At 37.8% G+C, this 67,975-nt stretch overlaps 2 protein-coding genes across 6 annotated transcripts in view; both read left to right on the forward strand.

The window, feature by feature from the left end:
- The first annotated feature begins 699 nt into the window (after positions 1-699).
- Positions 700-48,178, forward strand: SPIN1 (spindlin 1). Of its 5 annotated transcripts, XM_026703928.2 has the most exons (8): positions 700-893; positions 6,910-6,969; positions 29,133-29,332; positions 29,417-29,548; positions 36,718-36,766; positions 37,932-38,185; positions 40,570-40,803; positions 44,715-48,178. In XM_026703928.2, exons 5-8 carry the CDS (start codon positions 36,741-36,743, stop codon positions 44,912-44,914), a joined length of 714 nt encoding a protein of 237 aa, XP_026559713.1. In that variant the 5' UTR covers positions 700-893; positions 6,910-6,969; positions 29,133-29,332; positions 29,417-29,548; positions 36,718-36,740; the 3' UTR covers positions 44,915-48,178. The 5 variants fall into 5 exon arrangements, with proteins under 5 accessions (XP_026559713.1, XP_026559708.1, XP_026559710.1 ...); XM_026703923.2 differs by lacking the exon at positions 29,417-29,548; XM_087926847.1 differs by lacking the exons at positions 700-893; positions 29,417-29,548 and adding an exon at positions 1,567-1,630.
- A 13,356-nt stretch (positions 48,179-61,534) lies between these two features.
- The window catches only part of NXNL2 (nucleoredoxin like 2), a 10,972-nt gene continuing 4,531 nt past the window's right edge, over positions 61,535-67,975 (forward strand). The window contains exon 1 of the mRNA XM_087926848.1: positions 61,535-62,117. Coding sequence (XP_087782974.1) covers positions 61,816-62,117 — 302 coding nt within the window. The 5' untranslated portion in view covers positions 61,535-61,815. The remainder of the gene's footprint in view (positions 62,118-67,975) is intronic.

Raw genomic sequence — 67,975 nt, forward strand, 5'->3', positions numbered from 1 at the left:
ACTTTTCAGTCCCAGAGTACGGAGTTGGAATAAATTCTTAAACGTTTGAGTTTAATGCTGATGGCACAGAGTGCTTCCATCAGCCCCTCAAACGCCAACTTTTGCACACCTCATTCATTTCTGCCCAAGAGGCTTTCCCATCTGCGCTGAAAATGCGTGAGCCTGCAGAAATCACGACGTACTTCAGCTTTCTATGGGAAATCCAGGGTACCGCTAAAACGCAGGTACCTTGGACTGGGCTAACATGGACTTTTTTTCTTCGCTGCCTGAAATAAGACCTAGAAGAAGGGACGCCAACACGAAGTTAGCTGCGTGGATCGCTCCGGGGGAGGCGGGGAATGCCAGAGGACCCGCCTCACACAAGGGCACCCCAGCCTAGGCCCAGCGCCGCTGATGCTATCCGAACCCGGCAAACTTTCCCCGCCACAGCCGGCCGAGCATTGAGCTTCCCGGATCAAGGAGTAGGAGGGAGGTGAACGAGCTCCAGGCGCTTTTCTCCTGTCGCAGTTCAAGGGAGGCAGTGCGCCTGCGCGCCGCAAAAAACGGAGGAGGGCGGGGCCGCGTGTTTGGAGCGGCTCATTATTTGGCAGGAAGGTGCGGAGGCCTCTCTACTGGCAGCGGCTCGAGCGCAGGCAGAGGGGAGGCTCCCAATGTGGCAAGAGAGAGGAGGGCTAAACAGCGGCGGCGAAGGAGGGGGCCAAGCGAGACAAGGGGAGCCGCCGCAGCAGCCGCCGCCGAGGAGCTGAGCGGCCTGGACGGGCGAACGGGGGTGGCGAAGCTTCTGCAGCTCTGGCCCCACCGCCTACGCCACCCCCCCGCCGGGCACCTCACGCCTGCCCGGGCGAAGGCGGAGGCGGCGGAGGAAGCCGCCAAGGACGAGGCTCCGGCAGCAGGTGAGGAGAGAAGGCGAGCGCGGAGGAGAAGGGAGGGGGGAGGCGGGAGTTGCCGCGCCGCCCTTGGCTCGGCCAGTCAGTACCGGCCACAACCGGAGGGAGTCGCTGTGGGGGAGGCGCCGCTCCCTTACCCTCCCCTCTCCTGGGGCTGGAGTTAATTTATTATTCATTCGCGGCGGGCCTGAGCCGCCGCTCCTCCTCCCCCCCTCCGCTTCTCCCTCGGTCCCCCCTCCCTCCCGGAAACTGTTTTCCCCTCCGAAGAAAGCGGGAGCGGAGCCAGAGGGGAGCCCTCAGCGGCCTTGGCGGGGAGCGCAGCAACCCCTCCGCCCCCTCCCTCGCGCGGCGGCTCTAATTGCTCCTCCTCTGGGGAGGCGCCAGCGCTGCTTCGGTCTCCCCGTTTCCCCCCCCACCTCCCGCCAGCCCGCCCGTCGCCTCGGCGTTCTGGTTCCTCCGCGCTATTGTGTGCCAGGCGGGGGGCCCTCGAGGGGCGCCCGGATTCCCCGCTTCGGCCCTTCCCCACCCCCGAAGAGCCGTGGGAATTGTCTCCTTCTTGTTCGCGGGGGGGGCAGATGGGGAAGGCTGCCTCGGGCCGGCGGTGGGGGCGGGAGGAGAACTGTTGGTGTAGTGCCCGGGAAAGTGGGCTTGCTTCCCCCCCTCCCTTTTCCACTCCCCGAGGAAGGGAGCTGAATCGCCGTGTCAGGAAGCAAGCAGACATTTCCACATTTCCTCACGCTACGGTTGTGTGTATGTGTGTGTGTGAGAGTGAGTGTGTCTTGTCAGGCTTTGCCGAGTTCCTTTGTCTGCTTGCTGGCTTTGCCCGTCTCTCCTCCCTTCGCTCTTTTCTTTCTGCCTTTCTCCCTTCCTTCCTGGTGGCTCTTCCTCTCCTCCCCCTCCTTTCTTTCCCCTCCCTTCTTTTTCCTTCACAGACTCCATGAGCTGCCGCAGCTGCAGGTTTGTAAATACTGGGGATGGACAGGCACATACATGCTTATGCACACACACAAGCGAAACATGGCTGACGGGGCTCCCCTCCCTCCTCCCCCCACCAAAAAATTCCTTTCTTTTCCGTGTATGCATCTTAGTCTTTGTATTCTTTGCTTTTATCTTCTCTTTTATTTCCCCTCCCGCTCTGTCAAAGAGGGAAAGGAAAGCTGGTCTTCTCTCTCTCCTCCCTCCCCCCAGTATATTTTTGTCTGGTTGCTTATCAGGCGGAAGGATTTTTCCACTGAAGCTTTTCCCCCCCTTTGGGTTGGTGTGAAAGTATGATGAACTGGAAGCCCAAGAGAGGCCTGAGGGGGAGGGGGGCAACCTCTGCCGAGAAGCTGGGCTGGAATGTGTGTATCTGGAATGTGTTTATGGGGGAAGGGAGGCCAATGCACCAAAATATTAGTGATGGTTAGATGGGTGTTATGTTAGCAAAAATGCTCAGAGCTATTCCATTTCTTGCAGGTGGGAGGGATAGGCCTCATTACCGTATCCTATAAAAGGCAACACGCATAAAGCATTTTGTTAAAACAAGCTATGCAGTGTTTTTTTTTAATTTCCCTCCTAATTAATGTAGGTGTTAATCTCCTAGCTAAGCCCTTGTGAAAAACAAAACTTTGAACTGCCACTACAGTAGTTACTTCGAAAATAATTTTCAACCCTTGTGGCTCTGGCCTGAAATAGGAGCCCGTAACAAAGTATCTTCACCATTCTGTGTTACATACTCTGTTACAAACTTTTTATCAAAACTGTTTTGCCCCTTACCTCTAGTCAAACCTTGGGCAGATAACAGCACCCCCTTCTGGCTTGCATAAAACTTAGAACAGTTTTGAGCCAAACATTAAAAAAAAATCTTCTGTCTATTGCTCTTCCCACCCCTGTACTTAGCCAACTTTTTTTGAGGGGGAGGAGGATAATGAAAAGACCTTGAGTATAATCACTGTTTAGTTTTAAAGGATGACTGCAGGGATTCATTTTGTTCTTCCCGTGGGAAATTGTGACTGATAAAAACTATTTTGCTGTTGTTTGTATGGATCTTTCTCAATCTTTACTGTAATAGGATAAATTTTATGCCTTTATTCAATTTTGCATAAATGATTTATAAGGTGAATATTTTTTAATAAAAAGACTATAACCATTAAGAAACTTACTCTATTTTTTGTAGTGATCGATAAATACAAAATTGGAAAATAAATTTGTAGGACTTTTAAACTGTTTTAGGAATTTAAGCTTTTGGATTAATTCTGTTACTTAAGTGATACATTTTTTTAACCAGGAGCTTAAGTAGTGTGTATTCATATCATTTTATAAAATATTTTCAAAGTGATGTTATAACATATTTCATAAGGCCTTTTCTCTCCATTTTCAATATTTTTGATAGAGCCATCAATTAATTGTGAGGATCACAACTATATTGTGCTCTCATATTTTTTGGGGGAAGATTGTTTATCATATTTCCTTTTAATAAAAATCCTCATATCTTCTAAAATTATAGAGTGAATAACATTAGAACAAAGTCTGTAAAATAGAATCTCACTGTGAACATATTGTGAATCTGCAGATGAAAAACAGAATTTCATCTAACATGGCTGTAGTGATACAACATGATTTACAATTTGTAATTTGATTTAAGGATTATTCTGTAACGGACAGCTTGATGTTTCTGTAAAGATTGTATCTTTTAAGAAACTATGACTTATGGCTTGTTTATATAAATATTTGCTATTTATGAGTTAAAGGAGACAGCAGAATAGATTTAAAATTATAAAGCTTAGATGGGTGGGTGCTCTTTCTTCAACAGTTGGGCTAAATTGAGAACCAAGCTAAAGTATTTGCTCAGTAACTATTCTGAGTAAATAGGAGCTTGCATTATTGCCTTTTGTAAATTTTGTTATTGACTATATTCTTGTCTAGCAATTCTGAGGTGCTGTGTAGAAGTTGCATTTATCCAAATAATGCAAACAAAGGTTAACATGAATATGAAGGAATTTGCATTTAACTATTAAGAGTACATGTTGGGCTGGTTGGAAGAGCAGCTTTAAATTGTTTGTTCCTACAGGTTCTGTTAAAGCTACGTTTTAGGTATCTGCATAAATTTCCTTTACCAAGTCACCATTTTACTTTAATAAGTTAGCCCAATAACTTCATTGCCCTGTTTCTATTAATTATATTATTTAATAACTTGAATTAATGAAATAATTTCCAAGATTTACAGTATTTAATCCCTAAAGCAAGTTTAAACCTCTACAATGGAATACTCCTGTTCTACTGCCTGACTATACCCTAAAATGAGCAGAACTATATATCAATCTATTACTTCCTCACTTGAAGCTAATGGGGCTTAGAGGACAGAGCCAGGAGTGGCATAATACTAGGGGCAGCCCTTTTATTGAAAGGCATATTGAGGGAACAGACACATTTACTTACCAAAATTCCTATGTTTTAAAGGAACCAAAAGATATCAATCACCATAAAGCCACAACCTTTCACATTGCTATGTTCTGATAGTAACACTATTTATTGAGATTGTTCCATACAATCATGAGCCAACTTATTGTTTTTACTAGGCCTCAGAATTATCCAAATAAGTAAAAGAAGCAATGGCATGGCAAAGATTTTTGTTTCCTATGAATGATAGGAAACCAGCTCTGGGATATTTCATATTTATATAATTTATATACAACATATTGTAAACAGTAAACAATTTAGTCTCTTCTCCTTGAACAGAAGAGTGCTCCTTTTAAGACTCTTGAGATTAGTTTAATGCTTTATTCATGGTGCTTCAGGCAGTGTTTTTAACTGTGCTTATTATTACTTTGGTCATAATTTCATGCTACCTTATTTTCACACTTATCCTTTTTCACATGCTAGACAAAACTAGCTTTAAATAATGTTAAACAAAGCCTTGAGTTGAAATATATTACAGTGTGTTCCTTTTGTTCTCAGTCATCCTGATAAGTTGCTAACAACATTGCAGTTGTCAGATTTCATGGCTCCCAGTAAAAGTATCTCAGTCATCCTCTATAAGCTCACCTCTTGGGTGTTATTTTCCCTCAGTTAGGTGGTGGGGATAGGGTATAATCAGAGATACCGAAAGATAAGGACATTAAGGCCTTTTACAAAGAGAACACAAGACAGTTTCTAGATCCTTGTGTAGAGCACTAAACCTCTGAAATCAGGTGTAATGGAACTGTGAGAATAACCATGGGCAATAGATTGAATAGCTGCAAGCTAGGCAAAGGAGGGATGATGATGGAGAAAGTGGACAAACTGATGACTTTACTTAGTTTTCTGGAAAGTAGAGACGGGATTGGGGCAATGCTTTCAGATTTGCAATATTTTGTTACTGTAACCTTATAGTAAATGTAGTGTTGATAGAGCTTTGGTTTGCTGTCTGAACTACCTTAAAAGGGATAATACCAATCAACAAACTGTACAGAAGGGAAAAGTGGACCTTTAGATTTCAAGGGGAATTGCCTCTTTATTAATATAGGATTATCAGATTTCTTTTTTCTAGAAAACAATAAAATGATGTTGATTTTTTTTGTTTCTTTCTAACAACCCCAGAGGCCCCCTTCCCATTCCATGCATATTTAGATCCTTTTATTATGCTAAGTTGTTCTTTGAAAAAAGGATAGTAAAATCTAAAAAGTGCTTTACCTAGCTAGGTCAAGTACTTGAGCTGTTGAAAAGTAGATGAAAAAGTTGTCCTTCTACAATATCAAAATTGTTTAGTTTAAAAATAATGATGGGAGAAGAAAGGAAATCATAGAATGGTTTTGATTTTTATTTTGAATCATCCATCCCTTTTAGAGGGTGACAATGTGTTGTAATGTTTATGTGCATGCCTTATAGCAAGTATACTATATACCACCTGTTGATTTAGAAACGCAAACAGTACCTTTGCTTGGCACACTGCTGGAAGTCTGATCCCCAAAACTATTTTCTTGCACTGTCTAAACAGTGAATTCTTATATATATAGGCAGCAATTTGCTACCTAAAAGTTTACATACATACATACATACATACATACATACATACATACATACATTTTAAGATGTTTTTAACCAGGGTGGTACAGTGGTTAGAGTGCAGTACTGCAGGCTACTTCTGACTGCGGGCTGCCTGCAGTTTGGCAGTTCAAATCTAACCAGGTTCAAGGTTGACTCAGCCTTCCATCCTTCCGAGGTGGGTAAAATGAGGACCCAAATTGTTGGGGGCAATATGCTGACTCTGTAAACTACTTAGAGAGGGCTGTAAAGCGGTATATAAGTCTTAAGTGCCATTGCTATTTAGACTTTGAAAAGAAAAAAAGATGGACATGGTTTGGTTACCTGTTCTTGCAAGCTTGATTGGCTTGCAGACTGGAATGAGATCAGATTAAACATATAACTTGATCATCCAAAAGTGGTTTTTCAAAAATGGTTTTCCTGGAGCACACTAGAATACTTTCAGGGCTGTAGTAACATTTGTATTTACTTATAAGACAGGGAAAGAGATCTCAATGCTACTTTTCTGAAAGAGCGTGCTAAATACTATTTTTTTAACCATGATATAGCGCCTAGATAACCTGAGGAAGTAATGCAATTCTATAAAAAAAATTTCTAGATTTGTGCAATATTTTTCAAAGTGAGGATTTCAATTGACCTTGGGAATGTATCATATTTTGTGAGTGCTCCTGGCAAAAACTACTTGTAATTTCATTTTATAGAATAAACCTCAAAAAGTAGTTGTTGCACACTCATTCAATCATTTTTGTCATATGAAGCAATATTATTGGAAAGTTTGAAAGGCCCTGAAAAAGTAGAGGGATGAGTAACATTAACAAGGAATGTGACCATTTTCTTCATGTAAGTTGTCATGTAAACACTTCAGTAACATTTAGACCAAGATAATTTCTCACCTAATATATTCTAAACATTAGATAAAAAGGAGCATCAGGTTGACATATTTAATGAGATATGTTCATTGATCCAAAGTCATTCACATATAATAGCATTGGGATTAAACTATACATATTTTCACTTATAGGTCAAAAAAGGGAAGCAAATCCCAGGCTGTCCATCTAATGGAGGTCAATGTGTTTTTTAAGTAAGTAAAATGCTATTCATAATTTTCTTAACTAAGCTTTAAAATATGGGACATTATTACATTCTAACTTAAGTGCGATGCTCTGTGGTGGTTCTGCTTTGACTGGATGCACATAGAAAGCCAGTATAAAGGGAGAGATCAAGAGGTCTATGGAAGAGACCAAGATAATATGAAATTCTGGAGCTTTGGTTTAACAATCATAGTATAAGATTTAAGTGATACCCCTAATACCTGGTATCATCCTATAAATTCAGATTTATAAATCAAAGTTTGACTCTCTTACTCAAAGTACATGAACAGTGCTAATAGGTATCTCCTTAAAGTGAATTCTGCTTAGGAAATATTCCTTTTAGTAGAAAGTAAGATAAAAAATCTCATTGTGCCAAACTCTTTATCTAACAACGTTGCCAATCTGTGCCTCCAATGTGAGTCATGGTTGACTGTAGGCATCTCTGCAGATGAGAGAAATGATGACCACTGTAAAGAACAAAAGATTGGCAGATTTGTCTTTCAAATCTCTCAAGAGATTTGGAGATCGCCATGAATACTCTGCATGGCAGCTCCTAGTGAGGAGACCCTAAAACAGTGGTAGATTTGAGCACAAGGTTCCAAGGGAGACCTCATCTTTGTTTGCAGCAGCAGCAGCAGCAGCAAAGCCTTTCATAAGGACATTAAACTAGATACTTTTTAATAACATTTAGAAATGCTCAATTTAAACATTTTATTACAGAACTTCAAAATGGAAGTTTAATTTGATACCTGTTGAATTTTACCTTCTTTGGATTTATAATTTTTAAATAGAGATAATTTAAAATAATGTTTTTTCATAAATAAAGGATTTTGATTTAAGAATAACATATATTGGACACGTATTTGGATTATTGGTTGTCTTTGCTTTAAGATATGAAAAGCGAATATAGAATTAAATAATATACTTGTGGGAAATTACTAAAATGGAAATAAACCCATATTAGGGACTGAGACTTGATGAAAGTTGCAAATGGACAGTAGAAGAAACTCAAGAACCAGGCAGAAAAAAGGTTAAAATAGATAAGCCAGCTATAACTTTTTTCTTATCCTAAAAAAGTTTTTAGATACACAGACTGAAATATTAATAATTAATGTCTCAGAATGGATGTAGATTTTAATGAAGATGATGAGAACATTTTTAAAACAAAAAGTACCTGACATAGATGTTACAGAGTGTGAAGGCATGGAAGACAACAATAATTACCAAAATAGGAAAATATAAACGCAAAAGATTTGGAGATAGAATAGCTGCAACAAGAAATCCTGGATGATGGCTTTTTAGGGAATTTAGAAAGTAGTCTGATGAAAGTTTCAAAATCTTTTAAATGCTAAAGAGAAGTGAAAGATCAAAACCTGGGATGCTGTAAGAATGATTTAAAGGTCTAAGTTGTGCAGAACAAAAAGAAAGAATATAAAGGTAGATAGTCTACTTGACCAAAAATAAAATTTTTGATATTTCTTGTAACTGCTAATGGGCTTTTTGCTGAACTAGGATAGAAAAGATGATGATTTCTGGATTACATATAGATAAAAGACTATGTAGAGAAAAAGGAGTATTTTTTTTTTGTAATTTTAACAGTGTTAAAAGTACTGTATATTAGCTTATGTTTAGTGTTGATGAAGGTTAAAAGCCAGTTCTTTATTAATGTCTCTTTTTGCATTTTTCTTTTAAAGGAGGTCCCTGGGTTAAGAATGTCCAACTTTCTGATAACTTGTACTTACAAATAGGCTGTCTGTTATTAAAAACAACATGTTCTTCCCTGAGCTGATGAACTGCTGAAAGTGTGAAGTGTTTTCATGAGCTGCTGAAGCAGTGTGATTTTAATATACGGTCCGTTTTCAGCAATTCATGAAAAGAGAGAATTCTATCTGCCATTTTTAATAATAGATAGTCTGTTCATGAGTTCCAACTTTACATACAAATTCAATTTAAAGGCACACTTAGAAGTGGTACTTGTTCTTAACCCAAGGACTGTCTATAATTTTTTCTTCTATAGTTTTTTTCTCTTTGTTATTTTCTGTATCTTTTGAATTTTAATTGTTCTTTTTGTTTCTTCTAGTTTAGTTTGTATTCATTTTTACTACATTAAAATCTCAATAAAATTATTAACAAAAAAACCCCTTTGCCAGTGTGATACAATGGTGAAGTTGCTAGACTTGCACTTAGAAGATCATCAACCACAGAAGTTCAGTGCATTACCTGGCACCAGGTACTTCGACTCAGCCCAATCTATCTCTCAGGGAAGTTGTAAGGAAAAATAGGGGAGGGGGGAATACACACAGCCTTGAACTCAAATAAAAAGGACCACACAAATTTAACAAATATTGTTTTAGATTTTCAAAATTTTCTGCATGAAATTTTAGGAGCTTGAGAAAATCAATAAATCATCTTTTTCTAATTCCAATATTGTGAGGCAAAATCTTTACTGCATTATGCATTTTCCTTTAGGGAAGGAGGAAGTTTAAGAGAATGGGAATCTCAGAATTAATGCAGTGAGAATTGAGGATGCTTGATTGCTATTGATGGGTGTAAAAGAAAACAGTACCAGATGGGAGAGTAAAATCAAATGTATTGTTCCAGAGGACTTGACTGGCTCACTGAAATAAACTTTCTCCACAACAGGGAACAGAATTCTTGTCCAATAATTCTCTTGAGCCTGAAAGTTTGAAATTACTCTTAAGCTTTCTATATGAGCAAAGAGACTTGACACTTACCTGGCTTTAATAAACCTGCTGGTCACATGCATGTATGTTATTGAAATAATGCATAGCTTATATGCATGAGTGAGTGAATGAAGTATGCGGTTAGTTCAGTACACAAAGAGTAATATCTCTCCCCTAGATAAAAGCTGGGTGATGGTGATATTTGCCAGCAGTAGCGTTTAAATAGTTCTAGTAAGAACTGTGGTTTCTTCCTGCTTCATGCTTAGCACCAAAATTCTGCTTGGTTTCCTAAGGGAGGCTAAGCAGCAATGAAGAGTCTACATAATGATCTATATGTGATTCATACATGTGAGTTCTATTCATCTGTGAAGCCTGTTGGGAAATTTGTAAAATAATTTGGTATTCTGCCTTTTGGGCAGACCATACAAAGCCAGTTTGTTTTCAACTATAACAACATTAACACAATTATATTTGATCCAATCTTCCTTTATTATTCATTATTCATTTCTCATTTTTGGCCTTTACCCCAAACTCCCAAATTAGGAACTAAGTGTAAATGTTATAGGCATTTGTTCAATTTTGATATTCTCAAGACGTGATAGCAAACTGAGATGAGCAGGATATAAATTTAATAAATAAATGATAATCTTGAAATGTGTTTGAATATTAATAGTTCGGGTTGCTAGTTAGTTTGTTGGTTTGAGCTTTGAGCTTGGCAATTTGCAAATGTTCCCTCACCATTTGAGGAGACATCGTCAGTGCGCTTTAAATTGTGCTTGTCTGTCAGAATACAAGTTTTTATTTTTTTTTAAAGTTTTAAAAACAATTTTATTTACAAATTTAAAAATGTACAATTTCAAAAATACAGAAACAATAATGACACATAGTTTTTTACATTTGTTGTCGAATTTGGTGAGTCCTAAAAATCATTATTGGCTAGTACTAGTCACATATTCACACCTTATCACATGCTAAGTACTAAATAATTCACAATATACTCCATTTATTTTCACATTGGATTATAACCACTTTTCTATTACTAATTCATGTTTTTTAACTAATAAACACAAAAATATTATAAATAGCTAATACTAATAATAGTAACAAAGAAAAAGATTTAAAACCTTTAATTGTACTTAATATATTATGAATCACTGGATATAATTTGTATCTTAGGTTCATTTATATATTTCCCCTTTTATTGTCTACCCACTTATGCCATTTATCCCATATCCGGTAATAATCTGTATCCTCCTTCCCGTTAATTTTAAGCGTAAGACTCTCCAGTTGGGCACATTCATATGTTTTCTGAATCACAACCTGTATTGGTGGTGCATTTGGGTTTTTCCAATATTGTGCTAGTGAGATAGGTGCCGCAGTTAATAAATGGATGGTCAGATATTTTACTTTAGCAGGGTAGTCCCCTTTAATCATTCCCAACAAAATAGTTCCGGTTTCCACTCCAGCCCACTCTCTATAATTTCTTCTATCCATGTTTTTATTTTTAGCCAGTATTTCTTTATCTCAGGACAAGTTCACCATGAATGAAAGTATGTACCAAATTTCCCTTTACATTTCCAACAGCAAGGATTGGCTGTTGGAAATATTTTGGCCAATCTGGAGGGCGCCAGATGCCATCTGTACATCATTTTGTATAAATTCTCCTTCTGTGCTACTGATTTGGTTAGTGTCAAATTTTTCTGCCAGATTTCTTCCCAGTCATCCAGATCAATGCTACAACCAAAGTTTTTTTCCCAAGCCAACATGGGACTTTCACAATTTTCTAGGCCATTTCATATTCTAATAGATAATTATATAATTTGGAAATTGAGCTTTTCTCAGGATTTAGAAGTATTTTATCCAAATATGTATCTTTTACCTCAATTCCATATTCTTTTACGTCTTTGTTGTATCTCAATTTTATTTGAAAATATGACCAGTTATCAATAGCTATCTCTTGTAATTCTAGTTTCTGTTTCATTTTATTCTTCCCTTGCTATCTAATATTTGGTAGTATTTAAGTTTTTCACTGATATCCATCGTGTTTAAATGGAACATTGCCTCCATCATTGAGAACCACCTCGGGATTTTAGTGCAATGATTCTTATTTCAGTCCAAATTTTAATTAAAGACTTTCAGAATACATGTCTGGTAAAATATAAATTGTTTTTACTATTTGGGTTCCATAAAAATGAATGCCAGCCTAGCTGTAAATCATGTTCCTCCAATTGTAAAATCCTGTTATTCCTTAAGTCAATCCAATCTTTTATCCACACTAATGCCGCTGCTCTATAATATGTCTCCTAGACAGGTAGTCCGAATCCGCTCCTGGTTTTATTGTCTTGTAAATAATTTTTTTTTAATTCTTGTTTTCTTCTTTGCCCAGATAAATTTCATTACAATTTTATCTAAATCTTTAAAGAATTTTTTTGTCCAGCAATATTGGGATTGTTTGAAATAAATATAATATTTTAGGTAGAACATTCGTTTTGATTGTTGCTATTCTACCTAATAATGAAATTTGCATCTTATTCCAATTTTCCAAGTCCTTTTCAATCTGTTTCAGTAATTTAGTATAATTATCCTCTCGCAGATTTAATGTTCTAGCTCTTAACCAGATTCCTAAATATTTAATTTTATTTACAATCTGTAATCTCATCTTTTCTTCCAATTTTTTTTGTTTACTATTTGTTATGTTTTTAACTAACATTTTGGTTTTTTCCTTATTAATTTTTAATCTTGCTAAGTTACTGAATTTGTCTGTTTCATTTAGTAAAACTGGTCCTGAGCATATTGCGTCTTCCATGACAAAAACCATATCATTTGCGAAGGCTTGTAATTTATATTCTTGGTTTTTAATTTTAATTCCTTTAATTTCCTTATTTAATCTAATTGTATCCAGCAAAGTTTCCAAAATAGTTATAAAAAGCAGAGGTGAAAGTGGACATCCCTGTCTGACCCCCTTCCTTATCTCTAATGATTTGATAATTTCTCCATTTAATAATACATTGGCCTTTTGTGTGGCACAGATTGCATTCAATATTTTTACGAAATTATCTCCAAAATCTATCAAATTAATCTGCTTTTTCATAAAGTCCCAATTTAAATTGTCAAAGGCCTTTTGTGCATTCAGGAAGACCAAAGCCATTTGGCTTCCTGGATGCTTTTCATAATATTCCAATATATCTATTATTGTTCTTGGAACATAAGTTTTTAAATACCCTTTTATGAGATGCAAATTAGTCTGTTGTTTGTTCAGACAGTTCTGACAGACAAGCTCAATTCAAAATGCACTGATGATGTCTCCTCCAATGGTGATGAAACATTTGCAACAAAATTGCCAAGCTCGGAGCTCAAACCAACAGCCTAAGATGATAATCTTGTTCTAAACATTATAAAACTCAGTTTATAAAATTAAAATTGACATTTCTAAATTATGCATTCCTGTGGCAAGCTCACAAAACCAGTTCATGAAACTGGTTGAATTTAATCTCTTTAATCAAGGTATCAGTCTGAAAGGGATGCTTAGGCAATAACTCATTTAAAATATATTTTTCCAAATGTGTACAACCATAGAATATGTATTGATAAGGGTGTTTCTGAGTGAACCCCTCCCCGCTTTGTAGGTACACATACATGCAATGGCCATATTGTCAATTAAAAAATAATAGTTATGATTACCATGATACATGCACAAGAAAAATGATTCCTCTTTCTGGTGAGCAGACCATGTTTCTGAAAAAGAATACTGGAAGATTCTGTTTTCCATTCGATTAACTGCCATCACAGATAACACAGAGGTATGCATATATTCTGTTTTGACATTAGAAATAATGACGTGCAAAAAAGACTAGGTAAGAGATTAAAATTATCTTAATTGTATAAAAGGTAATCTAGCATGGATAGCATGATATTTCTAAAACTAAAAATCTAACATAGCTAGACATGAGTTGGAAAAGATGCTATGTTAAAGACAGCAGAAGGATGAGAATATCTTCACAGATAACTATGGAAGAATTATGTTACATGTATCTTAATCAACAAGTCTTTGGGAAGCCAAGTATAAGGGCGAACAAAAATAGTTTTTTATAGAAATATAACTTTATTTTACTTTTATAGAACCAAATATATCCCAAGAGAAACAGAAAATGGATGTAGATAAAACTACCAAAACTAAAGGATGAAATCTTAACTAGACAGAAGAAAGCCAAGAGCAAAGGACTGAGAACAGGGAAGAAAGTTGTATAATATCAAATGAGGCCCAAGTTGAATCCTGATATATTTGAAATACAGTTCGTATAGTAAATATTTCAAAAAGAAATCAAGTTTCTGTAAACCTGGACTTTATTCTGTGATTAGTAACTTGAATTATTAGCAAGTAGTATTTTGTGTTCTAAAATTGCCAAAGAATAAACAAAGTAGAAATTGCTATACAAGTAGTCCTCCACTTATGGCCATAATTGAGCCTCTAATTTTGATCATAACTTGTGACTGATAAAGCAGATCACCATGTGGTCACACCCAACCACCTATTTTTGCGGTGGTTGTTAAAAAGACACCACAGTCATTAAGTAAACCCATTGTTTGCTATTGGGCATTTTTGCCAGAAACTGGAGGTTTCTGGCAAAAATGTAAATTGTACTTACATGACAGTGGGACGTGGAATGGCTGTAAATGCAGGCTGACTACCAAGTGCCCCAAATGCAGTCATTTATTGGGGGTAGGGGGACACAACTGCCAGAACTTTGAATGTAGATCATAAGTAGCTTTTATGGAGTTCATTGTAATTTTAAGTGGTTGCTAAATGACCAGTCATAAGTCATGGACCACCTATCTACTGCACAAGATACTGACTCAAGTTTTTCTTTTGATGAGTGCAGCATTGCCTTGAACTAAAATCAAATAACAGACAGCTATCATGGTAAATGTTACTATCTTATTTTACTTAAGCCTATTGTAATTTCCTATCTGATGTCTTTAAGTCTGGTTATGTGGTTCATCCTCTGTATATCAATATTCTCAAGTGTTTTGTCTTTGAAATAACTGATCTCTAATTTGCCTAAAGGCTCATTAAGCTTATTTCTAGGATGTTTCGTTCCTGAACTAATACCTATGTCTTTGGCAAAGTTATCAAACTATGAAATATAGTTAACAATATGTTAAGTATAGGCATCCCATATATGAAATCCCTTCATGAAGGGATTTTCCCTGACAGATGAGTGCTCCAGTTTTGTTATCTGAATAGCAATCTAACTTAATAATATCTAAAATATTTTCCAAATATCTTCCAATATTTTCCAAATATTTTCCAAAAGGTACACCTGTCTCTTTCCTTCAACATATAAAATGGAATAATTAATCAGTGAGAGTTGAATTAGGTTTTTTTTGGGGGGGGGGGGCGTTCTTTCCATATATACTCGTGGTTTTTCGTGCTTCAAAATCACCCCTTTAGCAAAGTTTATGTAAAACGGAAGCATTGTGGTTCTAACAACTCAATTTAGAAACCCCTTGTGGTAATATTTGTTTATTTTTGTAACTGTTGTCTAGCTCTTGGCGAGTTAATAGGCAAGTGCTCTCTACATGTTACCCTGTACAAGCACAGTTTTCAGTTGTTGGATGTTCATTTTTGTATCAGTTTTGATTTTACCAAGCCATTGTCTTTGCCCTTTTTTTTCTTTTCCTGTTCCACTAGCCATTCCTAGCATCATTGATTTCTCCAATGAATTGGCATGCATAACATGGTGTTGCAATCAAAGATCTCTGAGTCAAGTGTAGTCCGAGCCAAGAAGAATTCCTCTTTTCTCAACCGTGTTTATTATATATTCTAAATACGGAAATTTACTTATACATACAAGCCCAATGATTGGTTTATCCCAGGGATAGCAGCATAGTAACAATGCTGTAATTGGCTAATGTAAGTAAGCTTCTAAGCATGCAGGTATGTTATGTGTGGCATATAGTTGACTGCGTGTTAGTTTCTTGAGGAAACATTTTTACTCTAAAATAGCACAGATCAGAATCTGAGGGGAAAAATCTTTTTACTTTTAATAGAACATAGAAAGGTCAGTGATAGAACAGGGAAAGGTCAGTGTCTTCCGCCAAGATCAGTGTGCCGTATCATCGGCAGTTTCCTACAACATGGCCAAAGTAGTCTTGTGATTTTGGCTTCTAGTGAATTGACTGGTTTTATATAATTCAGCACTTCTCTTTGATTGCTCTGGCTGTCCATTGTATATGCAATAATTTATGCCATCACCATAGTTCAAAGTGTAAATTCTTCGATCAGCCATTCTTGGTGTCTAACTCTCACAACCATACATCATTATAGGAAAGATTATTGCCTTAACCACTCCGCTTTTTGTATTTATATCAATACTATCTGGACACCCATGCTTTGCTTCGAAACTATGTGATCAACTTAGTTTTGGGGAAGGAAAATAAATTCTGTCTCTGCCTACCAGCATCCATCAGTATTCATTTGGCAGGCGTCCCTGTCAGTGTGTTAGAGTTGAGGGCTGTTTGGAAACTGAAACAGTATTTGCTATGTGAGCAAGGAGACAGCAGGGAGCCTGGCCCTGGCTTAGCTCAACTGTTTTGTACTAAAGCTGATTACTGCTGTGAAAGTGAAACTGAAACTGAAACTCCTCTCCTCTGCTTGTGTTTTGCATTTGGAACAGATTTCAGGTGGGGAGAGGGAGTTGAATTCCTTAGCGTCAAGAGCATGTTAATATTAATACATGAAATACTAATGCTCTGATGGTCATTTTGAAAAATCCTTTCTTAGTAAGCACCTAGAAGCCAAGAGGAACATACATGCCAAATTTCAAGTATGTAGGCTTTAGGGTTCTGGAGATTTTGTGATAATGCATGAGTGGTATTTCACTTTTATATATATATGCTTTTCCAGATCTTATTCATATTAACCATTGCAGAGTGGCCTAAGGTTATCCTGCATTTGATTTCAGGAGTAGAACAGTTTTTGATTTAAAGAAGATAACTTCTCTAACCAATTCAATTTCTTCCTTGTTCATTTTAAATATCTCATGTCTGCAGCTATTGTCATTATCTTTGTTTTCCCAAAGTTAAGACAATCCTATTTTTTCTCTTTCATCCTTGATTTTCCAGATCACATTTTCCATTATTTTCAACCAATGGTATTATATGATTTGTGTACCTCATTTATTGTTCTTCCCAAAGTCTTCATTCCAACATTAGGCAGTTCCAGATCTAACTTCTAAAAGATCACTTCAGCATACAAATTGAACAAAATTGGTGATACAATAAACCCCTATTTCCCCTGCTGATCCTAAAAATCAGCTTTATATACACTGCTCAGAAAAATAAAGGGAACACAAAAATAAGACATCGTAGATCTGAATGAATGAAATATTCTTATTAAATACTTTGTTCATTACATAGTTGAATGTGCTGACAACAAAATCACACAAAAATTATCAATGGAAATCAAATTTAGCAACCCATGGATTTGGAGTTACACTCAAAATTAAAGTGGAAAAAAACACTACAGGCTGATCCAACTTTAATATAATGTCCTTAAAACAAGTCAAAATGAGGCTCAGTAATGTGTGTGGCCTCCATGTGCCTGTATGACCTCCCTACAATGCCTGGGCATACTCCTGATGAGGTGGCAGATGGTCTCCTGAGGGATCTCCTCCCATACCTGGACTAAAGCATCCTTCAACTCCTGGACAGTCTCTGGTGTAATGTGGTATTGGTGGATGGAGCGAGACATGACGTCCCAGATGTGCTCAGTTGGATTCAGGTCTGGGGAACGGGCGGACCAGTCCACAGCATCAATGCCTTCGTCTTGCAGGAACTGCTGTCACATTCCAGCCACATGAGGTCTAGCACTGTCGTGCATTAGGAGAAACCCAGGGCAAACCGCACCAGCATATGGTCTCACAAGGGGTCTGAGGATCTCATCTCGGTACCTAATGGCAGTCAGGCTACCTCTGGCGAGCACATGGAGGGCTGTGCGACCCACTAAAGAAATGCCACGCCACACCATTACTGACCCACTGCCAAACCGGTCATGCTGGAGGATGTTGCAGGCAGCAGAATGTTCTCCACAGCGTCTCCAGACCTTGTCATGTCTGTTACAGGTGCTCAGTGTGAACCTGCTTTCATCTGTGAAGAGCACAGGGTGCCAGTGGCGAATTTGCCAATCTTGGTGTTCTCAGGCAAATGCCAAACATCTTGCACGGTGTTGGGCTGTCAGCACAACCCCCACCTGTGGACGTTGGGCCCTCATACCACCCTCATGGAGTCTGTTTCTGACTGTTTGAGCAGCCATGTACACATTTGTGGCCCGCTGAAGGTCATTTTGCAGTGTTCTGGCAGTGCTCCTCCTGTCCCTCCCTGCACAAAGGCGGAGTTAGTGGTCCTGATGCTGGGTTGTTGCCCTTCTACAGCCTCCTCCACGTCTCCTGATGTACTGGCCTGTCTCCTGGTAGTGCCTCCATGCTCTGGACACTACGCTGAAAGACACAGCAAACCTTCTTGCCACAGCTCGCATTGATGTGCCATCCTGGATGAGCTGCATGACCTGAGCCACTTGTGTGGGTTGTAAACTCCGTCTCATGCTACCACTAGAGTGAAAGCACCGCCAGCACTCAAAAGTGACCAAACCATCAGCCAGAAAGCATAGGAACTGAGAAGTGGTCTGTGGTCACCACCTGCAGAACCACTCCTTTATTGGGGATGTCTTGCTATCTGCCTATGCTTTCCACCTGTTGTCTGTTCCATTTGTACAACAGCATGTGAAATTGATTGTCAATCAGTGTTGCTACCTAAGTGGACAGGTTGATTTCACAGAAGTGTGATTGACTTGGAGTTACATTGTGTTGTTTAAGTGTTCCCTTTATTTTTTTGAGCAGTGTATTTGCTTAAATTCTGCTTTGCTAAATATAATATAATATTCATAGATAATAGATCCTTAGCAGTATCTTGGCCACTTATGGGATGCAGTAAAAGGTCTTTTTTCTAGATCTTAATGAATAGATAGGAATACATTAGATAGTATGGATTATATAGTGAGAATTAGGCATTAGAAATAATCTCTTTTTTAAAATAAAGTTTATAAATAGATTGGAAATCTGTTGTGAATATTAATAATTGAGGATTGAGAATTGAGAATATTAATAAATACAAATTAATTCCAAAGATACATTTGGTTACATAGGCTGCATGAATTCAAGAAAATAAATCTTACAAAGAGTAACAACAAACTGAGAGAAAACATCTGTGATGCCTAGTTTCAATGAAGGCAAACAAAATCAAAAGTCAACATGGCTTTGTCAAAAACATCATGCCAGGCAAATCTTATTGCATTCTTTGACAAAGTAACAAAATTAGTGGACCAGAGAAATGCTGTGGATATAGTTTATTTGGATTACAATAAGGCATTTGATAAAGTAGACCACAACCTATGACTTGATAAGATAAAAAGTGGGTTAGACAGCATCACCACCAGATGGATTCATATGGCTGAATAACCACGCTCATTGTGTACTTTTCAATGGAACTACATCTACATGGAGAGAAGAATGCATTGGGATCCCCAAAGGCTCTGTTTTAGGCCCAGTACTCTTCAACATCTTCATCAATGATTTGGTGAGGGAATAGATGGGGAACTCATGAAATGTGCAAGTGACACCAAGCTGGCAAGAATAGCCAACACTGCAGATAGGCTTAAGATACAGAAGGACCTTGACCGACTTGAACGCTGGGTGCTATTCTAACAAAATGAAATTCAATGATGAAAAGTTCTACATTTAGGCAAGAAAAACCAAATGCAGAGATATAGGAGGTGGTACCTTGTTCAATAGTAACTTGAAAGGGATTTTGGAGTCCTAGTGGACAGTCGCTTAAATATGAGCCAGCAGTATGTTTCAACTGCCAAAAAAGCCCGCACAGTTCTAGGCTGCATTAACAGAGGGATGAATCAAGATCGTGAAGTTTTAATACCACTTTATAATGTCTCGGTAAGACCACACTTGGAATACTGCATCCAGTTTTGGACACCACAATGTAAAAAGATGTTGAGACTCTAGAAAGAGTGCAGAGAAGAGCAACAAAGATTATTAGAGGACTGAAGGTTAAAAAAAATGAATAGTTGCTGGATTTGGGTATGTCTAGTGTAATAAAAAGGATATAGGGTGACATGATAACAGTGTTCCAATATCTCAATAGCTCCCTCTTCTTTGTGAAGAGAGAATAAAGCTGAAATATTGGACACCTCAATAGACTTGTAATATACTCTTGTTAGTCTCTAAGTCAACTTTGTATACCTTTTTTCTATTTTCTTTTCTTCCTGTCAAAAAACTGTTCCTTTTCTGATCTCATTTCATTTTGTTTTTATCTTTTTTCAGTGCATGAGTGGATGTGAATTAGTACTGTTATAGTGTGTATGTGCATGAGAGATGGTTGTATTTTCTGCAATGATAAAGCGCATACTTCCAGACTTTAAAAAGAAGTTGTAGAAGTAGGATAAAGCAAGTGATTTTCTGAAAGTTTAATTGTGCTAATGAAGTATATTTTATATTAGCAAGCCTATTAAACATCCCAAAGGCAAAAGAACTCTGCAGTTTTTCTGTGTTTGCATTTTAAACAAACTTGAAAGTCATTAATTTCCAAGTGAAAGGTCATTTTATGTAATAGTTTAATCAGTTACACTTGTTGGACAATTTGGAGGCTGTGTGCTTTCTTTGTTTCTGTGATCTCATAGTGTCAGGGAATATTTTAAAATAGATATTGCATTGAAGCTACCCCCCCCCTCCCGCTGACATTTTTTCAAGATTAATGTTCTACAAAGAACCTATCATTGCTTATATTTTAATCCATTTTGCCGAATAATAGAACATCTGTAAAAGTTATATTTTTCCAATGATTCAATTGGAATTGAATCTTAGTTTATTAATCTCTTTATACCCTGAAAACCTGGACTTTTAATAGAATCCTAGCTTCCAAACTTCAATGCCAGCACATGTTGAATAACATCAAACAGTAACCATTATGGACTTCAATATTTCATATTAGTTTCATATTGATAATGTTGGCCCTGATAGTTCACAATGTTGTATACATACTCACATAAGAATAGACTAGCTCTTGATACTTAGTTCCAAGTGTCTCGATACTCATTTTATGGTAGAGTTAACAGATTTCATCTCCTGTCTTAAATGCAGTTGCAAACTAGTTTCTCTGAAACTGTGTTATAGCATTTACTATATTTGCCTTTGTTTTCTGGAGCCCTGAAGTCTTGCTAGGAGGAGTTAGATTAAATGAGCACTGCAACTTTATTATTATTCTGAAGTACTCATTTCTCATCTTGCATCCCTCACATTTGAAATTTCTTTTAATGCTTTGTTGCAAGCTTTTACTATTACTTATTAATATATGTAGATCTTGCATTTTGACCACAATTGAGCCCGAAATTTCCATTGCTATGCAAGACAGTGAGTTTTCCCTATTTTATGACCTTTCTTGTCACAGTTAAGTCAATCACTGCAGTTAAGTTAGTAACACAGTTGTTAAGTGAATCTGACTTCCCCATTGACTTTGCTTGTCAGAAGGTTGCAAAAGGTGACATGAACCTGAGACACCGCAATCATAAATACATGCCAGTTACCAAGCGTTCAGATTTTGATCAGGTGACCACAGCGATGCTACAATAGTTGTAAATGTGAAAAATTGTCATAAGCCATTTTTGTTTTAACTTCAAAATGTCACTAAATGAGTGGTTGTAAGTCAAGGACTACATGTATTTAGAAATTTTTGCATTTCTGGTGTATTATATTAGTAAGGGAGATGCCCTGTTCTCTTGGTACATATAATTGTTGAGAATATTTCTTTTGCATGTTCTACAACAATTTTCCTGCATTGTATTCTCTGTTCAGTGGACTCCATCCTAAGCCAAATTAATGAAGTATGACAAAGCAATATTAATAAAGTTTATGTTCTTAGCATGTGGAAAAGAGTATTTGTTCATAAAAACAGAATTATTTATTTTTAAATAAATTCCTTCATGATGGAATCTATATTTTAACTATAAATGGACTAACTGTTTATTTAACTATATTTCAGATCTAATTGAAACACTGCTGTGAAGTAATTCTGAAGTAGTGACTTAATGATGACTGAAGTAGTGACAATGATGACATTGAAGTTCATACAGTTACAGAGTCACCAAGTCTTGTAGTATAGTAGGTACATTAATTTAGTGCAGTTTGCATATCTGTTGTAGTATTCTGTATGCATACAATGCATCAATAAATGTAATTAACATGGTTAGCTTTATTTGTGCATAAATAATTATTTAACAGCTACAAATTGCTACATTGTAATAACAGCTACAGTTTTTGCTTAAAGATCAGAATTCTAGCAGCAGTTTCAGGAACTTGAGCTGTGAAGGTGGTTTGTCACCTGGGGGAGGGGGACCTTTGTTTTTAAGTATATTTTATGGATTGTTGTGAGCCACTCAGAGTCATTGTATGAGATGAGTGGCCGTATAAATCTTGTAAATGAAAACAAGCAAATAAATACAATCAAAATTGTGATCAAAGAGGATCCTTAATAAAATCTGACAATGACAAAACATTAATTAACCTTGGGACTGCAGTGGCTCACATGGTAATTAATAATGGTACAGAAGCTTTTCTGTACATAAGAGTGATGGTAAATTTAAACCTTGGATGCATATTTTAAGTTGTTTGTTCGGATTGTTTTAGTTGACTTCATATGATTCTGCTGGTTCAGAATGCTGCATGATCATGGTAAGCAAACTATTAGAGCAATTTCATCAGTTACTAGTTTGTTCTTTGCCATATTTTGAAAGTCTCTTTCCATAACCTAAATTGTAAATGTGTTGTCATTAGTTTTAGTTTATTAGGGTTGCCTAGATTGGATTGGTTTGGTTTGATTTTGCTTTATTCTTAATTGTATTCTACTGTATATTGTTTATTATTACTAACTACTTTGGGTACTATTTAGCAGAAAAGGAGATTATGAAGAGAAAATATTAATCAAATGCAGCATTGAGACTGGGTGTTTCTGTCCAACATAGTTGACTTATCTATATCTTGTGCAACTTATATATAGTCTGAGAGAGATGGTATATTTTCAGAAATAATTTATAGCTTGATTTGAACTATATGTAGAAAGAAACCTGTGTCTTACCTTTTAAAAAATCCAGATAAATTTTGCTGTGCAAACTTAAAAGACTTGAGATGATGCTTGAGAGCGTTATTGATGAAAGACATTGGCTTATAAGGGCAAGTAGATTTTCAAAGAAGAAACAAACAGGCTGCTGTTAGATGGTCATAACCATATAATTTGCTTTTATATGCCATCCTCTTCATATGAAAAGAAATATGAAATTAGTATTGCAATTTGAAATAAATTCTTTTTGAGGCAAATTCAATCTTCATGCTAGATTTTTATTTGAAAATGTTTGGTTACCTATTTATGCTGTCAGACAGATTTTAGAGTCAATATAAATTATACATTCTAGTTATATGAAATTGTTTCCATGTTACATTTATTGCTGTAGTATTACTGGTCCATAAAGCCCCAAACTATAGATATTTGTAGTGGAATATGTGGATGTCCTTGGGGGTTAAGGGAAAGAGATGCAGACAAAGAAAGGGGAGCAGCGCCCAAAGGTTTACTAGTCAGAGAAACTTAGAAGCACCTGGCCTAATAGATCAGATAGTAAACTTATGTTTCTAAATCTCTCAGTCCTAGGAAATGCACTAATTTATAATTACAAAAAAGAGCTTTATTACATATTAGACAACCCATAATCTTTTGAGTTAGCATTTCAGAGATATTTCTATACATAAACAAAAAGAAAACTAAAATGATCACAGGTGGGTAAAAAAAGTGGGAACGGGAGGAAATCCCAACTTCCTTATGGCTTCCCCATTAATGTTATTTCTGGCTAGCTGGCAGGAAACATTGGAAATTCCCCCTCCTCCTCCTTGGCTGATGTGTAGAATTGCCTGCCACATTGCTGAGGGAAGGTGGAACAAAGTAAGCAATGGGTCATGAGGAAAACTGCACTCCTGCTTCCCTGACATGCTTGCAAGGGTTCCCTCCCTCTAGGGGGGAAGAGGGCTCACTTGCCAATCACTGACACACCCCTTGCCAGCCCTATCTCACAAGCAGCATCCAAGTCACTCCCTCATTCTTCCCTGCTTGCCACCATTAGATTTCAAGTTTCAGCCTTGGTTCCAAAGCAAATGCTTGCTGCTAGCCTGTCAAGCCTTGCTACCAGCCAGGTGCAGGGCCCACAGGGAAGCAAGAAAGAGAACAGGGATATGCCCCACCAATCTTCCCTTGTGCTAGACAACCTATGGTTTCTGGGAAGTATAGTCAAATTTCATTTCCATAGTAATCATGAGTTCCAGCATTCTGTTTGTTAGCCCATTTATGTTACCTTGGTTCAATAATTGTTGCCTTGTAACTTGTAATTTTGCCTAACTGAAATTTACAGGCAGGCACAAGCATTTTAATAGTATAGCAGTTCTTATAGATAGCATATTCACTTAATATATGGCCTCAAAATGTTAATTCATATTCACATATACTACTGTATAGTAGCCATAGCTCTTAGAGCAGGGGTGAAAAACTCGATTTTATTGAGGGCCACATCAGGGTTGTGTTTGACCATGGGGGGTCAGGGTGGGCGTGGCCTGGGTGGGTGTGGCCAGCTTGATAACACTTGTGTCAAGGGAGGCTGTGGTGGCCTGAGTGCTTTGCCAGCGAAAGCAGAGCTTGGGAGGGCCACCCACAGGCCTCCCAAGCTCTCTCTTTGCTGGCAGAGGCACTACAGGCCAGGCCTTCTCTGTTTCCAGAGTGGTCCTGGGGGCCAGATCTAACCACCCTGTCGGCCGAATCTGGCCCCTAGGGCTTGAGTTTGATACCTCCATCCTGGAGGGAAATATAGCTGTGGTTTCTTTGCTTTTGAGGGAGAGGACAGTTGATGGAAGCTCCTGGATGCCGTAATATCACGTAGGTTCAGGCACTGATCCACTTTTACAGAGACTGGGTGCCTGAATTCTTGCGAGATCATGGACCCTAGAAACTTTCATTCTCAGCATGAAAAGTCCTTGTGGTGCCAGTCTCCTCCTCCTTCCCCCCAACTCTTTTCCGATACTTTTCACCCATTTTGAAATGCTCCTTCGGCACCTATGAAGCCTTTGAAAATGGATTTGCTCCATTTTGAAATGCCCCATAGGTGCCTATGAGGCCTTTGAAAATGGAGGTAATTCCTCCATTTCCACAGGCCACATATGCACCTATGGGATGTTCAAAAATGGAGTGAATCCCTCCATTTTCAAAAGCCCCATTTGCACATAGATGAAGCTTCCAGTCTCAGTCTGAGCGAAAAGTATCCCAGTAGTGGCGGAAAGGAATTGTGGGGGGAAGAATAGGGGCAGACGCCACAAACACTTTTCACACCCAGGAGCTTCTATCGACTCTCCTTTCCCTCAAAGGGAAAGAAAATTTGTCAGAAAGGAGACAGATCTTTGTAAGGTAAATGAGTCCAGTGCAGCAGGGAGGGGGAAGCATGAGGTATCTTAGTGGGTTGGAGAGGCCTTGGGGGGCTGTTCCATCACTAGCCCCCCCAACCCACCTTCACTACCCTGAGATACCTCATGTGCACTTAACGAACCACATATTCGCTCAGTGCATTAAATTAGTGGATGCATGGGGGATATTTTCGCTTAAATCTTACTTCTGTTCACCTACACTGCTATTCTCTAAGAAAAAAAAAACTAGTTACTGTATTGACTCCAAAGTTAGCTTATGTGTACATCTTGAATCATGTAAGAAAGTGGATTATATTTATTTTACATATTTGCATACAGCATACTAGGTTATGCACTTTAGGCAGCATATAACATTACGTTATAGCATTTAAAATATCACAAAACATTAAATGAGAAGTCTAAAATGTATAAAATGTGACCATGTTTAATAGTACTGTAAAAAAAATGAAAATCACACATAGAGGCCAGAAGCCACATGCCCTGACAAGCATAAAACTGTAAGGCCACAGAGACCATGAAACAGTCGGAGGATCATTGTCTAAGGAATGCTAGGAGATTCCAAATCCTTTTGGGAAAGATTAGCTGACATAGCTGTAAAAAGTTGCCACAAGAGGGTGCCCAAATGCTATGTATTAAATATATAGTTTTGAGTCAAGCATACTGTTTTTATGTACTTCCTATGACTGTAAAACACTAAATATCCTCAAATATTAATGGCTTTCTTCCACATTCCATGTCCCTCGCCCCTCCTTTGTTGGTTACCACAGGGATTCTCCCCTCCTTTTCAGTATTTCTATCAAACCATTGTAGGTCGGAGATCATCCACCTATATGGAATTCTGTATCATCAGTATGCTGATGGTACTTGTGTCTTGCAACCCCAGGCTGGCCAAGTGAGGCTACTGAGGTTCTGTCGCAGTGCCTGGAGCCTGTTTTAAGTTTGGCTGGGTTGGAATCGCATCTGATTTCCTTCCTTCCTTCCTTCCTTCCTTCCTTCCTTCCTTCCTTCCTTCCTTCCTTCCTTCCAGATAGATGCCCATTTCATTGCCTTGACTTTGAGCAGCATACAAGGTTAAACACCCCCCCAAAAAATAGTTACATACGTAACTAAAAAATAACCAGAGAAATCAGTACAATCATTTTAAAACTATTAAAAACCATGAAAAACACAATCAAAGAGAGCACCATTTGTTTTCCTAGAGATACAGCCATTAGGCAAGGCTCTTCCCCCACATCACTGGATCCCCATGATGTCATCAGGCTCCTTTGAAAAGCCAACAAGATCAGGGCCAGTTTCATTCGGGAGATGATTTTGCAAAGGGTGTGCCCTGCAGCAGAAAAAGCTCTCCAGGGTCTTGCCAGATGACCCCATCATAGACAGGACCCATAACATTCCCTTTCAGCCAGTTCTGTTTTATTTTGTTTTATTTTGTACTGTAATACACTATATGTGAGGCTGCCCTTGAAGACCACTGAAAACTTCAAATGGTCTAGAATGCAACAGCACAGGCAGTGATAGGCATATCTCAGTATGCCCAGGTTAATATCTCTGCTTTACAAGCTGCGCTGGTTGCCGTTTTATTTCAGGAACAAACTTAGGTTGCTATTCATAAAGCCATACATGACAAAGGTCCTGGTTACTTGAGGGACAGAATAGGTACCTTGATTTTAGGTTATGCTTTCTGTTCTATCAGAATAGATTTCAGTTATGCTTTTTTCCACAGATGCTCCTTTTGAGCAGTTTCCTTGCAAAAATCCAAAGGAATTCTATCAACTGCACAATTGTTACTGTATGGTAGCTTTGTGCGCCATGATTTGCTCCTATGTTGCATTTTACTTATTTTTCCAAACCACTTCTACCCATTAAGAGCAAATGGACCACCTGGATCTTAACTTCCCATTTTGCAAGGTGGATTGAGTTGCTCATCACCTCAGAATTTAACCTAAAGAAGGTCCTCATGCCTTCTCATCTGTCCTCAAGGAGTTTCTTACATATTGATTGATTCTGTGCTATCAAGTCAGTTACTACTCTTAACAGTCACATAAATAGGTTTTCCCAATGACAGTATGTAGCTAAAAGTAAATCCTTTGAGGACTTAATACATAAGGAGCATTGACTCTTTACAAAGCCAGATTTACCAAATTTGGGGGTGTACTTCACTCATAAGATAACATGGCTCCTCTCATATAAGAATATACCTCATAACCACTTCTTCCCACCCTCCAGCAAACAGTACTCACCTTTTTTCCGATAAGTAATAAATTGCTTTACGAGTTCTAACTTGCATATTTCATCATTCTGTCTGGAAGGTCCTTTTTATGTTATCAAATCTTTCAAGCCTGATCTGTATGTAGTCAAAGCCCTTCAGATTGACCCCCAAGTGAATTGCCATCATAAAAGATGGCATTGTAGCATCAACTCACCAATGGAGAATATTATGTGCCTTGCATAGATGTGATCCTTCTTTTATTTTCATGGGGTAAGATTGACATTTGTCCAAACTTTTCCTTAAATCTGCTGTTGCTTGGATTGGGCCTGCCATGGTTTCCCAATTCTTCAAAACCGAAAGAAAACTATTTTATTGATGTCCAAATGGTGACTGACTTTCATTTGAAACTAAAATGAAAGACTCCTTTTAAAAATTGTCTTTCTTCACAATATTTGTCTAAAAAAAGATAATCATGTTTACTATGAATTGGTAAAATAATAGTGATCCTTTTATATTAATTGGAGGAAGAAAGCCATGTTGGCCTACAGTGACCCCCCCAAAAATCAGGAGGAGCATGGTATCTTTTTGACTAATACAAGTTTATGAAAAGGTTTTTGTAAGCCTCACTTTAGTGCATCAGATGTAACTGGAATTTTTCAGTAGTGTTCTGTGAATGGTTTACATCCATTCTACATGTTTGGTGTTCAGTTTCACTATGTTTTTTTTGTAAAAGCTGAGGGGAGTTAGCATAATCAAATCATGCTCCAAATCCATGGTACAAATTGAGAAGGAGGCAAGATTCCCACCAGGAATACTATAAGCCAGTGGTTGTCCACCTGTAGTCTGTGGACCACTGAAGGCCTATGAAGTCTTGAAGAAATGTTGTGATTTAAATCTTTAGTTAAGCTTGGTGGTCTGTGGCCATGATCTTTGGCCATAAAAGGTATGTAAAGGTCTGTGAAGAAGAAAAGGTTGAGAACTACAGCTTTAAACTATAAAATATATTTAATGAACTGTGCACAGGTGCATGACCTGTGTGTTTGCCTTCATAGATTGTCACTCCAAGAACACCACCCTATCCTACCCCACCCCGATCAGATAAGTAACAAGCCCTTTTGGAGAATCTCTATTCTCTTTCCATACAAATTAAAGAAAACATGAGTGTATTTTAAGAATTACCTGGTTTTGAAAATATTACGTGTGGAGGAAGTACTCAGCAAGATGTTGGAAATAAAGAAATTACATTTTTGCTGGTCTAAGCTTCAAGAAAAATAAGAAATCAGTTTTTTTTAAAGCTAGATTAGTGAAAACTGCTAACTTTGTTCAATCCAAAGAAAAATAAGTAAGAATGATGATAGCCTTACTGTACTACAATCCTTAGTGATTCAACATGTTGGCAAGAGGTTGTTGTGTCTAGAGGTCCTTCAGCAGTGTAGTCTGAGGGAAGGAACAAGGAAACCAAGTAATGAAATGTGTCATGATGTCACAACAGAAACTTTGCAACTTATGTCTTTGTCAGGCATCATAATGCATATGCATAAGAATGGAGCTTGCAGTGTGGAGACACATGCAATTGATTTATCATTGTGACTTGGTGTCTATATCTTTCATTGGCCCAATTAGATGCACAGAATCTCTTACAATTATTCTATAGACCTTTTACTAATTATTTTTCTCATTTGCAGAATATTGTAATTGAAGATCATCAAGGGAAAATAATCCCATTTTGGAGTTTGGTATTATTATTCCAAGACAGAGAAACCTTACAGCTCCACACCGAACTGGATTTTCACCCTAGTTTAGCAGCTTTGCTGCTCACTTAAATACTGATGAATGAAGACCCCATTTGGAAAGGCACCAGGTCAGCGATCCAGAGCTGATGCAGGTAGGTAATACTATCCTAGATCCCAACAGTGGATAGCAAACATTGATGGCTGCAGATCCATATCTTGCATTGTGGTGCTTCTAGGTGTTGGAGGCCAGATGCCTGTACCTGAGAGTTCTGCTAGTTTCTTGCGTTTGTCACACTAGACATCCACTGCAAATGTAGACTGGCACATTCATACTGGAATGCTCAACATGGCAAGAGGGACGTAAGAGGGTAGGTGATGTTCCTGCTGTTCCTTAGAACTGTTGGCTACTAAACAGGAGATCTAGATCAGGAAGTCTCTTCAAAAGTTCTAATCAGTTTAAAACTGATTGTCCTTACTCTTTTCTTCTTTGTATATTATCTTGCATGTGCAGGTGTCTGCCTAAATTTGCTTTGTCCTGAAAAGGCTTTGGTTCTTTTTAATCAAAAATGATGTGCAGAAATATTTAGGCAGGCTTTGCTTATAGTCCATATGCAGCATGAATTAACTATGCTGAAAAACATAGGCCAGCTGTGCACAGTTAAGAATGTTTGCATTTAGGTATAGAGGATTTAGTTGTAGTTTTTCTGCTGTCCTCATATATTGACATAATTTGACAGAATGTCTTTTGCTGTTTATATCATCCCTTAAATCATTTCAGGCAGACTTTGCATTGTATAGTGTAATATACTGCATATAAATATTAGGTTATTGCAGAGTGTTGTCCTACAATAAATTTAAAACGTAGGACAAGGAATGGTGCTGGATTTTTGACATAAGGGATGTCTCTGTGTGTCTCTTTGTGTGTTACAAATATGATGTCTCTAAACTGGGCAAAACAAAGTGCCTCAAAGGGCAACTATTTTTGAACCAAGGTACCTTAAATAGAAGAACTTAGAGTGTGTCTGAAAGCTAGTATCTTAATTCCAGCTAAATGAACAAACTTTAGTCAGGTTACTCCATATGGAATTATCTATTTCTGTTAAGGTTTAGCAATCTGAGTCTGACAAAAAAGAAGCATGCTATCTACTAAGCTTTAACAACTTTAACAACTTCAGATAAAAACTTGCCAGCCAAAACTGATATTAACTATGGATAACAATTGGCATAGATAGGGGTTGGTCAATTAATTTTCCCAAAGGGCCACACAAGCTCAGATTGCTCAAATATCAACGGTGAGGGGTGCAAAGAATAAATAACTGGAGAAGAAGGGAGACTAAGTCTCTGGGACAAATTGACAGTCCAGATCATGAAAAGGTTAAGTGCTGTTTTCAGTTTCCCCATATAAGTCTACCTGAAATTCAGAAAGATTCAAATTCTGGATAAAGGAAGCTTCAGGGAAGCCAACCCACTAACTTTCAAAAGGAAGCAGGTGAAGAAAAGCCTTTGGGCCTATTTTGGACCAAAGGAAATGTCAGGACCATAGACAGTGGTGAGGGTTTTGCTGGACTAAAAAAAGGAATGAAGTCCCATTGGATTGTGTGTTTAAAAAACTGGATGGAGGGAGACTCCCTAACAAAGATTAAATTGATTCATTTTTTTGAAGATGAGTATTAATCAGAGTGATCACCAAAAGAAAGCCTGGATTATAACGTAATGTTGCAATTTCTACTTTATTGTAGGAAAAAAATAGTTGGAGTATATTTCTGAACATGTGTTTTTAAGGAAAGAAACCAATTTACACGATAAATGTTGTTTAATAGTGACAAAAGAGAGTGAATGTAGCAAGTATGGAAAAGTTTTTAGTTGATAGTGAAAATAATGTCACCATCCTATATGATAATTTTGATCGTTCTAGGAAATCATGACCAGTTTGAAGGTGGAGACAAGTAGTTTATCACTTTCACATTCTGATTTAAGATACATCCTTGAGACCCCCAACCAGAATAATATCAAAGGTGCCTTAAAAAGATGAATTGGAAAGTTAATGAAGACCCTAACAAAAATAACTTCACAGGATCCTAACTCACATAGATTTAAACAGAAAAGGTTAACTACTTGTCTTTAAAATAAAATAAAGTCCAAAATCCTAAACCTCATATCTTCCATTTAATTGCAATTGGCAAATTTTATAAAACATTTTATGACACATAATTATTATAAAGCATTTTATGAGATAATACAAAATGTCATAAACCTTTTCTGTGGTCATATATTGTGTGTATGTGCATGTGTATTGTAGTGAATATTGCATGTGGCTATGGCTACATTTTAATATCATTAAATCTTGATTATTACAGGTTTAAAATGTAGCAAAAGAGTGCTAAATATTTGACATCACTACATAATTGATTCTTCAGCTACACTGCAAAAAAGCTGCACTAATTAGTTTTTTTCTGGGTTCAATTCAAAGTGTTATTGATCATCTCAAAACCATTCCACCCCATAGCAGTATAAATTTTGTCCGAGGTTATTTGCCTTGCCTACCCTTACTAGCTAATTCTTATTAGAAATGTCTATAAATACTTTTAAAATCTTTTTCCATTTTTAATTTGTATGTTTTTAATGTTATAAGCCATTTGTTGTAATGACGAGGCAGTCGAGTTGTTTGATCATGAACAAATGAATCATGATGATCTTTATTGGAGTCTAGGCTTGCATTTATACACATTTTTAATTATCCTCCATCATTGGTTAACTTTGGTTATTGCTTAACTTTCGTTACTGTTTAGCATAGTAATCCATACAATTAATTATCTCTAGTTAAAGTCTAACATATGTTTACTTCCTCTCTCTAATCCTCCTTTAGATTAGTGACTTTGTTTACCTGAGTTGTATTTGCTTGGAAACATTTTTTATCTGAGGTTTGCCATCCGAGATTGGAACATTCCTGCAATTACAACTCTACAGCCATTCAAAGCATATATGCATGGGATATAAAAATTAAAATAAATATTCCTTATTGGTCAAGATTATTCCAGCGTTATCGGGATAGCCAAGTTATTTTTGTAATAATTGATTGTAACAGTTGTAAGCCAGAAGAAGAAGAAATCACCATTAGTAAGCAATTATATCACAGGAGATAAAGGCACTGACATTTTAAATGAGGGAAATGTTTGTGATTTATCATGAATATTTACTTTGATCATAGCTGCAGTATACATCAATATAAAACAAGAACATAAAATACCAAATTATAATATAACTTCATTACAATAATTTTTAAAAATTATCACAAAATTATAATCCAGTGTTTAAATCTTAGTATTAGGTTTGTGTCTAGTTTCCCAGATCTAGCAAATAAATGCACAGAATTTAGCTGCTTCTATACTATCCAATCAACCTGGCTAAATATATATATAGACAGGAAATTGCACAGCAGCTGTCCAGGTGAAGTCAGAGACATTGACACAAACTTGGTAGTCTTTTGTATAAATATAAATATATTTTAACATTCAAATTTGCAGCACTGTCATCATCCAGAAAAGGAAGAACACAAAATAGTCAGGAATACAGGAATATCATGAGGTAAATCTGAACAGTATATAGAACAGACAGAAGAAAAAGGAGGGAAAAAGGGGACAATTCGCCTTTATACTTACAACAACCAATCATAGCGTAGATTGCATCATGCATGAGTCAGCACTCTTAACTAATCACCTACAACTGTATGTTAGGCCTACTGTACACTTTATTGTTCTGCCTACTAAATTCAATATCCTAATAAAAGACCACTGCTTAAGAAAACATGGTCCACTGATTTTCCTGCTCTAAAACCACAAGAGAATTTCTGATAGAAGAAAAAATGCAGTAGGTTTGTCTAATTTTTATGAATGACAGTATAAAAATCTGCTATTTGGTTGGTTTGTAATTATCAGAGTACAATATAAATATATCTGGTTTAAATAAAACTTGCATGGAATAGGAACTGATAGTGATTGAAACCCAATAGTGGAAAATGAAATATAATTATACTTTGTTAGATTGGCAGTTAATAGGTGATAAAATAAAATAAGTTAAATATTAAAATATTGTGTTAGAGACAATCTGTATAGAAACTTTCTGTACTGTTTTATATTGTGTATCAACATATGTTATTGCTTCAATCCATTTATAGTTTTGTGAATGAAGATAAGGATGCACATTTTGATAAATAATAATCAGAACACACATTGCATTTACTTTGTTTTCTCTATTTAGAAGTTCCAAATGCTATGACTTTTTCAAAATGGTGACAAGTCCTTCCATATCCATTCTATAAATGCTGGATGTATTACCATAAGTTGCTTTCCTTGTAATTATGTAAAATAATGCATTATTGTGATGTACATTAAATCAGTTGTCTTGTTTATTGTAGTGACAATCTGCCAGTTGATAATCTTTAATAATTTTGGTGAACGCTGAAACCAATTATACTAGATAACTATGATAGCAATTCTATCTGGTGCATATTATTGCTAATATGAAAACATCTGGCTTTTTGCCCACCCCTCAAAAAATGTAAAGGCAACATTTATTCCTTAAGTTGAATAATAAGAGAATTTACTAATGTCTTCGAATTATATGACAAGCTCTTTTTATAATAGGGTCTCCTTATTGTGTTGTTGCTACTAAATCTTCTAGGCTTATTCTAAGTCTTTTTTCTGTTCTACAGGAATATTAATAACGTGTTTTCCATCACATGGCCCATCTTAAACTTCCAAGTAGCTATATATTACTTTCCAAAGCTGTATTTGGGGCTATATCTTAACTACAATGTTAGGTATTCAGCAACACGTCTGGCACAATTTTAATAAAAAATGGTTCTATTAGTAGTAACTATGTTAGAATATCGAAGCTGTGGCTCTGATATCTTGCTTTGAAAAAGTAGGCAGTGAATTGTTTGCTTGCTGTTCATGATTTCATTTGATTGTAGACCAGTATCTTAATATATACATTTCAGCATTTTTGTCCTAACTGATCTTATCTTTGGGTTTAGTCAGTCTTTGGGGATAAAAATGAAAATTCTAATATTAAAAAAATGTGTGGCATATCCTAAATTGCACTGCAGCTGATGCCCTTGATAACATTAAGGGTTTCTTTAGAACAGTGGTTCTCAACCTGTGGGTCGCGACCCCTTTGGGGGTCAAACAACCCTTTCACAGGGGTCGCCTAAGACCATCGGAAAACACATATTTTCGATGGTCTTAGGAACCGAGCCATAATTTTATGGTTGAGGGTCACCACAACATGAGGAACTGTATTAAAGGGTCCAGCATTAGGAAGGTTGAGAACCACTGCTTTAGAAGGTTCAAGAGCATATTTTCTGAATGCAAGTCTGTTAGCTTCCAATTTAAGTAAAGGAAAAGGATTACTATTCAAGCAGATAACTTGGCCTAGCCCAAGCAGTCTTAATTATGTTTAATAGCTTGTCAGAATATGTTAATACATTTCTTGATATCATTAATTTCATTTAATATGCTATTTTTGCCAATTTTGAAATACTTGAATATTTTGTGCAACACAACTTAAATATTAAGTTAGTAGTAGTGTACTCAACAAATGCCTATGAGCTTTACTGGTAGTCCTCAGCTTATGACCACCATAAGGACTGAATCACTAAGCAATGCAGTTAAGTAAGTCAGCACGTGACTGGACCCAGTTTTAAGGCTATTTTTACTGTGGTCATTAAGCAGATCACATGGCTGTTAAGCAAATCTGGCTTCTCCTACTGACTTTGCTTGTCATCTGGGAAAGTCTCAAATCATGATCATGAGACCTTGGGACCCTGCAAGTTTCATAAATGCAAGCTGGTTGCCAAGCATCTGAATTGTGATCATGTGACTGCAGGGATGGTAGGATGGTCTTAACTTCAAGGTTAGATTATAAGTTACTTTTTCTGAGGCTGTTATAACTTTGAAGCCATTAGGCTCAAGCCCAAGAGACCGACACATCCAATTTGTTCAGTCCTTTGATGGCTTATACACAATAAGCAAAATCTTGCCAAAGTAAAGCAATAATTTTCTAAGCTACGACATATATTCTGAGAGTATGAGGCTATTCTTAACCTCTTTCTTTCTCACCCCTCTCAGGGTTATGCAGTCTCTTGATCCAGATCTCAATTCTGAATTGGCAAAAAAAAAAAAACCTCTGCTGCTGCAGGTGCACATTCCATCACAGAACTATCATTAAAATCCTAAGTGGAGAACCACCTGTCAAACTATTTTATATTTGCAGCACCCAGCCAAAGAATCTAAATTATTTGTGAATAGACCAAAACATCAACAAATTCTAATAAGTCTGGAATAAAAGACAAATGGTAAAATGGATAGGGTTGCATTAAAAAATCTATTTTGGTATAATGACTAGGTTGGTATGCCAGCATTTAGCAACTATGTGCAGGTTACAAAAACAACAGTATTTGTCTAAAATGGATATTGTCTTTCTCTTTTCAAATTAAGAAAAAGTTTTGACAGGATAAATGCTTCTCTATAGTTGGCTTGTTCTTTTATAGGTCAGATTTATATGGTCAAGATCTATAAGGTATTAACAATGCATAGAGTTCTAGAACATGATCGCCATATACATAATAATCATCGCCATATGCAAGACATATTTGCGATATGTTTTAAAAATAATTTCCTATAATTTCAGGTTTTATCAGATATTTTCATTGTGATCATGGAGGTAGCCCAAAATATTCTTGAACTGCAAAAATTGATACAGTGGAACCTCAGGTCATGACTGTAATCCATTCCAGGACTACAGTCACAACCTGATTTCGGGCACAACCATCTGCACATGTGTGGACCCAAAAAAATTAGTGCTGAAGAGGAAATTGCTGTGGCGATTTTCAGGTTTGCTTCGTCGCACCCCAAGGTCTGTTCGCAACCAGAAGCAAAAAAAGCAAAAAATCTGGTCGTCACCCGATTTGGTCGCGAACAGAAGCGTTCGTGACCCGAGGTTCCATTGTACTGTTTTACCTTTGATAATTAGTTCTTTAACAGTATGAAAACCAAAACAGCTGTGTAAGAAAATTGTCTAACTAATAACAAAAAAGATTTTTTTTTTCTATTCGAGGGCCTAAGTGTACCTAGTTACAGATTCTGTCTTCTGTCATTGGAGACTGATTATATTTAGGGAGAGACAAATAACAGACTATTATCTGGCAACATGAATGTTAAAGAACCAAACTTTATAACAATTTAATCTGATTATTCTACAGTTTCTAAAAAGAGGGGAGGTTATCCATAATGTTGGGATAGAAAATGTATGCTCTTATTCAGGCAAGCCTAATTTTGAATTATGAAAATACCAAGTATCTTTGGGGACAGAGGTAAAAGTTTAATTCACTGGGATTGGTTTAAAATAAGATAGATTAGATTTGATTGATATGCTCTATGTATAACCACAGCAAATACTCTGTGAAATAAGAATAAAGTTTAAACTTTCCCATCATGCAACTTTGCCTCTTAGTTCTTGTTTGCTTTTTTTCTTGTAGGGCATGCAGGTGTCTCTGCCAGCATGATGAAGAAAAGAGCTTCCCACAAGTAAGTAGTGTTGTCATTTTAATCTCACGCTTTCCTTTTTTATGAGGGAGCTGCAATTGTAGAGTTTTGTGAAGAGTAGCTGTTGATTGTGCGATCTGCAAATCTTCTCAAAAAACTAAGTTATCTGGACATTTTAAGACTTTATTCTTTATCTAACTTGGGAGTTATGAGAAGACTTATCTCCTCTTGTGTTCTCTTTTATAATATATCAATTTTATCATTGATAAAAGAATGTGCTAAAGAATGTAGAATATGAGGTGCATAAAATAGACAATGATATGCTTATAGAGTTGAAAGGTATTTTTATCCCATCTCAACCTACTGCTATATAATAGTTTTATCAAGAAATAAAAACTATTATATGACCCACAGTGAATTCGTGTTAAGCAACATTAGTTATTCATGGTAAGAATGGTAAAGTTTTTCTACACCTCTAAAATCAAATTTCATATATTCAAGATTAAGGAATTTTCAGCATGGAAATATAAGGCTATTAGGTTTTCCAAAGCCTTGCCCGTAATTTCTCATATACCCAAATTGTCTCAAGTGTTCCCAGCCCTGGACGCTTTTTTGATAGAATACAAATCTGTCAAGTTGCAGGGGAGAAATGGGGTGGGGGGACACACTGTTTTTAATAAATACAGAATGTTATGCTTTGGAGCCCAAGATTATACAGGAATACATACTGTTGAAACCAGATGGGTAAAATAAATTTACGTTAGTTACAAAACTTATATTTCTAAGAAAAGACTAGTGTTTACTTGGCCAAGATCAGAATGCTACATTAAAGTGGAAATTTTCTGGAGTTCAGCCAGAGTCCACTTCCAGGATAATTCTAGAATCACATGAAATAATTTTAGAAAGTTCCAAAACTTCATCTCTCAAATAAGGATATATTTGGAAGTAGGTACAGCCATAATATCATTTACTGAATGTATTGCAAGTGTTCTGTGGACTTGATTCCTTGATGAAAATTGTGTCCATGTATGTGCATTAAATAACTCCATTTCCTAATAGAAAAGAGTAGTTAAGTATGAAATACTTCATATTTTTATTAAATTGATTTGCTACCAATCTTTCAGTTCAAAGTGACTCTGAGTAGCTTCTGCAACATAATACAATTTTTCAATGTATTTAATCTTAATGGCTTTATATATAAATACAGAAAGCATCGAAACAACGTGGGACCAAGTAAACCCATTTCTCAACCCAGAAGAAATATTGTAGGCTGCAGAATACAACATGGATGGAAAGAAGGGAGTGGGCCTGTGACACAGTGGAAAGGCACAGTCCTAGACCAGGTTCCTGTAAACCCCTCTCTCTTCCTTATTAAATACGATGGATTTGATTGTGTCTATGGACTAGAACTGCACAAAGATGAGAGGGTTTCAGCACTTGAAGTCCTTCCCGACCGAGTTGGTAAGTATTTTGATGGAGACTTAGAAGCATTGGGTGTTAATGTTCAAATAGTGTCATAGGCTATAGAATGAATGGATAAAGATTTTTTGCACCCAGGGAATGTTAGATAGAAAATTTACTGATTTAAAAATAATCCCCACATATCATTATGAACAGCTGCCAACTGAACATAGTACCTGTTTAAAGTGCAAATATAAACATTTTCATATCCCACAAAGCAAATTAAAATATAAAAAATTGGCAAATAATAGAGAACCAGAAATGCATCCAGTTTGCTAAGAATCATAGCCTATCCCTTCTGCTAAATTTTTACCAAATCTTCCTGGAGAACCTTTTCAAGGATGAGCTTTACATAGTAAAGGCCAACAGAAGAATCCTTTTTTGTTACTAAATTAGCTTCTAAGAAAAACACTTCCAAATAATATTGATATAAATGTTAATGGTTGTGGTAAAATTGAACAAGCTTGAGATAAATCATTTTTTATTTATTAAATGTATAGCCTCTGTTCTCGCTTAATAGAGTGTTCAAGGGGCTAGAAATAAAGCAAGAAATATTTGTAATATATCAGTTAAGTACACACTTCTGTCTTTACTCATGCAAGGTATAAGTGGAGTGCACATATATATTTCATAGAATCGCTTTAATATTCTTCTCAACAAGACTCTCACGTTAATAAGCAGGCTATTACATTTTAAATTCATTCAGTACTCTTTGAATATATATGTGAGCCAGCCTGTCTTTACATTATAAAAGCAAGTACTATATATCAATAAAACTTAAAAATGAAGAATTACAGAAATTTAATCAGGAAGAAATATTTGTAAAAAGAGCCAATTTTGTATAGTGATGAAGATACTGGCCTAAAACCAGGAGATTGTGGTTTTCTAGGGATCCCTTATCCGTGAAAGTTGGCCGGGAAACTTTTCAGTTTTAAAGTCACTCTTTTTCAGTCCAATCTATCTCATAGGACTTTGTTTGGGGGAAAGTAGGAAGCAAGAGTATTAGGTATATTTACCATCATGAGTTAAATATATAAAGGCAGGATGTTATTGTTATGGTATTGAAAAAAGCTAGTCTACTTTTCATTACAGCTATGCACTTCTTTGAAAGTATTTATTGCATTGACAAATGTTCAGAGAGGCCCTCCATGAAAGCAATTTCACAAACAGGTTGGCCTCCCATCCCTAAGAGCAAAGTGAATCAACCGTAAATAGCCCCAATTCCTAATTCTCCCCTACCTTTGCTCAGTCTGAATTTATTGTCAGTGTTCTAGAATTATTTGCCATGCAAATAATAATTGGAGTTTTAGTGGAAAAGTAGCTACAACCATAAATTGCCAAATCAATAGCTGGGATTAGCAAATCCTATATCTGGACACAATATTATGATTATACAGTTTCTAGTCTGATGAACTACTCTGATGCCTTCTATGATGAATATGATTTTCCAAGATTTCTAGATTTATCTCTACATATGATTACCTATATGTTAAGTTTTTCAATGGAATCATGATAGCAACCTACCGTCCTTCGGCCAATACCAATACCCATGGCAAGAACTGTATATAGACTGTATCCCAGTAGGTCTAGTACAAGATAGAACAACAGACTATGATTTAGTGAAAACACAGCCTATCTTTGTTTATGGGAAATCACTGCCAGAAGATTTAATCTGCATAGAGGCCTTTATTAGAGGCCGAATAAAGACTCCCTGGTAAACTATTACTTAATATGAAGCAGGATGGAGATCTGTCAGATGTGCTGCTATATATTTCTGAGATCCTAATGCTCCCTTTTTCAATTCAGTCAGTAATGACTGTTTCTAATGAAATGACTCAAAATCACATTCATCAATCCTTGCTGAATCTTAAATACTGATAATATAATTCAATAAGCTGTTATAGATTGTTTCCTAAAATGTTTATGCAGTCTTGTTCACTTTATTTGAATTTCACACCATTTTGCCCCATCTCTACAATCATTTTCATTCATCAGCAAATGTTTTAATAGGCCTCAACTGTTGTAGAGTGGGATGAATACTTCCTAACAAATCCTTATTAAAATTAAATTAAAATTCAATATTTTTTCTTTTTTGTTATTGAAGTCAAATTTAAAATTGAATCTTATTCAGTGCTTAATGCAAAATTTTACTTTAATTAGAAGTGCTTTCTTCAGCTTTTAAGTGATTGCTGAATATCCTTAAATCCCATACAGAGAATTTTTAATTATGTTAATCTTGAATAAATTCTTGAGTAAAATCAAGTATTTATCTAGTTTTGAGGTTTGCTAAATGCTCAATGGCTGCATTTATACTATTTTTCTGGCATCCAAGTAAAATGTGTATAGCTTATAATGTTAACCAAGCATTGAACTGGATCTTTCAGCTTCGTCTCGGATCAGTGATGCTCACCTGGCAGACATAATGATTGGCAAAGCAGTAGAGCATATGTTTGAGACAGAAGATGGCTCAAAAGATGAATGGAGGGGAATGGTTTTGGCTCAAGCACCTATAATGAAGACATGGTTTTATATCACCTATGAAAAGGATCCTGTCTTGTACATGTACCAGCTCTTAGATGACTACAAAGAAGGCGATCTCCGTATTATGCCTGATTCCAGTAAGTTGATCTGTACATAAAAATCAATTTAAAATTCTCAAAGTGTTCTGGAATACAGGACTTTTGAGAATAAATTTTATCGCTAAAACAAAGAATAATTCTTGCGAGCAGATCTGAGAACTACACAAAGTGGAGAACAGAAAGGTTCTTCAACACAATTGTTGCACGTTTTGAATGTTCTGCAGTCAAAATGAATCTTTAGGCTTCTATGACAAATACTTAATTGGAAGGGAAGACAAGAGAGAATTGACTGCTGCAGTGGTAGTATTCACATCTATGGCATATGAATAATTATCTAGATTGTGTTTAAAGTTCTTAAATTTCTATTTTCCTTTTCCTTTATGGAATATAACACTACCTTGTGTCCTATATTTACATCCAGCTATAGGAAAATTCAGATTCCACTATTTGGGAATAAGGAAAGATGAAGCTTGCAAAAAAATCATGTAAATGAATGTAGTACTTATGTGTACAAGAGCCATTAAGCGGAAAAACAAAGGAGAGAACCATTAAAAGGGACTTGCAGAAAAATTTGCCTAGTCCAAGATAGAAAGAAGAGTAAGAAAGAAATTCAAGATAGTAAGATGGGATAAATATGGTCAGGCTTTGAAGATTCTGTTATTTGAACTTAGTATAATAAAGAGTTTTCCTGAAATAATATTTGTTTTGTGACCTGCCCTTAAAGGACTGACAAAAAACAATACTAGTGAGGCTGTGAATATCTTAAAGGGGGTGGGGCTTAAAGGGAGGCTGTTGGAAATAATGAGAAGGTATGGCAGCACTGTTACTGCAATCAGCACCATTGAGCTAACCTTGGCTGATCTTCAAAAAGCAAAGCAGTTAGACATAGTACTTTGCTGGGAGACCAATAGAAATTCTAGAGCTATAAACAAGATTGGGAAGATGAAAAATACTCCTAGAAGGTAATGACAAACCATTTCTACATCACTGCCAAAAAATAATACGGATGTACCCATTAAGTCACCATGTGTTGTGAGCTTAATTCATAGGAGATTTTCTTCAGAGAAAAACAGTGTGTGACCTTACCCAGGATGGGAGAGAAAAAGCAGGAAAGATACAAGCTTTTTTTGCAAAACTGACTGTGCTTTGTGTAATGGGGACACATGAGAGGGGCTCTCTTGAAAGTGAAATACTATAGGCTTGAAAAGAAATGGGGACCAGGAGTCACTTTCAGGTTGTGGTCAGCTTCTGGAACAAGCCCTTGCAGTATCACCAGTTTGCCTTTGGTGATGCAGGTATTTATGATTTTTAATAACACAGTTGTTTGTAACTTAGTGCCAGCAACAGTTCCTCAAATTACCACAGTTCTCAAAAAAAAAAAAATAGCCATGTTTTATTGCAGACTTGTTTATAGCAATTTTGATGTTTTTATGGTATATGCATAATAATTGCAAAGTGAATGATTTTCTTTAGTAAGTGACTTCACCTTTTGTGATTTCTTAAAACAATGTTTTGTTTTTGGATTTTTTCCATGACATGTGCTGGGCTTGACTCCAAGTGTACTTTCAAAGATAAGTCACTAGCATTTAACGTTCTATGTTTGCCATCCACGTCTGTGACTTAATTTCCAGTGGAATATTTCAGCTTGAAGAGAGCATGGTGGGAAGATACCCTTATTATTGCCTTCTCTTGCAACTGAATACAAATTTGCTTCCTTTATTGCAAAGCTTCCTGTGGCTAAAAAAAGACTTATTCAAAGACTTCATTGTTTATTGTGTCAGTTTGAAGCTTAAAGAAAGAGATGGAAATATTAGACACACTGCAGTAACTTTTAGGCCTATTAAGTTTGATTAGAATATTTGTTAGGTTAAGAAATTACTGTTTGGGAATTGGTGAATCTTTCCAGCTCAATTACTTTTTCTGTTTTTTTCCCAGCATCCCATTTTTACATCAGCTTTCGGTCTTTCCTGGAAACATACATATCATTTTGTGCTTTTATTTATGAATTGCATTGCAAAATAAAAATGTGAGAATCCAGTGAAAGTATGCATGGATATTTGTGTCTGAGGGAGAGAGAATTTCACATATATGCAGAGTAGATTGCCTCACCATCCTTGCTTGGGGTGTTGGGGAATCATGTACTCAATTGTTTTTAAGCAGAAGCATCTACAAAGATCAAATGATTATTGGCACAATGAAACGAGGTGTTTGTTTTTTAAAGCATAGTCTACATTTAAAACATTCAGAGCAGGTACGACAACTATTTTGTCACATACTTAGTATATACATAATCTTGAACTGGTCGTTTAATTTGTTTTGGTTTTCTTTTTTACTAAATAAGAATATTTAAAAAAATTAGACTGAAAAAGAACAAACATACAAGCTAAATACTTTTAACCATCAAAATAATAAATCTACCTAATAATTGCCAAAGATAATAATTATGGTCTTAGATGTTGGTCATGTTTGGGAGGCTGAACACTTTTTTTTAGTATGGATGGAATAACTTCATGCCCAAGAGAAGGAGAGTTTTATTACTGAGTTTGATTAAAATTTTGTGACTAAACAACGATAATTTTAATGTATATTTTGGAGATGCATCAAAGTGAAAAATAGAAAGTACTGTAAGCATATACTTTCTTAGGGCATGAAAATTGCCATTACTTTTATTAACAAGTATATCTTGTGATAGTAGAATGATTATTACTACAAAAATATAATGTTATGTCATTTTATTTTAAAAAATATGATTTGAAAATAGTAAGTTCCTATGTACTCTATGTCATACATGTTTATTATATATTGTAATATTATCTTAATAGATTATTTGTCTATTAATGCTCCATTATTTTAGCATTTTAGACTTAGTAAGCATAGGTTAAATTGGTTGTTATTATTTAGCATATGATGAGAACGTGACAGAACAGAAGTAAACAATATACACATTTTCTGTAATTATAAGTAAAACTTCCATGGGGATATGGCAGTGGCCTCATAACTGGATTTCTAATTCAGCTATCCAGACTATTGCATCTGGCATTACTTCATGTGGATTTTCTAGAGAACCACAGAATGTACAGCATGGGTTATCTTGTACAATATGCTTAATAGTTTGCATATTAGCACCACAATCGCAACAAGAGGAATCTTTCCATTCCCACTGATACAGGGCAGAGAAACTTCTTCCAGTATCACACCTAATTATGTTCAATTTCAACCAGAAAAAGGTCAAAACCAGGTGGTTTGGTAGAGGGATCGTTAATGGTCAGGCCATAAGAAGATACTTTTGGACCATTAAATGTATTAAATATATATATGAAATATTGATAATATCTTTCTGTAAAATACTCATATAGTTTAAAACATTTTAATGTGTTATATATTATTAAGAACAAACTTAATGTGAAGTTGCTAGGTTTTTTTAAAATGAATTATGAACAGCTAACAAGAAAATTAACAAATATCACTTTTTATTTTCTATACTAGGCAATATTTTAATCTATATTAAATAAGAATTTGTTGGACTGTTGACCCTGAGTTTAAAGAGAAATAATGTTGACATTTGAAATTTTGGCTTATGCTTCATGAAGTAGAATATATTTACCCAGGTTACATAATTATTCATTTGAATAAGACATTACCTACTCAGTCAATCCAATTAGTCATTGATAAAATTTTGAGAACATCCATTCTGTCTGTGCCATAAATGTAGCTTTTGTTTTAAGGTGCTAGAAATGGATCTCTTGCAATAATATATTCCTGGTGTTTTATTTTCATTTGTAAAGAAGCAACTTCTCTTTTGAAAAAAAAAAACATTTTGTCTTCTGCTTATCACTAGAAGTAAATAAATTGACAGTGGTAACATAGATAATTGTCATGAAGAAATGTACTTAAGAAGGATACATTATGATAAACACTGTTGTGTCTTAATATAAACTTTGTCTTTTTAGACGATTCACCTCCAGCAGAGCGGGAACCTGGAGAAGTTGTAGACAGCCTAGTTGGAAAACAAGTGGAATATGCCAAAGAAGATGGCTCAAAAAGGACTGGCATGGTCATTCATCAAGTTGAAGCCAAACCCTCTGTCTATTTCATCAAGTTTGATGATGATTTCCATATTTATGTCTATGATTTGGTGAAGACATCCTAGATGCCACCAAGCAAACTTTTGCCAAACTTGTGGAACCTTCAATGTAAAATTTGTAGACACAGAAGACTTAACTGCTTTCCAGTTTATTTGAAAGCTTAGATGTCCCTGCGAGCCCACAATCTCTGCCAGGAAAATTATTCCATTGTGAACTGTACAAATAGACTTTGATGTGAACATGACACATTTTATGTAGGGGAATTCCTTTTCTTAGAGGAAGTCTTGTTGGGGTGGGTGGGTATCTGGACAAAGTTAGGACAAAAAAAACCAGCAGCTGCAAATTCAAGCTGTGTAAAAGAACCTAGCAATGTAATCATTAATATGATTTCTCCCCCTCCCCCAATTATATCTTTCCCTTGGCTTTTCACTTAACTTTTCAACTGCCAATGCAAGTGTAGCTTGATATTAAATTGCTTTCCTGTATGTAATATTAAGTTTTCTTGTATTAAACATATTACGTCCTTGTTTTTGGGGTTTGGGCAGAGATGATTAAAACTACTTTAAGCAGTGTTAAGGAGTGCCTAAACCAATTAATATCAGTGTCCTATGTTCCAGATACTATTACGCTTCTGTTATATGAGAATGTTGTACATTTTAATTACAGGATAATAGAATATGGTATACATATGATGCAGTTGATCAGAAAAATGCAGAGCAAGTGTTTATCAAATGTAGGACCTGGATAAAATTAAAGCAAGGATGCCTTCAGTTCTCAATATTGTTGTTGTAGGATTTTTTGTTAACTTTTAACAGAACCCAGGTGCTTGGTGCCGTAGCAGCTTAGTCATTCATGTTAACATTAAAGAATACTACACAGCAACTATTGGGTGTCTATCAAATCTAGCAACTTAGATTCTTGTATGTGGACTAAAATCTGTTACATGTAATGACAAACCTCACAAGAGTCCTCATACATTAAAGGCTTGTCTTACCGAGAAAGAAAGTCATCTGTTGCCTTCTATTTTGATATACTGCATTCCTTCTTGTTTCCTTATCTTCTGCTAAAGAAGGCTTCTACCTTTTTTTCTCCTGGCCTTTCTTCTTTGGGTGAGTCCAGACAAGACGTGCAATTCCAACCTATTGTCGCCTTTTGTGCTGTACATTGTATTTGCTTGAGGTATGCTGTTTAATGTGAACTACATTAAAAGAACACTAGGGCTCTGCATGCTAATGGTGCACTACCTAACGGAAGCTAGGCAGTCTCCATGGTTCAGCCATCTGCAGCCGAGGATGGATGTAAATAAGGCGCCTGCAGCTTCAGAATTCATTCTTGGGTCTTTTTTTTTTTTTTTTTGTAAAGTGGTAGATTGGTGTGGCAACTTTTTAAACGAATCAGTGGAAAATATCATAACAGCAACCAAATTGAGGCGGGGCATTGCAGTGACTGAAGGACTGCTTTCAACCAAACCTCTTTGCTTAACTACAAGGCTGAGGAGTTTTAGAAAGTGTTGCTGATCAGCTTTTTGAGGTTAAGTTTACCTCTGGTGTGAGTATGCATATTAAACTCCATGCAATTTAAACTTTTTTTTTTTTTTAGTTTTGCCTGAATTCATATTGTAGCCTTAAGGCTTGTGCCTCATTACGTTCTTTAATGGTAATACTCACCATATATAAATAGTATCCTAAAATTTCTTGACCATTGCTACTATTGCATTATGTCCAGTATTTCATCACAGGCAACCAAAGGCAAGCTGTTGTCTTTTCCATGAAGAGCTTTTCCAATGCAGTTTTTAAAGCCCTGAGTACCTGAGTCATGATGTTCCTGTGTTCTTGAACAAAGTGAGCAGATTTGCGACCCAGTGTTTTTCATCCAGCAGATCTGTATGTTTTCTATTGACTCTTTAGAGTCCTGCATGTAAATCTCAAAGCTGAGCCTGGCTCCATGAGCCCAAGTTGATATTTGTGGCACAAGAATGAGTGTGTATTAAACATACACAAGAGAAACATGTAAATGTAGTACTTTGAATTGTGGGCTACATAAACTATGAATCCAGAGTATATCTCAAGATACTTGCTAAGGATTAAGTAGAACGAAAAAATCATGTTCAAAGAGCTTGTGATGAGGTGATTTCTGCAAGTCTCTTAATAATACACCGCATTCTGCCAGTTTAGAGTAATCTATATTCTGTATAAATTTTATGGGTTTTTAAGTGTCCACATTGTCTGCTTTTTTTTTGATAGCTTGACCACCTTTTTTCTGTTTTTGAGCTAGGGACTTAATTTTATACCCTGCCCATCTGTTTTGGGCTTCATTTTAGGCTCATATTTCAGATCTGCATGCAGTGCTTGTCACCCTGGTAACTAATGTTGGTCCCTTGCTCCAGGGATTCAGCATCGGTTTCCAAATTATCACAAGCTTGTGGTGGCACAAGCTATGGATCTGTGTATAAAAGTTACTGGCCTTTCTCCATTTACCTGCTGTAGTGTTGTATATTGTGTGTTTTATGTGATGTCAGGCTGCCCTGTAAAATTTTAAGACAAAACTTAAATGCAGACCATCCCTTTTTTGCATGCTTAGAAGGTAGAATGTTCAATGTAAGAAAGTTAAAGTTGCATGTTTAAAAAATGTTTAGGTTTTTTTATTTTGTTTTTCTTTTTTGTGAATTTGCTTATTGTGCTGTTTTAACGGTGGTAGTAGGATTAAATGCACTGGTGAGGCAAACATAGTGCCAACAGGAGGTAACTTTCCAGTTGTATGTGTCATGCAGCGTTTGAAGGGACCATGTACTTTGTTCAAAAAGAAATAAAAATTAGTTCAAATTAGTACTAGGCTTTTTTTGTGCCAAATCCTAAATTGTGATGAAATAGAATCACATTAGAAACCCAGGCAATAGTGCAAAAAGCTATTTTTGCTGGATAATTTTTAACTTCCTTAAATTGGTGCATTTTAAAAATTAAGACTTCTCCATGGATATATTAATTGCAACCATTTCAAAGAACCAAAAAAATACAAAAAGAAAATGTGTGGTTCCTTGGAAATGCTGTGGTTTTTTATATTTTTCATCATTAGTGCAATTTGGATGGTTCTTGCTATGTGTATAGTTCAAAGGTCTTCGTGTTCACATTTTAAAATTAGGTAAATGACTTCATCTCTAGAACTTGGTTTCATTTTCATTTTTTTAATGATGTAGACAGTTCCCTGTTCTCTGCATTTAGAAGTATAAACACTTTAAATCTTTAAATCTGTTACTTAATTCTGTAAGTAATTTTTATAATTATGATGTAACTCTATCCTTAAAACATTTAAAATAAACCCTTTATGTGCAACTTACGACTGTAAATCTTGTTCTCATAAGACAAATGTGATGTGTTCAAATTGAAGAGAAATCTCTTCCATTTTATAATTAAAATGAACTTTTAAAAAAATTATTCCATTTTGTAATTAAACTATTTTAGCAATGAAAAATTATTTATGCCGATAAATGCTGATAAATATTAGGCAATATGTTATTTTAAAAAGTCAGTCAAAACACTAACCCATTTAAGTTAAATGCAATAGGTCAGCAGCTGAGCTGCATTATTTAAATTATTGAAACCAAACAACTGAAAAGAAAAAATGTTTCATTACTTTGTCCCTGCATTATAGTTAAACAATATAAAGTTGTATACAAACATGTAGGCATCCTTCATGAAATTGTACGTTCAAGTGAATCCTCAAGTGGACAAAAGTTGATACATCTGGATGTACAAAGTTTAAATACTAATTTGCAGGTTCAAAAAAGTGACCATGGCAGTTGGAAACCACTTAAATCACAACTCCTTTGTAACGTCTTTGGCAGAAATAAAGGCTCCCAAATGTTTCTTGCAACCAGACATCTTGCTATTTGGATTTTTCCCCTCTTCCTTACAGAAATTCCTCTAATATCAAATTATTCTTAGGACCGTTTGCATGTACATGTATCAATAATATTCAAGCCTGGGGACTGTGAAGACTACACCAAAACCTTTCTCTCTTTACCTGTAAATGCTTCATGGTTGATTTGGAGGTATTTATGAAATTTAGCTATTGCTAAAAACAAATTGCACTCCAGGCAGTTTACAGAACATACAGAATAAAAATGCAATATGAAATAAGAACTATAGTAAGCTCCAAATAAATGCTCATTTAAATTAATATTACAGATATTCCTAGATTATTGATTAATTGAAACATCAAATTTCTTCTCAGCTTCAGATTCTTCACTGATACAAGACAAGATGTTCTTTTCACATTCTCTACTCTTTTCTGTAAATAAATCTTAGGCATTGAAGTTGGAAGAAGGGTTTCTCTCCTGACAACTTTCTCATGCAAATTATTTTTATACAAGTATTATGGGCCTATAGACAAATAGTAATCTTCCAGTTGGTTATTTGCAGTAATCTGGAATTCTGTTTTGCATATATGGCCAGTTTGCAGACATTTTTCTTGGGCTTCAAACTAACATCCAGCATGTTCTACAAGCATTCTCTGTGGTAGCTCCCATTTCATAGAACATTTCCCTGCAGCTCCAAACAATCTTGCATTAAGCAAGCAAGTAAAAAGGATGCATGCCTTTAAACCTAATTTATTACAGGCACTACAGCTACCGCTATTTTGATTTATTTTGTGCTATCTTTAAAAAACTCTGTTGCATTATATACTCACCAGCCAGAATCTAGTGAGATTGGGGATATCTTAAAAATATTCCCAGATGAATTTGAGCATGTTTAAGATACATTTTCTTTAGGGGGTGGGGGGAATTCACTGAAACACACTATTCGTCAGTGCCAACATTTTTGCATACAACTATTTAATAATGATCTAGGAAGCTATTTTTTTAAATGTATGCCTGTATTGAATCCATAATCTGAGTGCAAATGTGAGAACAGCTGGGTGAATGACTATTGAATGCATTTTAAAGTGGCTTTTCTTTTAGACCCAAGCCGAGAGACAGTCAGTGAAGTCAGTGAAATCCACTGGAATCCTATCCTTTTATTTGCTTACACCTAATGGCCAGAATCTCGCCAAACTAAAGTGATAATTGTCTAGGCTATTAGATATATCCTGGGAGATTCTAGGGTGCGGTTATCCCAAATTTCTTGTTCCCCCCCACCTTCCATTTTGAGACTGCAGTTTTGATCCAGGTATCTTTCTAGGAAAAGCTCTTGAGTTAGCAATACCCCCCCACCCCCACTGCTGCAGGTGCACATTCCATCACATCTTCAAAGGTATTAGGACTTACTAATATATTACTAATAGTACACATTGAAAGCCGGGACAGAACAGTTATGAAATGAATGCTTGAAAATTCAGTTTATTGGAATAGAGTGGAAATGAAACATGTCAATGATCAGCAGATACACACAACTTGTGAGTGGAGAGCAAAAAGCGCATTGATGATACAAAGTACATTCAATCAGGATTTGAGAGGTCTTAAACTATGTTCACCCTATTTTGGGATTATACTTTTCAAGTATAATCTGACTTCAAAATAGCATTAAACTATGACTTCAAAATAGCATTAAACTATGTCATTGGTATTTAGCCTGTGTAGCAAACGTTAGGCCATCAAAGAGACTTGAGGGCCACTCATGTAACTTTTTGACATTGACCAAAACTGTCCTTTCTTTGAAATAGAATGTAGTTTGATACTGGTGTGTGCTATGAAGCTCAGAAAATAAAAAACTAACTTCTTACTTTTTTTTTTTTTTTTTTTGAGAAAGTGAAACTGGAACTTCAGGGATAACTTGTGTTAAAAAGAATTCAAAAATTAATTGTATATATGAGTTGATTTCCAGTAATTACATTTCCCTGCCACTTTATTCAAAATTCTTATATTCAACCTTTCTGTCAGTGCTACTCAACATTTCTCATGAAACAACAAAACAATCTCTCTTTAGCAACCAGTAAAATTATGAAATTAAAATTTTTCATAAAACAACACAATAAGCAGGGTCTATCAAATAAATGTTTGGCTTATATAGAATAAAGGGAGTAAAAAGGATCCTAAGGATGGCTATGGGAACCGAAAGGCTTTTTACTATTTCCAAATCAAATGTGATTCTGATGGAGCTACGCAGTGTTTCTGTATGCAGTATTATTAAATCCCCTTTTCCAAACAGTTAAGAACTGGGAAGGAAACTTAAAGTACTATAAGGTTTTTAAAACACACTGTTACATATTTACTACAAGAAGGCAATAATCAATGGCCCTCATGTTTTGAAGAATGATATAGCAAAAAAATCTGATAGCCTGTTCTAGATTGGAGATATACCCTGTTTATGATTCTATTGTAAATTAGGGTTTGAGTAGAGGCCTTCATCAGGGGCTTGGTTAAAAGGTCATTCCACTTCAGCTATTTGTTTGCAGGAAAATAAGACATTAAGTCTATATAACTATCAAGAATCAAGTTTAATTCAATATGCTTGCTTCCATATTTGGCAATTCCTTGTCTGCCCGCTATGTATCCAAAAGAAAAAAACGGGGAAAGATGGGCTTTTTGCAAAGTAACTAAGTCCCCCTCACTCAATATTTCCCCAAGGTTTACCTCCTTGGAAAGACACACATGATTATCAACAAAATTCCTCAACCAATTCTCTGATGGGCATAAAACTTAGGAAAGACTGTCATGCTTTATACAGATTTGTGTAATTTTAAAGATGTTTTGAATTTTAAAAGTTGTTTTGAGGAACAACATTTGCATATGACACAGAAACCCATACATATACATTTACAATGAATAAAGTATTCCTTTATCAGCCATTTCCCTTTAAAACTGTAACAGAATGAGACACACACAAACCTTGGGTCAGAAATATTCTAAACCAAATATTCTGGTTGGCTGAGGAATTCTTGGAGTTGAAGTCCACATGTAAAGTTGCCAAGATTGAAAAACAATGTTCTAAACTGCCTCTCAGAGAGTTTGACTTTTAAAGAAGAAAGAACGTTGAAAGGTTTGAAATGAATAACAGTTATTATGAAAGGGAGAAGAATATGGACATTATAGTTCTCTGGAACTGCACTAAATGGCAGGTGGTGGAATTGATTGGGTTCAGATGAGGGGAAGATTATGAGGTGGCTTTAAATCAAAGGCAGTCTGACAATGGGAATTGTGGATTACTTTGGAAAGAAATAACGGACAAATTCACAAATTTCATTTCCTGTGTGAGAAGCTGAATTACGCTCTAGATTTCAAACTTTGCTGGAATCCAACTTCCCAAAATGAAAAAAAATTGTGTAAATTTGGAATTATGAAGAATTATACTGACATTAGATTGAGCAAGAAACACCATTTTTAATCATTATAGTTTAAACTAGTATCACAGAAGTGTTTCATGTACGAAAGGTAGAGCTTACACAGGCAAAACGCCCAGGTTCATCTTGCTTAGAAGTCTAGGCTAGAAGCAGTTACTATTAGTAAAAATGCCACAAAACTTTGACGATATTCCCACTTTTCTTCTGCAAAAGTTTCCCAAATGTTACAGACAGTAAAATTCAAATTTTTTTAAGAAAACAATTATTAATGGCAAGTTAATTTTTGCAGACAGAGAACTTTTAAAGAAAAAGAAAAAAGAAAATAAAGAATTCTGGGTTTGGGGAAACATACCTTAGATCAGAGGTCACCAACCTTTTGAACCTCAGGGACCACTAAACTCAATTTTAAATCCCGCAGACCACTAATATGAATTTTGACTGATGGTGGCTTGTTGATATTGTGGGCGGGGGGAGAGAGAGAGATCCAATCTAACCTCGGAGGGCTGGCGGTAATTTTCTCTTTCTCACATACACACACAAACACACATATGCACAGAGGTCCTTCACACCCGCTCATCCCCTCTAAGGCAGCCACATTCCTAACCTGCTTTTCAGCTCCATTCTCAGGGAGAGAGACAGAGACAGAGACAGAGACAGGCGGTATCCTGTGATCCCAAATAAAGAACAATCAATTGGTAGGAGGTGGGGATTTTCCTGCAGATTTGGGGGATTTTCCCAGGGTCTCTGCTGCTGCTGCTTTTGGTTGCATGCAAGGAAAGCGGCAGAAGTCTTTCTTTCTCTTTCCCAAACTCCGCCCAAAATGAGTCTTTGGGACCTTGTAAGGCATCTTGCTCCAAGAGGCTGTGCCATTCTGGCAGAGTTTGGGAAGAAAGACTTCTGCTGCTTCTGCTGCTTTCCTTGCATTAAGCCAAAAGTCTCTTCTTTCTCCACCCCCCTGAGAATGGAGTGGAGATGGTAAAGAATGATTGATTGGTAGGAAAACAGGGTGGGGAATTGTCCTGCAGACTTTTTTTGCAATTTTCCCAAGGTCTCTGCTTTTTCTGCAGAGACCCTGAGAAAATCCAAAAAACAAGTCTGCATGAAAATTCCCCACCCCGTTTTCCTACCGATCGATCATTATTTACTGTCTTCAGCTCCATTCTCAGGGGAAGAAAGAGAGAGAAAGACTTTTGGCTTAATGCAAGGAAAGCAGGAGAAGCAGCAGAAGTCTTTCTTCCCAAACTCCGCCAGAATGGCACAGCCTCTTGAAGAAGGATGCCTTGCAGGGTCCCAAAGATTCATTTCTGGTGGAGTTTGGGGGAGAGAAAGACTTCTGCTGCTTTCCTTGCGTGCAGCCAAAAACAGAAGAAGAAAGAAGCGGAATGAAGCAGCCTGGTGGCTACGTGAGGCACATGGGGCAAGTGGGGCAAGTTCCCCTCTCTGCCCTTTCCCACCTCCCCTCACTACCTTGTGTTGTTTCCAATGCAAGCGACACAAACCTTGTGTTCCTGCAGCCCATGTGAGCAGCGCAGTTTATGTTCCTGCACAGCCTAGATTAATTGCTTTGGGGGGTGACATTTCTCTGCGGACCACCAAATTTTCCCACAAACCACCAGTGGTCTGCAGCCCAGCAGTTGGTGACAACTGCTTTAGATGACAATCTAGTGGTTGCTTAACAGCAAATAAACCTAGATTGAGGCTATAGATTTCTCTCATAAGTCTTTTTGAATTCAAGTGTGAATTTTAAGTAGAAAAATGTTAATATTTCAGTGAACCTGAGTCTTTATAACTGTTCCTTTTCAGTTCCTACTCCTACTTGTTGTTAGCCAATAATAATATAATAGTATTGTGCTAATATGTATTTTTTACATTATTTAATCAAGGGAAATTCCAAAACTCTATGAACATGGCAAACGGTTGGGATTTTTTAAAGAGAATGTTGGACTATTTTCAACTTTCTAAGGGGATCTTATTATCAAAGAAATGTGGAGTGTAAGTCCTCGGAAGATGCCATTCAATTTTATCTTCTGCCTTCTCAAGCATTTAGAAATATATGTCAAAATACATTTAAAATGCAGCATAGAAATAACATGTTGTCAACCATTCTACTAGCAATTTTCAAATGTGAATATTTGGAAAGAATCCAGTGTTTTATTGCTTCATTATACTACAAAACCTGTTCACCAAACTACATAAAAAGAACAGAATTTTGGAAATGTAATAAACTGTTAACCATGCTTTCAACACTCCTTTGGGCTTAATGGCTTTTAACAAAACCAATGATTCATTACAGTAAGAACACGGGATCTGTTCCCCTATCGAAAGTATATTTTTGAGTTCAAACTGGATTTTGAAAACCTCTGTTTTGTAGGAGTCAAAGTTATGTTTACCAGTTTTATGCTACGGAACAGAAAATATTATCTCAGTCTCAAGCTAAAGTTAATTTGTTCCCTAGAGAGACTCTTAGGAACTCTGGATAAATAGAGGTCTGATAATAAAAGTTGTAGAGGTTTACTTAACCAGTGACAGATAAAATAAATATTAAAAATGCTTTAATAGACCCAAATAAATGGCATCTCCATCAAGAGCTTATAAATGTCTCAAACTGTTATTGTTTCATTGTGTATTTTGCTTATCTGCCTAGAGAGTATTCAAAGTGAGTACTAATAAAAAGCATGACTAGTAAACATATTTTAACTGTTGATCAGATTTTAAACTGGGGATTGAGTGCAATTCTCATAGAAGCATATTCTGTACCTGCAAACAACACAAAAGAAGATCCCATGGAATTGGAAAATATACTTTGGAAAATGGGTATCTTCAAGACACTTACTTTTTTCAGGTCTTAATATCCAAAGAGATTCATATTGATACATCAGATGCATCTGCTTTCCTTAAGTTAAAAAAAGCAGTACAGACGATCCTTTCTTAATGATAGTATTGGAACAGGAATTTGTATTGCTAAACAATGCAGCCATAAAGTGCAATGCCACATGACTGCATGCCTTAGTCATGGGAATCATTGTACTCACCAATATTAAGTGAGGATCATGAATTGTTAAACAAGAACCACATGTGATTGCAACATAAAACTTCCCACTAGGTTCAATGGGGTCAATTCAAAGTCAATGGGGAAGCCAGCAGGAAGTCAAAAGGAAGCTAGGAGGCTCGCAAACAAGCCAATGGGAAGATGAACATTGTGGAGTATGGCTGAGAAATGCTGCCGCACAAATGTGTATGGGTGGAGGGTAGGTGCCCTAGAGGGCAGGAAGGCTTGCAGGTGGCTCTTGTAGCCAAGTGCAAGTGCAGTTACATAGATGTAGGGTATGTGCTCCAAACATATACAGGAAAATGGTGAGGGTGGGCGTGACTTACAGGAGCAACTTGCAATCTTCCATGCTGGCTTCTAATTACATTGGAAGTGCAAGCCAATTGCCAAACGTCCAGATTGTGATCATGTGACTGTGGGAGTTCTGGGAAGTCTGAAACTTCAAGGACTAGTCATAAATATCACTCACTCAGCACCATTGTAACTTTGAAAAGTTGTTGAAAGTAGTTGTTAACTGAGAATATGGATGGGTAATAAGTTTTCAAGGTAGCTAAAGCATTGCTGGGAAATTTGCACAGTAATACTTTCAAAACTGTATTATTTGAGATTCTTTTGCCTTTGAATTCTTACTGCCAGCTACACATGTATGGAATATATACATCCAGAGATGATAAATGTAAAGATTGCCAAAAATACAGTCAATGCTGGCTTAAGATCTTTATGTGAGAAGCTCCTGAAACATACAATTATTTTAGAATGAAATGAATTAAACATGGCATCACCATGACACAACCTATCAAATGACAATATCTGGTTTGTTATTATCAAGTTCCTAACAGAGCTTAAAATACAGAGCATTACACCTGATTTATGGCAGCTGCTTCATAGTTTTCATCAGCATCTAATTAAAATGACTCTCAATCTTTATAAATTATCCATTTGGGGGAAAACAAGCAAATATGCATCACAGTTTAAATACTGATCCAATAAGTTCTCTGTGCTATTTCATGGAAAAAATCTATAGTCACTAAGAGTCAATTCTGACTTGATAGCACATAATCAATCAAAGACAGTGTTTAAGATATGAAGTGAGAATAAGATTTTGGTGTATTTCTGCTACAGCTTTACATCAAGTGCGAGCAACCCCCGGGGACCTCCCTTCTGTCCATCTGACTTCCTGTCTCTTCTGACTTTTTAATAAAAAATTACATAGGAAAATGAATGGTGCAAAGCACTATCTCCAGAATCATATTTCTTTTAAGGAATCTCTTTGAACCTACAGAAGTCCCAGCTAGGTTGGTAGATGCAGTAGCTCATTTTCTGGTGAATGGCTGTCACGTTTTATTGTAGGAGGCATTTTGTGCTGGACAGATCAAGTACATCTATTACATGTGCTCAAAATTCCAAAAAATATTTTAGGCATAAAAACATTGTTCAGCCTCATCATAAACGTTTTTGATTAAATAGCCTGCTGCTATGTCTGCTGGGCCATATGTGATCCACAGGCATATGATCCCCAGCCCTTACATAGGGCTCCCATATATAGCATATTTTTGCTGCAACCTTGTGGTAGTCTCAAGTTTTGCAATTCAGATATGGTAACCCAGTTGCCTTAATATAGATTCTCATAGTCCTTGAAGCTGCAGGAAAATATGCCAGAATAACTTTGAAGCCCTGAGAGGTAAGTTCCTATTTGCCTCAGTGCATAAGGTTGTAAGTAGTCCTGTTAGTTCAGTTTTTTACAGACAATTTAGCAGCAACCATTTTTAAATGCCCCTGACCTTGTTTTTCTTCATAGTCAATGTCAACGGCTTATGAGGGAAAAACAATTACTCTCCTTAAATTTTGGTGGGATATGAGTAATTATGGGTAGCTCTGTGGTAGAATGCTTTAGCTACTTTTCAAGTTCAGATTCACTTAACAACTGCTATACTAACTTAACAAGTGCAGTGATTCACTTAACAACTGTAGCAAGGAAGGTCGTAAAATGGGGCAAAACTCACTTAACAAATGTTTCACTTAGCAGCATAACTTTTAGGCTCAATTATGGTTATAAATCAAGGACTACCTGTATTTGTTTTTTTTAGCAAGCCAAGCCAAAATGGCCATAAGGTGGCCTATGACCTGAACCAATGAAAACTGGAAACTTGTAGTTGAGGACTGCAGTTTGTGACTCCATACATAAAATGGCATTCAGTTTACAATAACTCTATAAATAAATAATTGAATTCTTTTCAAACAAAAAAAACCCCTTCTATTAATTTGTTGCATTCTAATGTTTCTCAGCCATGTGAGCTGGCAATTATGGGTGTCAATGTCTAATAAATATACAAAATGTTATATTATTTACCAGTTGCTTCTCCAAAAAAGCCATTTTATTAAATATCTGCAATATATTAAAATTAGCCTTTTCATCAAATAGTTCAAGATATATATATATATCTATCTATCTATCTATCTATCTATCTATCTATCTATCTATCTATCTATCTATCTTTGGTTGTTCGGGTTTTCTCCCGCGTAAGATTCGAAGTATCTAGGCAACCGAACTACACACTCTAACCAACGTACTAACAGCCAATGGATTCCCAAGAAAGAAGATTACCCACCTAATCCAAAAAGAAACCCCAACCAAAATCCAAGACAGAGAACAAGGAAACGGCAAAGCCCTCCTCCCATATATAAAAGGCACTACAGACAAAATCAGCAAGATCCTCCAAAAACACAACATTAAAACAGCATTCTGCACAAACAGAAAAATATCCACCATCCTAAGAAACCCAAAGACAAAATCGAATTAGAAAACCAAGGAGTATACGAAATCCCCTGCACTGCCTGTCCTACCACATACGTTGGACAAACTAACAGAAGAATAAGTGCACGCATTGAAGAACATAAGAACTCAATCAAAAAAGAAGAAACGACCTCTTCCCTGGTCCAACACCTCAAAGCCACAGGACATGAAATTGACTTTAAAAATACCAGAACTATCGCCAAAACCGAACACTTCAACAGCAGAATAATCAGAGAAGCCATAGAGATAGAAAAACGCCCACACAGCATGAACAAACGAGATGACACCTCCCGCCTTCCAGCCATTTGGAAACCCGCCCTCATGAACAGACGAGTACCTAACATGAAGAATGACACCAGACCCACACCCATGAGAGCCACACAAGATGCCACCACCACACTTCCATGTAGAAAACAGACTCACACCCACTCAGAAGATGAGACACGACCATGGACCAGAAGCTGCACTGCAGCTGCATCACTACCCACTTCAAACCCCTCCAAGCCATACATGAAGCAAACCGACACCCACTATGAAGATGCAGCACGACCACGAACTCGAAGCCAAACAGCAAGATCACAGCTCACCAACTCAAATCCCCCAGCAACTAAGACTAACCTGAGCACAACCAAGCCCCCACCTGAACAGAACACGCCTCCAACCAATCAGAAAACGCCCAACCCCCCAACCAATCAGAACACAGCCAAACCCCCCACCAATGAGAACACACCCCCACCCAATCAGAACACAGCCAAGCCCCCACCCAATCAAGTCCCACCCCCACTAGCAGTTAAAAGGAAGAAGCAGCTGCAATCTCACATCACTCTGAGAAGCACAGAGCCGAAGACAGAAGCCTGAAGATGATGAATGAGACTTCATCGAAACGTTGCCTAGATACTTGAATCTTACGTGAGAGAAAACCCGAACAACCAAAGATCCACATACAAATACCATGAGAACCTCAGAAAACATATATATATATATATATATATATATATATATATATATATATATATATATATATATATATTTATTTATTTATTTATTTGCTATTTAAACGTTCTCAAGGGAAGATCTGTAATTGTATTATAATTATTTAATTGCTAAAGGGTAACATAAACAAGCAAAATCTGTTTTGTAGAAAGCAGCTCTATTTACAATCATAAATATTTTAGATCTTATAAGTGGTCTTTTGTTAACTATATCTCCACAGAGTACAATAATCCACACTTTTTCTTAGAATCATGTTCGATGATTTGGTTTTGTTTTCCTTTAGAAGAAATAAGATAACTTTTACTCTCTAGGGCCTTCTTTTCTAAATCCCTAGATGATATTAGCTTTGCACTCTACATAATTAAACTGCACTGCATGTAATTACCAGACTGTTAGAAAAATACAAGATTTGGAAGACTCTTATAGCTGTGCATTTTCTTTCTTTCTTATGCATATGTACTGTATATTCCCAGGGGACCCATCTCTTATTTGAATCTCAATAACTGTCTGTAGTAGGATGGGATGAGGGATAATGACTAGCCTAAAATTACTAATGACTTTCATGATGAAGTGAGGACTTGAAATCTGATCTTTCTCTTCCCAGACTATTGTTCAGCCTTTTCTCATCTGGCTACAGGGACTGCAATCTCAGAATTCCCAGCTGAATTCCCTATGACTATACTATAGAAACAAGAAGCCATATCTGTTAAGTCCTTCCACCTGAATGCGTCCGCTTCTAATCTGTACCATTCTCAAAGGAGCACTTGCTGGGCAACCGAAGCAAAACTTGACATTTTCGACTACAGTGAGTGCTTGTAAGATGGAAAGAGTAAGACATGTTATCAGGATAAATTTCAGGCATATCTTTAATAAGACCTACAAATTATTTGGGAAATTGAAGCATTTGAACAATTATGCTGGTTGTGCATGGCTGCATCTGTTCTTTTTAAAATTTTCTAATTGACCATCATCGATGGGACTTCCTAGGGTTACAGTCAAAAACATTGGAATAATATTTTTATTATTATTCATTATTCAAAAAACCTGGTTAAGGTAATGTGTATGTACCTGGCCATATAGATATAGTTTCTGGCTATGAATTTTTTTGTTTATTTTGTCAAGCATGCATTTGATTATGTGTGTGTGTGTGTGTGTGTATGTATGAACATGATTATTAATACATGAAATAGATACAAATAAAAGGGAACATTAAGACAGCAACAGTAGCCACGTTGGTGCCTTTATGCACACCCCTTACAGACCACTTAGGAATGGGGTGAGGTCAACAGTAGACAGTCTGAGGTTAAAGTGTTTGGGGTTAGTGGAAGAAACCACAAAGTCAGGTAGAGTATTCTAGGCATTGACCATTCTATTGCTGAAGCTGTATTTCCTGCCATTGAGTTTTGTGTGGTTTACCGAGTTTGTATCTGTTGTGTGCTTGTGTACTGTTGAGGTTGAAGCTGAAGTAGTCATTGACTGCAATGGGGAGCAGCTTGCCCTTTACATAATGGCTTTATAAGCCCAGAAGTAGTCACCTGAATGGGCAGCCAAAAGTGGAAGTGTCAAACTGGTTGGGAAGGAAGGAGTGGTGGCAGCACTTTCCAGTCACCGAGATGTGCAACAGATGCAAAACAGAGTTATCTCACAACTGCAGTGCCTAAGGGAGAAGCCAGTTCAAGCTGAGGTACTTCATTCCAGTCAAAAATCTCCTCCACTAATACAAAAATGAAAGGGAGGATGGCATTGTTCCACTCAAACCTCTAGGTTCGCATGGTTTTTGCAATTACTTTCACTGCTCTGTGCCAGCTCTTAACCAGTCCTTCCCATTGTTCCCGGTTCTCATCCAGCGTGGTTATGCCGATTGAGAATGCTTAGTATTGGCAATACACTAGAGCAGGGGTCTCCAACCTTGGCAACTTTAAGACTTGTGGACTTCAACTCCCAGAATTCCTCAGCCAGCTTTGCTGGCTGAGGAATTCTGGGAGTTGAAGTCCACAAGTCTTAGAGTTGCTATAGTTGGAGACCCCTGCACTCGAGTACCTGACTGAAGAAGGCTCCTACGAAAGTTGCAGGGGTATTTGTACTTGAGTCTTGGAGACGCTGGCGAAGTATAAGGGGAAAAGAGAAAGGCATCCTGTTCTCTAGCAGGGTGCACTTTAGCCCCCTTCCTAACAAACTTCCTTCTTCCCACATTTTGCAGGACTAAACGCCTGAGTCGGTCTTGTGCTGGCCTACCGTTGTGGTCTTGGATTTGAAAGGAAGACCATTAAGTTGGCCACACCTGTCGCTCCGTCTTCTCAATAGAGTCGCCCCGTCGTGGGTGCAATCGAGACTGGGGGAATATAACTGGGAAGGTGCGAGCTTTCCCGACGCTCCTCTGAGTCTGGCTTTCGGGGTCTATTTTTAAAAACGTTACATCCATTTATAGCTCAGGCAAACAAATTCGCAAGCCTTTAATCCCGCTCATCGGATTCCGTGAGCCCGACGTCCATTTTCTTTCTCCCGCCTACGTTGTCTGCCCTCCAGGCGTCAGGGCTTTTATTTTCTCAGGGCGGTTCTGGGCAGAGATCGGATGCGAGGAGCCGTCTCGCTGACTTCAGCCCGCGCCTCGAGTCGCCTCCCAAGGGCGCTTTTGCGAGGGGAAGAGCATCGGAAAAGAGGACGGCGCCCATTTTTCCCGCCGTCGGGGAAAAGTTGTCCGGTAGATGTTCTGCGAGGGTCGGCGCAAGCAGTTCAAGGGCCGCCCGTCCTGCAGTTGACTCCTTCCCTTCCTACGTAGCTACTCAAAGCACCTGTAGCCCGTATCCTCCGGGGGGCCGTTCGCTCGCCCGCCCGCCCGCCCGCCCGCTTTCAGCATGGTGGATTTGTTCAGCGGGCGGATCCTCGTGAACCTGGAGGGCGGCTTCGTGGACCCCGAGCAAGCTTTGGAGAACAAAATCGTTGGCTTGTACTTTTCGGCCTCCTGGTGCTCCCTCTGCAGAGACTTCACACCCACGCTATGCGATTTCTACAGCGAATTGGTGGATGTCGTCACTCATCCGGCCCCTTTCCAGATCGTCTTCATCTCGTCCGACCGCAGCCGGGAAGAAATGACGAGCTTTATGTACAAGATGCACCCGGGCTGGCTGGCCTTGCCCTTCCACGATCCACTTAAACAGTGAGTAGGGTGCTAGAAGTTGTTATAGTGGGGTGCAGTCAGTCGTTTGCTAGAGTTAAACAGGCAACTTTTCGGTCAGCTCCTCCGGTTTGGCGCCCTTCAGATGGCTCGGTTTACAAGTCCCATAATTTAAATGTTTTGACAGGGAGTTGTGGGGTTTGTAATCCAGTCCATTCGAAAGGCGCAAGAAAAGTACTGGTAGCCCTCGTCTTACGATAGTTCTTTTGGTGGCCGTTCAAAGTTACAACAGCATTGAGTAAAAGTGATTTATGACCATTTTTCATACTTCTGGGCCTTAGCGGCATTCTCATAGTTGAGAATGTTGATCCAAATTCAGATGCTCAGCAACTAATTTATGAGGGATACAGCATCCCTGGATGTGATTACCTTTTATGACCTTCGGACAAGCAAAGTCATTAGGGAAGCCAGGTTTACTGAACAATCTTGTTACTGTGATGGTGCAGTGATTCACTTAAGAACTGTGTCAAGAAAGGTTGTAAAATGGGGTCAAACTCAGTTAACAAATGTTGCTTAACAACAGAAAATTTGGGCTCAATTGTAGTCTTAGTTGAGGACTACCTTTACTTCAGTTAAAACCACATGAGATGCAAATGAAGGGACTATGGGGAGCTGTGGCCAAAGTGCTTTAAATCAGGGGTCTCCAACTTTGGCAATTTTAAGCCTTGGCAGACTTCAACTCCCAGAATTCCCCAGCAGCAAGAAGCAATGGGTGGAAACAAATCCAGGAGAGAAACAACTTAGAACTAAGAAGAAATTTCCTGATAGTTAGAACAATTAATCAGTGGAACAACTTGCCTCCAGGAGTTGTGAGTGCTCCAACACTGGAAGTTTTTAAGAAGAGATTGGATAACCATTTGCTTGAAGTGGTGTAGGGTTTCCTGCCTAGGCAGGGGGTTGGACTAGAAGACCTTCAAGGTCCTTTCCAACTATTCTATTCCATTCCATTCCAAATGGCTGTTCCAAAGTTGCTTTTTCCAAAAAGCAACCGGACGTTCTTGTTTATTTTTCCCTTTGAGAACGTTTCACTTCTCATCCAAGATGCTTCTTCATTTCAGAACTGTGTCTTCAGAATTGAAGAAGCTTCTTGAATATGAAGAGAAAAGTTTTCAAATTAAAAAAAAACTAAACTAAGAGAGTTCAGATGCATTTTCGAAAAAGCACAACCATGACCTGGATGATTGAGAATCTCCATTGATTTTGAACGGCTGTTTTAACAAGTTCTGATCTAGTGTTTATTCATCATTCCAATTCTTCTTGTATCCCTTCTAGTCATGTACTACTTCCTTACTCTTCCTAAGCCTACAGCTCTTCAAAGTTTTCTAACAAAAAAAGGACCCCATATCAGGGTATGATTCTGTGTCTACTGGAATAGCATTCAGAAGTAAATGAGTCTGTTGTGGTGCACTCATTTTATCATTTTTTTAAATGCCTGCTTCTATACATGCATGTGTGATATTGGCTCCCTATAGTACGTATCAGTGCTGAAGAGAAAGAATAAAATATGTGGCCATTAGCCAGAATTTAGTTATCTGCTCTTCAGATTCAGCTCTTCTGTTGGAAGAAAATAATAGGGAGAAAAATTAAAAATTGGCACTGAAGAAAGAACCCAGGATGCCCCAGGCGCTTGAACCAATAATCATCCAATACTTTCAGGCAATCATATAACTCTCATTTAGTCAAGTCATTAACATTAGCCCAAAGATTTTACACTGCTATGTGGAGAGCTATTTTGTTGGTAGGTACGACAGAGAACTTGCAATCAGAAAGATTAATTTTACCCTTGTGCAAAATCTTATCAGAGGTAATAGCTCCTTTTAGCCTCCAGATTTTCCTACAGTGTGGGATACATTTTGAAGCTTCACAGCATGGAGAGCAAACCCAAAGTGCCTTTATTTGGTTCACTGTTCATTTGCCAATAAATGGGCATTGTAAACAACAGCAGGGAATACTGTATTCTCTGGGGGAGGGGGGGATAATTCCCCATTTTTTTGCAGTGGGCATCATTCTTCATGGGATCACATTTACCAGATTAATAGTTCTCATCACTTTATAATAGTACTCTGATATTTATTTTGGTTGCTTTTAAATGTAGCACCCAGGCTTTCCTTTTCCCCACTAGTATGGATATAGTAAAATGAAGGTTGCCTGAGAAATGATAAGCCTAAAAATAGAGAACAATCGACTATCTCAGGAGTGGGCAATTAATTTCTGTCGGGGGCCACATGGAAAATCAGATCTGCGTTCAAGGGCCGAACCAATTTTATAAAAGGCCATTATAAAGGGCCCATTATAAAATGCAGCAAATTATATATAAGAATATTATTCTTATATATAATTTGCTGCATTATAATGGGCCCTTTATAATATATATATATATTATATATATAATATATATATAATATATATATATATATATATATATATATATATATATATATATATATATATATATATATATATATATATATATATATATTTTATATATAAGAAAAAGTAACACCGCGGCTGCTCCTGCTACTACTTTCCACGCTTTCCAAATGCGAGTCCCGGGAGAGAACAAACAGCAAACCGCGCTCAAGGGCATCCAAGCCCACCTAAAGCTAGGCCGCTGCTGGTGGAACCTTGCCCTGCCTTGGTGCCCCGTTTCCCGGCTCAGCGGTCCTGCTCGGGCGGCACTTTAAATGCCCTCCTAGCGTACGCGCCCGATGAGCCACTCAGCACGACGGTGGCACCCAGCACCCGAGCAACTTCCCAGCAACGTGCGGCTTGCTTTTTCCTCTTGGGCACTCACACCTGGCCCTGAGCCGCGTGGCGGAGGGGAAGCCCGGAGCGCCGCCGGGTCACCTCCTCCAAGCAGGCCGCCCACCCGCCGGGCTTCCCCTCTGCCACGCGGCTTGGGGCCAGGCGCGAGCGCCCGTGAGGAAAAAGGAAGCCGCAAGTTGCTGGGAAGTTGCTCAGGTTTCCGGGGCTTCTAGGCTTAAACTTTGCACAGGGAAAGTTTGCAGGCGGGAGCGTCTTCCCGCCGAGGAGCAGGAAGGGTTCCGCCGGGTGGGTGGGCTGCTTGGAGGAGGCGACCTGGCGGCACTCTGGGTTTCCCCTCCGCCGCGCGGCTCGGGACCAGGCGCGAGCGCCCTCAAGGAAAAAGGAAGCCGCAAGTTGCTGGGAAGTTGCTCGGGTGCTGGGAGCAGGCTTTTAAAGTGCCGCCCGAGCAGGACCACCGAGCCGGGAAACGGGGCACCAAGGCAGGGCAAGGCTCCACCAGCAGCGGCCTAGCTTTAGATGGCTCCAAGCAGCCCGCCCACCCGCCGGGTGGAACCCTTCCCGCTCCTTGGCAGGAAGACTCTCCTGCCTGCAAACTTTGCCTTTGCAAAGTTTAAGCCTGGAAGCCCCGGAAAAAAAAGGGGGATTGGCGGGGGACTCACCTTCGGAGAGGTCGCACTCGAAGGTGATTTCGAACTCTCAGCTGAGGCCTTTGCAAAGTTCTTTTCTTTCCTACCCCGAGAGCGCTCCGCACTGTTTTGCAGCTTTGGGGGCCACACGACGCAGGGCAATACACCACGCCCAGCGATTTTTTTTCAGGGGCGGGCCAGATTGGACAGACCAACGGGCTGGATGTGGCCCGCGGGCCGTAGTTTGCCCACCCCTGGACTATATGATGAATTTGGCTGATGGCTTCTTTAAATCCAGAACCAAGCGTCATTCTGATTTGTAAAGTAATTTTCCTATAGAACTCATCAATTTGAAGGCCATGTGTTGGCAATGGTAAGGTAGGACTAAGCCAGAAGTCATTCAGGTGCAATCTTCCTTTTCTCTTTGTTTTTCTCTGTTCTGCCTTTTCCCCCTGCACATCTCATCACTGCATAACAAGTTGTTTGCAGAAAGACAGATTTTGAGGTTTTTTTTTACATACAACAAAACATTTCTTCATATTGTTCACATTTCCATCATAAATTCAAAGTGCCTTTATAAATTCTCGATTGCCAGGTGTGAAAAATCAGGACTACACATTAAGTTTAAGATGATTCATTGTTCATGCCTATACACAAGAATCTGGTCCACTAATGGTCAGCACTAACTTGGCACTAGATAAGAGTTTAAAGAAATTCAAGAGGGGTTGGTTTGCGGGAATATAATCAGCTGGTATCTTTAAGTGGTGCAAATGGTTCTAAAGATTGCTTTTCCTGGATGTGCTCTTTCTGGAGAGCTTAAATGACCTCTGCTAAAGGGTTTCACTTTATGAGCTGATAGTTATCATTGCATTTTAACTATTTTCATTCCTCAAGGTGCTCTGGCACCCTGCCTGATTTGTAACTCTAGCTTGCAGGTATTTTTAATCTAATGATTGTTATTTAGGGCAGCTTTTTAAAGCAAAGAAACTTTTTGTATTTTTATACAGGTAATCCTTGACTTAAAACAGTTCATTTAATGATCATTCAAAGTTACAATGGTACTGCAAAAATGATTTATGACTGTTTTTCATATTTACAACCGTTGCAGCATCCCCACAGTCACGAGAAGCCAGATGAGGAGAAGCACCCCTCGACATGGGTGACATCGAGTTGGCCATGCCCACCAAGTCACATACTCACCAAGCCACACCCACCAACTAAGCCAGGGGTGGGCAATTAATTTCTGTCGGGGCCACATGGAAAATCAGATCTGCGTTTGAGGGCCGAACCAATTTTATAAAAGGCCATTATAAAGGGCCCATTATAAAATGCAGCAAATTATACATAAGAATATTTATTCTTAATATTCTTATATATAATTTGCTGCATTTTATAAAGGGCCCTTTATAATATATAAATATTATATATATAATATATACATATAATATATATATATTATATATAAGAAAAAGTAACACCGCGGCTGCTCCTGCTACTACTTTCCACGCTTTCCAAACTTGAGTCCCGGGAGAAAACAAACAGCAAACCGCGCTCAGGGGCATCCAAGCCCACCTAAAGCTAGGCCGCTGCTGGTGGAGCCTTGCCCTGCCTTGGTGCCCCGTTTCCCGGCTCAGCGGTCCTGCTCGGGCGGCACTTTAAAAGCCCTCCTCCTAGCATACGCGCCCGATGAGTCACTCACCACGACGGTGGCTCCCAGCACCCGCGCAACTTCCCAGCAACTTGCGGCTTGCTTTTTCCTCTCGGGCACTCGTGCCTGGCCCCGAGCCGCGTGGCGGAGGGGAAGCCCGGAGCGCCACCGGGTCACCTCCAAGCAGACCACCCGCCCGCCGGGCTTCCCCTCTGCTGCGCGGCTTGGGGCCAGGCGCAAGTGCCCGCAAGGAAAAAGGAAGCCGCAAGTTGCTGGGAAGTTGCTCAGGTTTCCGGGGCTTCCAGGCTTAAACTTTGCACAGGCAAAGTTTGCAGGTGGGAGCGTCTTCCCGCCAAGGAGCAGGAAGGGTTCCGCCCGGCGGGCGGGCGGGCTGCTTGGAGGAGGCGACCCGGCGGCACTCTGGGTTTTCCCTCCGCCGCGCGGCTCGGGACCAGGCGCGAGCGCCCTCAAGGAAAAAGGAAGCTGCAAGTTGCTGGGAAGTTGCTCGGGTGCTGGGAGCAGGCTTTTAAAGTGCTGCCCGAGCAGGACCACCGAGCCAGGAAACGGGGCACCAAGGCAGGGCAAGGCTCCACCAGCAGCGGCCTAGCTTTAGATGGCTCCAAGCAGCCCGCCCACCCGCCGGGTGGAACCCTTCCCGCTCCTCGGCAGGAAGACTCTCCCGCCTGCAAACTTTGCCTTTGCAAAGTTTAAGCGTGGAAACCCCGGAAAAAAAAGGGGGATTGGCGGGGACTCACCTTCGGAGAGGTCGCACTCGAAGGTGATTTCGAACTCCCAGCTGA

Source organism: Pseudonaja textilis, chromosome 2 (genome assembly GCF_049901715.1).
Source record: "Pseudonaja textilis isolate UNSWEBS1 chromosome 2, rPseTex1.2, whole genome shotgun sequence".
Taxonomy (NCBI): Eukaryota; Metazoa; Chordata; class Lepidosauria; order Squamata; family Elapidae; genus Pseudonaja; species Pseudonaja textilis.

Excerpts from the sequence above, each read along its gene's own strand:
- SPIN1 (XM_026703923.2), top strand. The coding sequence starts at position 29,281 with ATGAAGACCCCATTTGGAAAGGCACCAGGTCAGCGATCCAGAGCTGAT. Across the intron at positions 36,767-37,931 it reads AAGAAAAGAGCTTCCCACAA|AAAGCATCGAAACAACGTGG; the intron begins GTAAGTAGTGTT and ends ATATAAATACAG. Across the intron at positions 38,186-40,569 it reads AGTCCTTCCCGACCGAGTTG|CTTCGTCTCGGATCAGTGAT; the intron begins GTAAGTATTTTG and ends TGGATCTTTCAG.